This window comes from Stegodyphus dumicola, chromosome 1 (genome assembly GCF_044657685.1).
Source record: "Stegodyphus dumicola isolate Sdum_Otavi_A_Nest chromosome 1, ASM4465768v1".
Classification (NCBI taxonomy): domain Eukaryota; kingdom Metazoa; phylum Arthropoda; class Arachnida; order Araneae; family Eresidae; genus Stegodyphus; species Stegodyphus dumicola.
The window spans coordinates 122,244,862-122,316,950 of NC_140768.1; positions in this window are offsets into that span (position 1 = coordinate 122,244,862).

Below are 72,089 nucleotides of genomic sequence, written 5' to 3' on the forward strand. Positions count from 1 at the left end.
ACAATTGTGTTAAAATTTGTGATCTTTTCCTCTGGTTTACTAAACTTCTTGTCCAATTAAATAAATTTTCATATTTAAAAAAAAAATTAATTAAATCTGATTACATCTACTACTTTAAAATATTTTTGGGTTAATATATAGCGTTGCATGCATTTTATTGCATTATTGCATGGTTCATAATATTGTTGGGAATTTTGACCATAGATAGATAATTATAGTGAAATTATATGTGTAATTATTGTATTTCTATTGTATAATGGAACATGAGAATCTAAAGGAGCGAAGCTTGCCGGAAAAGTAAGAATACAGGGACAAATCTATTTAACATTGAGTAAATGGCTATATCACTAATTAGCTAGATATTAAAAAGCTGGCAACCGTTTTGGCGATCATTTGGCGACATTTTGGTCCGGTCACTTTATCATCGTAATAAGTATTGCAACTGGATAAATGTAATTAATTTTTGATGCTCTGTAATCGTATTCAGCATGCCTTCCAGTAATTTCGAGAAGCAGAAAGTACTACTCGGCGACCGGGTGAAGACCATTTTGTAGAGACATTATGTTATTTTAAGCAGGGGACAGGAAAAATGAGCAATGCTCTCGCCGGGACTTGAACCTGGACCTCCCGATTACGCACCGAGTATTCTACCGTTACACCACGAAGGCATACAGAAAGGAGGTAGGAAATACTTTACATAATCTCCCTTTAAAAGGGTGGCTTGAGATTACGAAAACCAATAGCCAAATCCTGGTGGTGAAGAATCGTGATCCACCACCTTTTAGTTAGGGGTCACTGTAGAATCATTAGGTAATTTTGAATTAAAATTTAATATTTGCTTCTAAATGCATTTTGTAATGTTATTTAGTTTTTAGTATATGAATGTTTGGAAATTCCGTATTGTATTACAATACTTCTAATGAATTTTAAGTATAAAAGTGCCTAATGTAACTAAAGTCTTACTAAACGAACTTTGTTTTGTGTTAGGAACTGTACTCGAGTTTCGTTACATATTTAAAGAGCTACTGCTAATTTGCTGTTTTATACATTTTAAATATTCGTAAATATGAAAAAGAAAACTCTGCATAAATAAAGATAATGCTCACAAAACAAAATGAAAAATAAATATTTTAAGATTCTATTCCAACTGAAGAATTGAAGGTCTTCCTTGTTCAAGAATATGAGGTAGCCCCAATTGCTTGTGGCTAGGAGGAGGATGTATATTGCAGATTTCAATGATTTGCTGAAGAATTGGAAATGAGACTATATTGTTGAAATTTTAAAATGAAAATTGTTTTAACTAGAAGTTAATTTTTTTACTTAATTAGAACGAAATCTCAGCTTATTCGCAGCCCAGTATTCTTAGATGAAAACAAAAATGGTTATCTCTTCAGTATCACTGTTAGATGTTGCTTTAGGATTCTTATTTTAAAGAACTGAATCTTCTTTATATAACATTTTGGAACTTGTACCTACAAAAAACCCAAAGCAGTTACGCAATGAAAAATTATCAGTAAAATATTCTTCTTTAGCAAGAACATTAGTCAACACGCTTATCTTTTTAACATTTTGGGGGATATTAATGTTCTCTGAAATATTTTTACTTTGTTATGTGGTTTTGGGCAAGGCTCAGAAACGGATTAAAAGTATTCCCGCAATAATGTATTATATATATTAGATATAGCAATAATATATTAGAAATAGCGTTCCCTCTTACCGGAAGTCATCTTGGAATGGAATACGTTGGTTAAGCAAGGCTGCACTATAATAGTCATTTTCGAATATGTGGCCTGATTCAATTTGTGAAATTTAATTTCTATAAATGATATATGCTTAAAACTTGAAGTTACTTTAGTATAGTATTACATGAAATCAGTTACTTTATACTTACTTATAGTTATACAATTTTAGTATAGACAAAAGCCGAAGAATACAAATAACAATTTTAAGCAGTAAATACACCCATGAATATAAATCATTATGTGTGCGATAATTAAGAACAAATATAGCTATTCTTCTGAAAGAAAGAAAAATTTTCTGGAAAATAAAATTTAGATTTTATTGAGATGGGTCTTTTAATGAATATATAGGAAATTGAAGCTTCGCTGATATATGCTTATCAAACACAACATAAATATTTAAGTTTTATCCAGGAATAGCCAAATAGTTCATTTATTTCCCACATACATATAGAATTCTAAAATTTAGGAAAAAATATCATAAAACATTGTTCTTTATAAAAATTCTTATTATGTGTAGTTATTCGTTTTTTTGAATAAAAATGAAATAATGAATTATTTCAATAATGTTTCCGAAATGCACGGAAAAACCGAAATTCTTTCCAGAATGAATACGAGGTAGAAATTCTCTATTAAATGCACCCTATTTTCAACAAGCCCAACTAATTTAATGTTTCCCTCTGAAATGTAAATTCCAGTCAAAATACTGAGTGCCATTTTTTATTTCCCAAATTGCTATCTTAAATATTCCGAGCGCAATTAATTTAAAACCATTTAAAATTCAGGGAAATATAAAATTATGATGCATTTCTGAGCCGCTTACTTTTGCATCATTTATTTATTCAATAAAGAGCGTGTAGTTCCAGCTTCTAAATTCTTCGCTTGCTGTATCGAAAGTAAGAATATGTCTGCAATTCTCAAGAGTAATATAAAATTAACGGATACCTTGTAAAGTAAGTGTTTTTAGGTATTTAAATTCACTGAAATAATTTTCCCCACTCTCATAAAATCCATTTAGTAAAAGTGCTTATTAAAAAGAAAATATTTTTCAATATAAAATTTTCTTTGCCTTATTTCGTATTTATAAAATTTCAGTATAAAATTCGAAAATTTTCTATGAGGAATTAAATTGCGTTAGACAATAGTGCCTTTGTTTAAATCCGCTCGTTTAGATATTGCGTTTGGCATTAGCGTTTCAGTATCATTTAAAAAGACAACACATAATATTAAATTTTCTTTTCTATTATTTTTGTGTGACTCTAAAATTGAATTTACGTATAAAACTCAATATATCACTCAGGAATAGCAAATTTAAGTTAATATTAGCTTCTGTTACTATGGTTTCATACAAAAATTTCAGCACTCTAAAGTTTCCTTTCCTTATGTATTAATAAACAATATATTAATGAAAGCTATTCTAATCATTTCGCCATTAATTTAAAACGTATATTAAGAATTAGATTAATAACTTGTCCAGATAAACGTAAAATACAATGCTGTATTTTTCGGACTGCTTTCATACATTTCTGATTAAATAATATAATGGCTTTGGCTTTCGAGCTAGAGTAGGTTGTCAGTTTGTTGTAATATATTATTGAACAGATGTTGATTATAAGAAATATTTATTACAATCAATTAACACCATTTTTAGGCTGAATTATATGCAGTCTGTCAAGCCGTCGAATGAACAGAAGATACATTTGTGGGTATACGTCGTGTACATATATATTCATATGATTTATCAGCATTGCAAGTTCTCTCGAGGACTAAACTTGGTAATAAATTAATTACGAAAATAAAAATAAAATGTAAGAAGTTACATGCCCAACTCAGAATTGTTCTGCATTATAAATAAAGCTCGCGCAGGATATCAAGGAATTACTCGTGGAAGCCGAGACCAAGAAAAGCAAATTCAAAGTTCTAGAAGAAAATATTAATTTATTGAAAACGGAAACACATGAACAGCATTGGGAAAGTAGTTGAAGGTTGTCTTGAAAAGATATGAAGTATTAGATAAATTTGGAAATTTATGAAGGAAGAAGAATGCATGATAAAATTGAAATGAATAAGCTTTAACTTGGCACGTGTGGTTCCAAACTTATTTGGAAACGTTTGTACTCCAAAAAGAGGAGCTATCTTACAGCATCTAATGTCAAGAGAGATAATGTGCACTTCATCAGGCATGTCAGATCACCAGTATAGAAAAGGTTATAATGAAGATGGACTTTGAGAAAGATTTAAGAATTATCAGAACATGAAAAACTAATGAAAAATCATAATGAAAATTATTAATGGAGAGAAGAGTAGGTTTAGAGCTAAGTGTGACTGTGTGGTGTGAATACAAAATTTGTTATTACTTGTGTTATCTGTGTTTTAATAACTTGTGTTCCTGTTTTCGCACCAGTCTCATTTTTTCATTCTGTCCTATTTTGTTATTTAAATGTCTTTGTTATTCGAGACCTGGACTACGTTTTCCGAAAGTTTACACTTAATAAACGTATATTTGATGAATTGCCGGGTCGAGCGGATTGTTTGTTGTTAGACGGAGTAACTTCTTTACGCCCGGGAGGCTGAGAGTTTTGTTCCTTAACATACGGCTTTGCTGTTCAGCTTCCTGATTCACACCATCAATACGAGTCCTCTTTATCAAATATTTCAGCAAGCCCTTAACGGAGCTGGCTTGGCGCACAGCTTGCAAACCTTTTTCCTGAGATTGCAGGCCCTACTTCTGCCTGAATTATTTCATTCAAAAGGAGTACATGGCTTTGATAAAACGTTTTCACCTGTTTCACTTCTATGCAGATCCTTTGCCATTTCCGGCTCTGAATTATCAATACATTTTTGTATATTCATTTCTGCACATGATCCTTCAAACGTAATTTGAAATATTATTATATCCTGCATATAGACCGATGAAAGATTATGTTTTGCTTTAAACACCGTACTCTCGACTTTCAGATCGTCTGCCCTGTGTCTTTTACCAAAACAGCCATATACCCATCATAATGGACAAGGCCTATGAAAAGGAAAAAACAGCGCTTCGTGCTTTAATATATATGCATCTTTTTTATTTAAATTACTTCTCACTTTACTGACAAAATTTTATCAATGAGTGTTATGATTCTCCGAAATAAAAATAATTACTTTGGCGTTTCATCAATTGTCTCGTTGCTTGCTGACCGCAACACATACTCTAGCTCATGAATGTGCTTATTCCAGCTGTTACTACACAGCAGCGAATTATTTGCACTACATTTGTACTTACGTGCTCAACATTATTTTACTGAGATCTGTACGGATTTTTTTTAATAATTTAAAGCCAAGACAGAGTACAACTTCTCAAATTTATTCCAAATTACGGAGCGTTATTCAATAGGGTTTTGAGAGAGACCGTAAATGTTAATATGTACCTCTTTAAAAATCCATCAGTGACTAAATTTGCAGATGTGTGTCATTGTGGTTTTAATCTACAAACCTTTAACAGGTGATCTACGATTTCTAATGCAAGACCGCTATTTATTAGCTTGCCATGAAGGGTAATCAATTGTATTTCTTGCTTTCTGCAGCTTAATGCAACTAAGAGGACTGGGTTCCAAATGATGAGCCACTATATTGGACAACAGATGGGCTAGCTAATTAACATCACTTCAGAGAGATAATATGGTATAAATTTCTTCACGCTAAGAGTCGAGAATCTCAATCCTAAAGCTCAGAATTATACCCCTCTTCAATAAAATCCTACCGGACGCTAGTGGCAATTCTAGTGCATGGAAACCAATACAGGGGAAGGCAACAGAGACCGTAACACCGTGTTCTTGGCTATCACGCTACCTATTCGGATGGCTACGCTACCTACCGTCCAGAACAGCATAGGCTGCTCTTTCTGGCAGTAGGAACAGGGCTCGTGATATTATACCGCCGGTGCCCAACTTGCAGAGTACAGATCTGTGTCGGCACATTAGTCGATTCCCGGGGATACATCTAGCGTAAGGCCTAACAAATTTATATCAAGAATTCACTCGGGAACATAAACCTTGTATTTTTAAGTACCTGTGAGTTGAAAATTCATGTTCTAGTGCATTTTTCTAGTGTCTAGATCCTTTTATATCTCTTAATTAACATTTTTATGAGCTAAAACTGATGTAATTATGTTACAACTGAATTTATTTTCCCCTTCGTCAATCCTGATTCTTGATAACGCATCCATAACTCCATTATCTTTCTCGAAACCGTGATCAAGTTGTAAACTCTTGAAGTTTTAAATTCTACTTAATCATGCATAGTTTGCTGGGCAAAACCGCAAAAGTGATACATAATATGTTAAAAAACTTGAATGGCTTTTCGCCATTGCATTTTTAATTGCATATGTGATAGGGCAATATCCCGTGTTGTGTGGCAAACTAATTTGTTTTCTATACAGCTCATTATACGGCTATAGTAAACTACTGCGTACCCACCTGCATTATCTTCGATTCGATCAAATAAACAGAAGCAGTGGTGTAAATCTGTAGTATCCTTTCCGAATCTGGCACATAAGTTTAAGCTTAGTGGCCTTTTATGATTCTCCTGACCATCTAAACCTGTTCTTCTCTTTCAGTCGCAGTAAAATCTCTACAATCTTTGAAAAATTCCTTACACATTTCCAGTAGTATATCATAATCTCACGATATGCTATACTAGAATTTTTGCAGTAAGATAATTTTTCACTGGCACAATTTTAGACTGAGCCGTCTCAATCTATCCATGTGTTGTTTAAATGTTAACTATTTTGATTATTTACCTGCATTCCTACATTTTTCAATATTAACCTTTCGTCTTGCATCCTCCATTACCGAAAACAACTCATAAAACGCTCTTTTTGTAACGACTCAAGCGTAAAGTATATATCATCAAGGAAGATGAAACAAGTCTTGCTCAGCACCAGCTTCAGTATACCCGTGGCAGCTGAAATGTCGCCGGGCAATGTCAGAGAAAAAAGCGCGACCATAAAAAAAGATAATTTCCGACTTTATTCTGAAAATTATTTCGTATGCATCATTCGGCTTCATTGAGGTTTAAAACTACTTCGACCCTAAATCCAATCGTTTGATATACTGCGTAATTTTCAATTTTCCAGAAACTTTCTCAATTGTGAGTTGAGATAATAAACTAAGTAAATCATATGATAGTCGATTACGAAACTTCGTGTTCGAGATAAATATTTTCTGCTTGCATTAATTCTACTGGATTTGGCCTTGAAAAAGGTGTCACAATTTTATTTTCTAGTAATTCTTAAATTAGTTCCTTAATGATCTATTGCTTAAACTTATCAGATCCCTACTAACAGCCCGAGTGGTGAAAGATCTGTTGAATGCTGATGTTTGTCCTGGTTTCGAATGCAGGCGAATGGGCTAGCTGGATTGTTAGGTTTCGTGGACTACTTTCTACGAGAAATATGAAATGTTAAGCCTATCGTTCTTGTAAGCACGGAGGATTATTCCCTGTGTTTATTTCGTGTACGCCATAGATGTTAATTTCGAATTATCACTCCTAACTCTGCAAGCTCCCATATAACGTCTAAAACGAGTTTCTCTTTCTTCTGTCAGGTTATGTTCTAAACAAACCTGTAGCAATGGTACGGGTAGCTTGTCTTTTTTCTCCATCTGTAACATAACAGCGCTTTTTTTTTAATCTAATTGATATCTGACCTCCTGAAGGAACTCTGCGTTCAAAATAACATTCTGGAAATCGTTTATACCAAAAATAACATCATATGTGGCTTTTCATATTTCACCTTTACGTTTATGGTTATGCTACTCACTGTTGTATATTGCCCCTGTTGTACTGCCAAAAATTCCATTTCCTGTAACTCAACCGATACTTCAAAATACATGAACCAAAAACAGCTGGCAAAAGCTTCTTCCGCTACCACCAATATTCGACATACTGTTAAACTACATCTGCAGGTATAGCAAATCTACATTTTAAACTAAAGTCATACTTAACGAAACTCGAGAGAATTTCGGCCTAATCTCGGACGTACGACCTCTCAATTTTACAACCCTCCCTCGCTTTAAATTTTCTTTGGCCCATTGTTTGCTGCGAAACTATTTTTATTTCTATTCTCAAACTTCCATTCGCTCGTCTCGTTTTCAGTTACACTCCCTTTTCCATTTTATCTCGCAAATCTTCATTTTCTATAGCCGGTAGGATTACAGCAAATCGACCAACAACCATCATACGCTTGCCGATACTCAACTTCCATTCTTCAAATTTCGTTCTTGGAAGTCATATGAAACACCTCATTCAATGTCCAGAGGTTCCGTAATTATAAAAATCCTGAATCTAAATTAACAACGGCGGGATCATCAGTCTCCAAAACTGTACTTTTCTGTCGCTCGTCATTAAATAATTTACACTATTTGACTTCTCTTCGAGAATAATCCTGTTTCAAGCTTGGTAGTTTCTTATTTCAAGCTTCACAGATGGGAAGGCTTTTAACACGGCGTACTTGAACTCTTCATACATACAACAAAAGCGAAGTACTGTAAATGGAAATTTCGCAAAGCGGTACACCTGTGGAAGTAAATCTTGTACTTCGTGAAAGATAAGCCCTTTGTAATTACAATGTTGAGATTTCGCGTTATAAGGAACAAAGAGAAACTTTAAAAATTCACAATTTAATTACAAAAATTGAAAAATTAAACTACCTGCCTTTAATAAACTATCGGAAATAAGCTATTAAAATTAATGATGATTCAAGAGAACTATTATATAATATAGTTAAGCAGTACAATTTTTCTCTTTATAATTACTAAGCAGTGTTAAAAGAGGTCTTTTATGACAAAATGTCTTCTTCATCCGAAGGTTATTCCTTCAGTAACTATACATATTCGTTTTAAAGAATAGCATTTTCTTAATAGATCTCTGTAAATTATACTCTCTCTGCAGTTAAACATTAGTGTAGTTCTTTGTAGGATTATAATTTTACTTGCTGGAAATGTGTGCAATGTTTTTATAATCTTGACATAATCTAATATTTTGATCAGCTATATATGGAAAGATTTTTAATAGTAATTCATTTGTTTTCTGTTATTAGCCTAGAAGGGCTAAAAGTCTCGAAAAGGCATTTTACGTCGAATCACTAAAGGCGTTGAATCCCTTTTCAAATGATTACCACCAAATATTATCGCCCTGTATTATATTTAAAGAAATTAAATAATGGAGAATCTGTATGAATGTATTTATGTGTCTCGTATTGTAGAAGACAACGGTTATTAGAGCCATCAATATTTGAACAACGTAGTCCTCCACTCCAATATAAGCACCTAGAAATCCGAATTTGAATTTATAATTTATTTTATTATCTATATAGTATTTTGTGAAAATTTAAGGAATTTTTTATTAAAAAACTCAACGATTTCACAGCCAGCAGTAGCAAAACTGTATGGAATAAAATATTTTTTTAACTCAAGCGCGCGAGACTGTCTATCGGAAATTCTAAAGCTATGCTGTTTATAAATATTTTTAGCCCAAAGAATAAAAAAACCTAAATGGAAAAAACGCTCCTATGGGCGTAATATAAGATCTGAAAGCTTTCAGATTTTTTTCCTCTTAAGATATTTTTTGTTTACTTTTTTTTTGTCTTTTATAATTTTGTTTGAAATTCTAATTTTAATCTAACGGTTTTTTTCTTAAACCTTTAACATCCTATGCTGTTAGTGTAAGATCTTTTCCTGCTATCTAACTATGTCGTGTAATATAAGAAAGGAACGGAATAGCTTCATTTGAAAGTATACAGCAAGATATGTTTTTATTTTCTGATGTATAGTACAATATAATGCATTTGATGGTATCAGCCCAATTGCCGGGTGAAACTGAAAATTGAAAAGTTGAAAAAAAAAAAAAAGAGGTGAAAGGGAAACAAAATTGAAATATAATAAGAAATGAAAAAAAAAAAAAAAAAAAGTGCTGAAAATGTTGAGATTTGACATTCTTCCAAAAAGTTTTAACATGGTTTATAAGCTTTAATATGGTTTATAAGTTGAAATTATCCATACAGATGGCTCGGGTAGAATAGCGAAATATTTTTTAAGATATTAGATGAATATACATTTGGACTAATATGAAAACGTTATGTAAATTGTGTGTATTTTGAAACGGAAAAAATATGTAATTCTATAAAAATAGTTAATGATTTTAATTAGATACATCATCATTTGTATTATACAATTGCATTTTTATTAAAATCAATCAGATTAAAAAAGGGAAGAAAGTAGTTTTGCTAAGAACTACATTTGTTGCTATTAAATCGTTGAGTTTTTTAGTCAATAGAAGGCACATGAAATTGCAAAGAACTTGCATTTTCCGAATGACACCAGACTCGAATGAAAAGTGGAATAACGCAATTGCAGTAGACCACGTTTAATAAGAATTAACACAAAATCATGTTTCGAGACTAATAACACTTTTGCGCTAAGAATCCTCCTATAGCATAATGCTGAGATTTAGATCAGATGTTTAAATTTGTCCTTACGGCTCCTCTATGTGCAGTAGGTGATATTTTGCATTTATTATTTATGATACCTTCCTCGAAATGCTTCGTCTTTTGATTCAAAGCCAAGAACTGAAACATATTTGAATATGTCTGTACAATATCTGTAGAACTGGGAGATTGATGGAACCTCATTGGAAAAAATATCATTACTACAATCTCTCATCATAAAGAAAAAAGAATAAAACATCCTATAACAATGAAATGCTCTTGCATACAGCACAGACTTCCCCCCACACGAACAGAGCTTTTAGTTTTCTCATGAGCGACAGCTGATTTATAACTTCTGGTCAAACTACGCCCCGTTTTCATATCTTCAGCCAGAGCCTTGTTTAAACAAAGGTCATTTTGCCTTCTATACATAGATATGCTGGAATATTGGGTTCTGCTTTCTCCTGCACATCCTGATATTCTGATGGTGCTGTAAATCCTCTTCCTCGAGGAAGATTTCGTTCGGTTTATGCCAAAGAATTTATCATACTACGCTGAAAATGTAATCCTCAGGAAATGGAAGTTTGGAAGGAGAACAATAGGGAAGCTTTAGGGAATTCTATAACCCCGGCTGCTATTAGTGGGAAAGTAAATATGTATTTCCTTTCACTCACAAACACTTTTCCTATAATTATTTGCCATAAAATAAAACAAGAAGCAAGAACAATAAGACAGAGTAAATAATCTTTTCACAAAAGCTGTTTTCGGTATATAAGAAGTTGACGTTATTCATAAATTCTTCAATAAAATGGTGAGAATTTCCTCCCTTATATTTTTTCCTGTTGTGAAGAAATTATATCTGACGTGATCTTGATTTTAGCTTCACTAATAACGGGAAACTAAAATCAAGATCCCGTCAAATATAATTTCTAATAATATACTCTGTTATCACTGTTTGACATTTGTTAAATAATTACATTCATCTATGTATTAAAAAGAAAGTCAAATTGATTTCTATGGCAACGTGGCAGTCTAATATAACTACAATTAGAAATCCCTACCTTACATGTACTTCCCGCGCCGGAGTCCTTTATTGATTTGAATTACCGATCCCTCTTTATTGATATTGGCTGAGATCTATATCTGATAGTCTCGGCTCTTGGGGCGAAAGAAGTTTTCAATTTTTCCCAATTCGTAACGTGACGGTCCAACTATCATTATACATCGGTTCTATCACTCCGTTCCATTCGCGATGTGCTGAGGAAAAGGACGCTATCAAACCTTCCCCGAAAGGTGTTAAGGTGCCTGCCTTCGGATAGGAAACGTACGGTTGTTCTGAAACTTACTGCTTTCCTCGCCTGATAGGAAAATGCCCGTAATATCACATTTTGTCGAAAAGGGTTATAGGAAATAGTTTGCTTAATTCAGACATACTGTTTACCATGTATCTCGGAGATACAGTTAAGCGAGCGTCGAATTTTTTAACGTGTAGAATTGATTACTTTAAATTGCTACAGAAAGAGCTGTTTGCTTTAAATTTTTTAACGTGTAGAATTGATTTACATTTAAAATGCTTGTTTCAGCGCATATTAAGAAATTCTTCTCTTTCAAGTACTTTTAATTAATACACATCTCACACAACCAACTTGCAAAGAAAATGAGCTCTTGTCATATGCATATAATTATAATTCAGCAGTATACACAGATAGAAGACGTACGCAGTGTGAGTTGAATGTTGACCTGGGTACTTAAGCAAATACTGTACGGAGCAAATTCTGAATTGTGCATTCAATTAACAGTTTTTTTTTTTTTTTTTTTTTTTTGTTTGTTGTTGTTGTTTTAAACATATGAAAATAAGTAACTGGAGGAAAAACGGAAAATTAATAAATATTTTTACACAATGTATCTGAAAATAGATAAAGATAAGACAATACAGACAAAGTAAAATCGAAAACGTTTCGACGCATTCTTTTTATAATATAAACGTTCATTTTACTTGCTTCGCACGTGACGCTGTCATTCCGTCTGTCATTTATTTAAAATTTTCACCTTGTTCTTTAGAAATTACAGTTAATGATCTAAAACTGCAATAGTATAGTACAATACAAGTGAGAAAGTTGACGGTTTCACACACGTGTGTGTCGGATTTGCGCAATACTTATGGGGTTCCACAAAATTTTCGTAAATATTATGGGGTCCAGTAGTAGCGAAAAAACTCTCAGTGATAAAACGGGGTTGCGACTGAAAAAAGTTTAAAAAGCCCTGTATTTATGAATTCTACCAGCACTGACAATTGCTAAAGTGCACTAAGCGGAAGGGGCACCCAGACATCAGATTGCTCAAGGCAGCATCACACGGTTAATACCCCCAAAGCCCCAACTCCTAGATGCGATCCGAGGCATAACCCTTCCAGTCAACCGAAGGTTTCACACAGCTAACTGCTTCACAAGTCTGGGTTATAAGCACATAAGTCGAAGATGGAAGGCAATGCATCCACCACAAAGAGAACAAAGTCATATTTAAACATCGACCGTCCCGCAATGTTGACCAATAGCAGACAAATCCCTAAGGACAGCCTTCGATATCTGACCATGTAGCGTCCCCACAACTAAGGAACAGACAAGACAGTACTATATGGTGCCCGCCGAGCCTGAAGCTACCACCGAATAAACGATGGTTTCAGTCACAGTTAAGACTATTAATTTTTCCCCAGAAGTGGAGTCTGTCTATATCATGATTAAGTCAGAACGCGAAATTGCTCCCACTCGACGCCCGGGGGGGGATGGCAACTGCTACAGAAAGAGCTGTTTGCTTGTCTCTCATTAACCCGCGGATATAGATGTTAACTATAATGTTAAGTCATTGGTAAACGAAGCAGAGACGCTAAGCGCTAAATGGGCGTACATCATCTTTCTTAACTTATGTCAATGTAATATCTGAACTCCATGCCCATAAACATTTCGTTTATCACTACAGTGGTGTATGGTATCCTGTGCAGTAAGGTGGACGTTTTTTGTTTATTTTCTATGGCCTTCCCGGAAATGAATTTTGCTTACTGACTAGCTATACAAAATGAAAGAAAAAAAGGTTTTCGTGTAAAAATATATGTTCCCCTTGCTCATCGCATTCAAAATTTCAAAAACTAGCTAAATTTTGTTGTTTTTTGTCATTTATTTATAATTATTAAATTCACTGCTATCGAAATGCTCAGTTCTTATGTGAAATTTGGGATACCAGTAAAAAGAAACATTTTAAAATTGGCAATTTCAAATTATTTATTGTTTGCCCCAATAATTAAAAAAAAAAAACATTTTTTATACAAATGACAATATTTCATAATTTTTGATAATTTTACGTTTTCATTTTTAGTAAACAAATTATGTACATATTTATTATTTTTAATCTTGCTATTCAAAAGAGTGTCCGTTTTAAAAGAAGTTAGATTTTGGGGAGCATTCTGGCATAATATATCTTGATAGGGGGTTGCCCTTAATCATGCTGTCTCTAAGTCCACACACTTAGATACTTCGGTCATAAGCTTATACACTGTTCTACAGCCTAGGTATGACAAAGGAAGTCTGGAAATTACAGCGATATACAAGTCTTTAACAGAATGCTGGTATCCTCATCCGTAATGTTCCTTAACCTTCTCATTGCGTACTTTTTTTTATCAAAATAGGTTAAAAAATTGCGTATATTTTTTATTACATATTTCAAATCTACATATATTTTAGATATTACATATATTTTAATATACAAAAATGTTTTGTAAAAGATTTTTTTCCAATATAGAATTAAATCATAAATCTTTAAAAGGGTTGTCAGAATACTGAAATTGAAGAATAATGATATAAAAGGAAAATTGCGAAAATTAATATTGGTTAAATTATGATTTATTTTATAAAATACAAAGGTAAAACATATACACTAATGAAAATATTTGCATAATGTAATATTTTGCATATCAATTTTGCACCACTGTCGAACGTTTTCAATAGAAATTGAATTTTCAGATTCATCACTATCTGCAGAGGAACCCGAGAAATTATTATCAGTTTCGCAATACGTATCTTCAATATACTTGAAATCAGAGTCAGAACTACTATCAGTGTGGAAAATGTCGTCAGGAATATAGTAGGTTATATCACTCGTTAAACGCTTTCTGCCAGACATCTTTGAGCACTGAAAAGCGCGCACAAAATGCTACATTAACGTATTCTTGTATATTTGGCAGAAATGTGGACAACTAATGCCATCTGTTACCCCACATCTAAATAAACAGTTAAGCATCACAGAAATGACGAAAGGAAACCTTGAACGGAGAAAGAGCGGGTTGCACAGTTAAATAGACGACAAAAATTCCTCCCCGCGGAAATCGCGAGTTGCGCAAATGTTTCTACTTCTACGTTACCCGTGGAAATCTCAGGATGCTCAGCGAGAGGGTTAACAGTGGAGGAGAAGAGATGTTATAACTATCCCATCAAATCATGCTTACGTAGACTTGTTTTTGAAGTTGACGCCAAGTTGAATTTTACCACGGTGAAGATTTTTTCCTCCATCATTTCTAGATTACCTTTCAAGGCAATAGAGTTTCCTTTGTAAAGCGATCGAGCTTTCAATAACCACAATCATTGCAAGGATCAGATTGAGAAAGAGCAAAGAAAGCATTCCGCTGATTTACTGGGCATATAACGTACAGTAAATTTTGTGTTAAGTATCTTGATGATCTGATAGCTTCAAAACCTATCTTTGGATTGTCTGTGAAGTTTTTGTTAGTTTGGGATTTAAAATAGAGAAGCATTTAATACTTTTAAACAAAGTTATCAGCTGCCTCATTTCGTCAGTAGGCTTTTTTAAGCTCACGTGTAACCCGAGAAATAGATTTACTATTATCAACAATCGAGTGAGAGAGCGGGCCAGGATTATGAGCTGCTAAATTTTCTAAAATTTTACCTGACATTATGGCAGCAGAAATATCAAAGCGGTGTAATCGATCCACACTTATCTGTCAGTTTCAGGAAGTGGAATTATCCAACATGTTCAAAGAGAACCGGTGGAAGTTTTACACAGACCAGCGAGTTTTTTTTTTTTTTTTTTTTTTTTTTTTTTTTTTTTGATCGTGCCACTGTAAAATTTGGGCCCTGCGGCATCAACATCCAACTGATGAAATGGGCGAATATAGTGTAGGAAGAATAAAACCCACTATAGTGATCTCCAAACATGCAATTCAATCTTGTGGAAAACACCATTTTTCAAGCCAGTATTAAGTACAGTTTCATCTTTCCCTATCACATAAAATTTTTCATTGAGAAGTCAAACTGGAAATTATAGTAGAAGATATATATTTAGCAAGCTATGTAGAAGAAAGAACATGACCGATATATTCCTATCTTGGAACCTAGTTCTTAGAATAATGTTCGAAAAAATGCTTTGAACTATTTTTTTAATTACAATCATGTTGTCTTTTCTTCCATCAAAATACTTTTTTTCCTTACGGAAAACGTCTCTTTTTATTTTTATTTTGCTTTTGTCAATGAGATGAGAATTGTCTGAACTAGTTATCAAACGTTAGTCCTAAAGGAGAGATGATGTGATTGCAACTTAATGATTTTGTTTTTAATTTAACCTTATCTGCCACGGTGTTTTGTTGGTACCTCAACAGAAACTAGAAAATATCAAAACCATGAGAACCATCTGAATCATCACTTAGTATTATAATGTTTATTATACTATTTAGTATTATAATGTTTAGGTTTGTAGGGCACCAGAGAATTACTGACGTACTTTAAATGGTCTCGTTCCCCTTGATTTACCTCTCATGCATTTGCTAATTTGCTTATATCCTGTAAGCCCAATGGTGTAGCTTTCACATCCCACACTTTCTTAACAGGAAACTAAAACGCAACTAAGTTACAGAAATCTGTTGTCTTTTTCACAATGACAATTTATCGAAATTTTGCACTCGCATAATTTTGCAACTGTAAATGAGCTCCACAAATCATAATGTTCCCCGTTGTATAGTAATCTTTAAAAATTTTTGTAGCGAAAATTACGAAGCATCGCTATTTTTACAAAAACAGTGTTTTCAGGTTCTACTTAAAAGATAAATAATTTGAAATTACAAGTTTTATTGCATGTATGTGTCTTTGTTCCTTGTGTCCCAAACTTTCCATTAAGAACTATACCGTTTTGACAGTAGTGAGTTTACTAACTGTAAAAAGTTCACAAGAACATCAAAAGTGCACCATTTTTTAAACCTGTTATTAAGAGACACGAACGAAAGATATAATTTTATTTCAAATATTTGTTTTTTTCATTTCACTTAGCTAAGTCATCTTACTTAGTTAGCTTTTTACTTCGCATAGATTAGATGATATGCAAACTTTCCAGTGTATAGAGATAGAAAAAAAAAGTATTTTACTCGAGCCGCTCTATTTTACATCTGTTTACCACCTTCTCTGGTTCCCAGCCTTGTTAGTAAATCAAACAAAATTTGATGCTTCCAGCGGAGAATAGATATTTCCTGCCAAACAAAAATTCTGGTGGGACAGACTATTTTTAAATAAAATGGAATAAGTCATCCAGATTGCTCCACAGAGCGTCATAACGGCATTAACGGCTTTGGGATGATATTACCTTTCATTCATACTCTCGCCTTTTATGAATCACATTAACAGCAACAGGCATCTAGAACAGAATATGGAATGAGATCCTGAAACAAAGGCCCTGCCGCTTCTACATAATCGCCTTGGATCTTAGAGACCAAGATTATATAGACCTACCGCTTCTATATAATCACCTTTCAATAAGACAACTTTGCAACTCATGTTATGTGTAACTTCTAATGTTACCTCTGAAACCAGAATTATTACTGAGATTCAAAGGTTGTCTTACCCGGAACGTCTATTATGTCAACACCCGCAGTGTCTATTGAGACACTATGGATGCATATTAAATGTGTAAAATATTATACAGCCATCAGAGGTATAGCTAGTTTTCAGCGCTCATGGGAAATTGAAGATTTCGCACCTCCCCGTGATTGTTAAAACATGTCCCCTTGCTCCTCCCAACTACTTCACTAACAGCCATCCTATATATTTATTGAAGATAAATTTAGGATTTTTATTGACAATTGATCTCCGTGTGCAGTCGTTTATAAATGCTAAAGCTGGGCATACAAATACTGAAATGAGCGGGTTTCTTTTCACATTTGGAGTTTCTATTTCAATTCTTACTGCTATGTTTTATATATTATCGTCTCCCCCCCCACAAATAACTCTGTTGAGAACCATGCCCTAGTTTTATTGAATAGCAATGTATTTATCATATATGAAGGATCATATAGGAATATATATATATATATCATATAGAGAGCAGAAATATATGAAAACGCTGATTTTGTTATAAATTTGATTTATTAATATTATCATAATTATCAATATATCATATATGGCTTCTCCTTGTTGTTGTTTAATTAAATATGCTAAGTAATGTAATTTGCATATTTCATAATCTCTGTGATTCAACTCATTTATTTCTATTACTGTTTCAGTGATATGGATTTTAAAAATAATTTGTTAGTGAAATAAAAAAGTATTACGTAACGGGAAAGCACCCTTTATCGATGCTTTGGGAAGTCAATTGTTTCTGAGAATTCAGTGTTCAGTTCGCTTAATTCATTCCAAAATATGTTCTTGATTCCCATTTTTGAACTCTATAAATATTGACTATATAAATATTGACACAATATCAAAATGTTTTTATTATGATGAAGGCTACAAATCCAAATTTTATAGTTTGGATTATGGTACAATCAGAATTATTAGCCTTATTTTACTTAACGGAGTAACTATTACTTACTGACTGTAATATAAACCCAGTAACTGTTACTTAGTAAATTTTTCGTTTTGTTTTGGTTATTTGTCATTTTTTTTTCATTTCTTTGACACAGAAGCCAAAGAAATTAAAAAGAATTAAATTAGGAACATAAACTAATTAATTATTTAAAAACATTCCAGAGATTATGGTTGCGCGATACGAATAAATTCATTAGCGATGGAATATGTATCAGGGAGATGGGAAAATTCCCAGATGGGATAATAAAAACTACGTAGAAATGTTTTCTTTCGCAGAAGTTACATTTCTTATAATTATAGTTAAAGAAAGAAAAAATCATTTAGAAGTTTTCTATAATAATTGTTCCGCTAAATGAATTCTACGAGTAAGCGCTTGACTAAATAGAGACTGCGTTCACTTGGAATACCTCACTTGGTTATTGAAACAAATAACAATAAGCAAATTGACTATTAGATGAAACATTCATTAGCACTTAAATATACTCAACTTTCACATATTTTCTCTTCCTTCAAGGAAATTCGTCATTAGGTCTATAACGATTGTACATTATTCACGAATTCGTGACATCTCTTGTTAGCATGTCTCTTATATTTTTTTAGTTAATCATATCTTTAGAGAGTCGAAGATAGAGTTTTACTCATCGAATTCATTATCTGATAAGCGAAAATAAAAAAATGATAAACTTTCTTTCACACATTATTAATATTCTAAAAAACATCTACCAATTTTTCTTCAACAATCTAATTGAAGAAATTTATTTTGGGAATTAAGTAGCTTAAAAAATACCGCATTCTTAAAAATATGGAAATTTTAAATCAATATTTTAATTGAATTATAACTAACCTTTTGTTAGCGCAAGCTTTACTTTTGTGAGTGTACTTTTTTCGTCTCCGCATGTGACATTAACTATTCTTTATCTAATGGTAATTGCTTTAACACATATTTGTATTTAGTCGATGCTAATGAGGATGAAGATGAGAAAATCATCATTTAACCGAAACTCTTCTAATGTATTGTGTGAATGTTACAACACAAAATTAAATGTTAGAACTTATGTTTATCAAATAACGTAAGTTGTAACTTTCGCTAATATTAAATTTATTCTCCTTTATTTTTAATTCATTAATTTTGTTTTTACAGCAGATTTCATTTTAAGTTATAAAAATATTTCGTACTTTATTCCAAAAATTTAAGAAAAGTTTTATTTTATGTATTTTTTGTTTTAAACGTTTACGTATTTATTTGCTTTCTAATCAGCAAACATACTAATAATAATTGCTTTCAATTGCCTTAGGTGCATGTACATATTTTTAGCAAAAACGTTTGAAATTTCTCGCAAGATACAGCGCTGATTGTGTGAAAGAAAATACTCATGTTAACTAATTTAATTATCTAAAAAACTATTAATAAAGATTTTCAAATGTCTTAGTAGTAACCTGATTTACTATTTTAACCATTATTTCAATTAATTTATTTATATTTTTACTTTACTATATTTAATATAATTTATATTATTAATTTAATATAGTTTATGTTATTAATTTAATATTCGTATAATTCATATTTTTAATTTAAAAAATATTTCAGACCTCGCTTAACACTTGGGCGTTTTCTGATTCTGTGTGAATCTAATTTAACAAACTTTTCTGAAAGATTAGAAAATTCTTTTTTTAATTTCTAATTCAAAAAAACATCGAAAGAGATTTAATGAATAAAACACGACTTCTCTGTAAATTCGTACTGTCGGTCGACTTTGCATATGATTTTCACCAAGGTCAAATACGCTTAAAGTTAATGAATTTAAAGCAAGCTGCCTCATCACGTTTATTAACACTGAAAAAGAATCCGTGATGCAAGGCTAGGAGTATGCTCACATTGTGTCTCCAAGTAGTTTGAACAGCAATACACATGTACAGAATTCCCCGTGAATAACTCAACCTCGTGAAAACCGGCTGCCCTAACCACCTAACTAACCACAGATAGTTAAAGATACATTCCGTTAATTAATTTAATTTTGTACTACAACTAGCAAGATATTTCATTTAATAATTTTGCTCATGTGCAAGCTGATATTATAAATTGTAGCTTTGTATATTAGCTTTATTTAAGTATTTTATAAATTAGCAAGCAGTGTTATTATTAGCAATCAAACTGTTCTACGTTCATCCCATTTTTCTTGAATCATAAGTTCATTCAATTAATTGCTTCTTGAAAAGTTACATATATCATTATTTTAGAGGATTACAGTTCTCTGGCATCTTCAATATTAGTAGTACATGAAAAATCATTTAAATTACACAGAGTTGCCTTATGGTTCTTTTTTTCAGCAAATGCTTAGCAGATGAAGAAGTTGGTTTCGCAAGCCTTAAGAAAAATAATGTTTTAAAGTTTAAATTTAATTCGTTTAACTTCACAGTAGTTTGGGGAAATAAATGTTATTTAACAAAATTTCGTAGCAATTATTTGTGCACGTGTATTAAAAGTTCAGCTTGAAATTAAAATTTTAAACAAATTTTCAAATAAATGTTAATTCACACTTCTAATTTAGTTACGTAATATCTAAAAATAGGCAGAAAATGCTTAAATGAGGTTCTCCACATTAATAAACAATTGAGATTTCTGAGTGGCGACAAAGTCAGTGTTGCATGTATACTAGTTGATTACGATAAAGTACTTAAAGGTTATCTCTCTAACAAGAAGGAGTATTAACAAGAAGTAACAAGAAGTCTCTAACAAGAATGACCATAATGGGAACTAGCTCATGTTCACAGAAATAAAATCAAAATTAACATGTTGTAAATAAACACAACATTAAAAAAAATGTTGTAACTTTTAAAATTTTGGTTTTCGTTGCTTTTATATTTTTTAATCTCATACAAAATGAAACTCAAAATTGATAAACTTAAGACAGACTCTAAAAGCTACCAATGTTAGTATATTCGCCACATTCCAAAGTATACACTCAACATGAGAGTAATGGAGTTCATCTCCACAGGCTATGAATTTCATGCTCTATTATCAATGTGAAAATAGTGCGCAAGATGTTTTTGCTTAAAATTTCAGACACACTTTAAACAAGGAAACTAGTTATTTTCGTACATGTAAAGGACAAAATTAAAAGAATTTATTTGGGCTAGATTATGGTTTATCAATGATCGGTTTCCTACATTTAACAATTCGAAGCTAAGTACTTCAGTTAACTATAAGCTTTGAAAGAGGTTAAGACATCTCATAACGTATATTATTAAGTTAATAAATATAATAGGTAGTCAAAAAGTTAAGAATTCCAATTTTTTTTTTCTAATTTCAGAGTTAATTCAAAAATTAGTTTTAATATCTAAACATATTTATTTCTTTGCAATATAATTTGTGATAATAAAAGATTAAAAATAATTATATTATATAAGACAGTGTTACGAAATGTACAGCGCGGTGAGATGGCTTCCCCGCAAAGCAATTTTAGGTTTCCCATAAAATGGCAAAGGAGGGCAGTCAGTTAGTGTGTGTCCGCAGTCAATTAGTGTGTGTGCCTCGCACAGAGTGCGAGAGAGTCAGTATCGAGTTGGTGTCTCATCTAGCGAGTCAATCCCTGCGGAGTCGATCGAGTTGACAACCGGCCAGCGAGTGCCGAGTGGGTCGTCGAGTGCACCGAAAGAGTCTCGTACAATATCTCGGTTAGTGCATCGTCGAGAGAGCGTGTTGAGCTCCGGAAACGACTGAACCGAAGAGTCAGGAGCTGTGCTCTGTGTGTCGTCGAGTGCACCGAAGGAGTCCCTTAGTGCATCGTCGAGAGAACGTGTTGAGCTCCGGGAACGACTGAACCGAAGAGTCGGGAGCTGTGTTCTGTGTGTCGAGTGCATCGCGAGTTGCAGCGAGGAGGGTCTCGAGAGTACGTGGAGTTCCGAGAATGACCAAGCAGTGTCGGGAGCTGTACTCTCGTGCTTTGCAGTGAAGCTGTCTCCACCGCGATAGCCTGATAACCTGAAGACTGTGTCGCTGATTGTTCCAGCGAGTGTTTATAGTAGATCTTCGACGACTGTAAAAGTGATTATGGAGCTGTTCTGATTAAATATTGGCCCAATGAAGTGTGTTTCGATACTTCATCAAGTGTCGTCGTTATTCACTCCAAATCCACGAACCCCGTACGAACGGTGTCAGAAGAAAAGAAAAACCGTAACAATATCATATAATATTTAATGCATGGTTTGAGTTGGATAATCTCGATTATTTAGCATATTATTATTAGCCCAAAGTGGCAATTTTCTCGGAAGGGCTATTAATTTCGATTTGGCACTTTGCGTTGATTCACTATAAACTGCGAATCAATTTTTAAACTGTTGCCACCAAATATTATCGCTCTGTATTATATTTAAAGAAATTAAGTAATGAAGAATCTGAATAAATGTATGTACGTTTCTCGCATTGTGATAAAACAACGGTACCTAGAATCATCAAATTTTGAATAACGTACGTCTGCACCCGAATATGAAGCCCGAATTTTGAATTTGTTTTATTATCTGTTTCATATTTTTTAAAGCACTGATGAGTTTTTGTTTAAGAAACTCAACTATTTAAAAGCGAGAAATGAGAACACTATAAGGGGGGGGGGACTTTTATTTCCCGAGCGCGAAACTGTGTACCGGAAATTCTAAAGATATGCTCTTTTAAGATTATCTTGAGATATTGATGTTGAATTGAATTTTATGATTTAAGCGCGAAGAAAGTAATATTTAATAAATAAAGGTAACACATAAAACTTTTAAAACCTATACTGTTAAAGCAATGTAACGCAGTTGTAATATAAATGCACGCATATTATTATCATTTTGATGTATGTCGAGTAATGGGAGATGCAGAATAAAACTTCTGATACGTAAAACACCATTAATTCCGTATTAGGTAATGTTTGACAAATTTTTGGAATCAAGAAACAACAATCTTTCAGCAAGTAAGTCAGCCCTTTTTTTAAACACGCATTAATTGCAATTTTTCCTTTATTTTTCAGCTATATTGGAAACAAAAGTAGCTACGATACTCATATTTATAAAGAACAATGAAATCGCATTTTGTGCAAAAAATCGCACTTTTCCCGTAATGGAATAGCGTTTTGAAGGTCATTAATAATCGATATTTTTAATGTTCTTATTGCCATTAAAAATATCAAAATGTTTAATAAGCATATTGATTTGCATTCCTAATAAATCTTACACACGCCTACTGTAAACTGCTTGTCCTATTTAATAGTGTTATGTCGTGGAGCAAAAACAATTTTACTTTACACCTGACTGCCACTGGCACCGACATAGCAATGTGAATACTCTACATCTAAAATTTAAACACCATTCCAGAATTTTAAATGTTTATTTAATAGAATTCTATTCATATATTTGCAAGTTATACACTATAAACACAATAATAAAATTGGTACTTATCTGCACCAGCGTGAATAAGCCTGGCATAATATTCTGAACTCGACACAACTTTAGCAGGAAAAATACCGCAAATTCAAACACAAGGTTTCATCCCTTCCAACACAGCTAATTTTCTATTTCATATTTTGCTAATATCCGCAGCGGGACAGCGGATTCCATTTTATTTACCCAAAGCTCAAATGTTATAACGCAACATTATCGTAAAAGAAAACGTCGACTCAAAATCAAAATATTAAAAGCTATAGAATATCATCCGCTGTTGCCATTCCAGTACTGGCAAGTTTTTCTTCCTGCAGCTGTTGCCAGACTTATCCTCGCTGTATGTGAGAGGTACAACATCCTCCCACCCTGATTTTCTCAAAATCAGACATTGCACAAAGTTTTCTAACATTACGAATAAAACAAAACAGTACTATGTATTAGTTTAGAAGACACATAAAAGAAATTCGGTTAACATACAATATATATGACAGATCATACTAAAATGAGATCAATAAAAAATAAACTTCTAATTAAATTCATTGCTAAAGAAAAGAGGATATAAGTCCAAAACGTCTATATTGTACATTATTTCTATGAGCATGTCCTTGGTTTTAAGAGTCTACCGTATCTAGATCTGTTTTCAGTTGCTAGAGTTAGCACAGGATCCCTGGTAGTTAAAACTTCTAGTGGATACAGTTTTTTTGATTGGTCTTACCAAATATCCACTGCTTGTTTTTACCTGTACCACTCTGGTAGCCCCATCTCTGCTACTGAATATTTTTACAGTTTTGCCCATTGACCACATTACACGTTTTTTATTGTCTAGTTCTATGAGGACTACATTCCCCACCTTTAGGTTTTGACATGAAGCGCTTGCCTTCTGCACTAGTTGAGCCAGATATTCCTTGCGGAAGCGACTTCTCAGTTCTTGTCTCAACGTATTGCAGTAATTTACACGCACATTCAGTTTCTGGGAATCGATGTAATCCAGATCTGGTACCCCCACTTGTTTTATGTCTTGCAAAAACAGGGAAGGTGTCAGAGGTACGAGCTCTTCCGAATCATCATAGATGTATGTTAAAGGACGGTTGTTTAATGTGGATTCAACATCACACAAGACGGTCAGTAACTCCTCGAAATTCACCGACGATCTCCCTAGAATTCGCACGAGAAGAGTCTTGGTGGAACGAACTAAGCGCTCCCACCATCCCCCCCACGCATCCGTAGGGGGGTGAATTTCCATTTTATTGGAAAACACTCGTTTTCTGTGATTTTTCTCCAATCCAGGCATCTCAGAGCATTGTCTGCTCCGGTAAAATTGGTTCCGTTATCTGAATACATTGTCGCAGGACGGCCTCGTCTGGCAATGAACCGTCTCAGAGCCTGTAGAAACGTTTCGGTACTCAGAGAGGTGACAGGCTCCAGGTGAATTGCCCGGTATACTGCGCAGGTGAACAAGACGATCCAAGCTTTACTCTTTGGTCTCAGAAGTAAAGGTCCACAAAGATCGACTCCAATTGTTTCAAAGACTGCCGAATCTCTTATTCTGTCAAGGGGTAACTGGATCGGACGGGTAGATAAAGCCTTAGCGGTAAATCTCCTACATACTACACATCAACTTACGCAAGATCTTATATTGCGTTTCGACGAAATGATCCAGTATCGCTCTCTTAACTTAGCAGGTAATATCTGCACTCCCGCATGACAGTTCTTTTCATGATACTCTCTTATGAGGCATTTAGTTAAATAATGCTTGGACGGAAGCAACAGGGGATAAAGGAAGCAGAATTCATCATCACGTTCAATGATTTTAGTTTTGACTCTGAGGACTCCGTCGTTGTCTCTCACTACTACTAATCCATGGACGGAATCTCCTTTCTCTTGAAAGTGCTTCCTTTGCTCTAAACTCCACAAAAATGTTTCGGCGTTAGTTTTTTCTTCTACTGTTAAGGTATCCGAAGAATACGAGGGCTTGTTTAGGAGATTATTAGTAAAGCGTAGAACCCAGCAGAATACTCGAACTATTTTAGAAAAACTCGAAAAGCGTTTATACCACTCAGAATCTTCTAACTTTATACTCAAATTGATAATTACTCCCTTCTTAATTTCTGCTGCAACAGAATTTTCGTCTGGAGTAAACTCAAAGTCTGGCCATTCTTTCGGAGAGCTTTTCAGAAATTCGGAACCCTCCCACCAATTGCATTGCCGCAAATGTTCAGGCGTACAGCCACGAGATGCCACATCTGCCGGATTCAATTTCCCAGGGATATGTCTCTAACATTCCTGCTTCGAGAGTTTCCGAATCTCCTTTACTCTATTATTCAAAAATATTCTCCAGTTTTCCTCTCGTTGTATCCAGATAAGAGCCACAGTAGCGTCTGTCCAGTAATATATCGGGACATTGACTAAGCACAGGGTTTCAACAGTATACCTTGCCAAGCGTGCACCTAGAACACAGGCTAGCAACTCCAAACGCGGAATAGTTATTTTCTTTAAGGGCGATACCCGTGATTTTGCTATGACGAATTTCACGAAAACTTTGTCTTCTTCCTTACTTCGTAAGTAAATGACAGTTGCATAAGTAGCTTGACTGGCATCACAAAAGACGTGTAGAGTCCATGAATCCTTAATTCCATGACCCATACGACGAGGTAATTTAAGGCTGGAAAGACTAGGCAACCTTTCGTACCATCTCTCAAATCTTGTTTGAAGTTCATCCGGTAATGGCTTATCCCAGGTCGATTTTGTTGCCCAAGCCTCTTGAAGAATTAATTTCGCAGGTAATATGACGGGCACAAAGAAACCTAACGGGTCAAAAACAGCATGGATTACAGACAATAGTCTCCTTTTTGATAAGTTTCTTTTAACGATTTTTCTTTGGACGGATATTGTAAGGCTGTCATCTCGTCGGTCCCACTGCAAGGCTAGAACTGCGGGGACTAGATCACTATCTTCAGCTGCTAGCTCTTGATCACTATATTGATTAAAAGTCCACATTCGAAGATCTATTTTGGCTTCTAATGGCGAGCCAGCCAGGATTGCAATCCTGATTTGAATGTGTTGGGATTATTATATTAATATAGTTGAGAAAGTATTGTGTTTGCTATATTATATTATTGTAGAAGTAAATATTAATTTAAGTGTTATTTGGAAACGTAATGTGTTTTATCGTCTTCAATGTTGAATTTCGTATTTGTATTCGAATTAGTTTCAATTTTCAATTGAAAAGCTATGCGCTAAATCGTCTGCAGTGTAAACATAGAAAAGGTTATGCGTTAAATCTTCTGCTGTGATATTAAAAATAATTTTGTTTTGCTGTATTATGAATGTTATGACATATTGTTATTCATTTTTATTATATTGAGTTATATTTTTTGGAATTGCTGAGTAAAGACGTTTTTGAGGATTTGTCGGATTGATGATAACATTACAGATTTTGAGTTTAAAGGGGATCTGCATTTAAAGATAAAATGGATGTTGATATGTTGAAGAAAAAGCGTGAAACGGCACGCAGTGCCTTTACTAAGACGGCTAAAATTCTAAAAACCGAACTTTGTAAAGATGTTCAAGTGGATAGAGATGTATTGAAAGACAAAATTTTGAAGTTGCAGATGATAATTGCTGAGTTGAGATCTTGCGATTTAGAAATACTAGATTCAATGATTAAGGAAAAAGCCGATGAAGATGATCTGGAAGCAGAGGTCATAGGCTGCGAAGAATATTCAGATGAGTTTATCACCCTTAATCGTCGGGTGAAAGAGAATATAGATAATGCGGTTGACCGTAGTGTCAATACGAGTTCTAATACGGATAGTAGCATAAGTGCTTCTAATGAAAAACGGTACAAGTTGCCGAAAATTCAAATTAAAAAATTCGATGGACAATTATTAAGTTACCTTACATTTTGGGGTCAATTAAAAAAGATCCATGAGGATAAGGAGCTTAATGACGTTGACATATTCCATTATTTAGCTCAATCAATGTTACCCGGAACTCGGGCTAGTGAGTTGATAGATAGTTATCCTTTAACGGCTGAAAATTACCCGAAAGCCATTTCTGCGTTTGAGGAGCGTTTTGGAAACAAGGAAATTTTAACTGACATATATGTGAGGAAATTGTTAAAATTAATTATCCAAAATGTACGCTCACAAGGGAAGGATCGGTTGCCGCTAGTGTCACTGTTTGACAAAATCGAATCCCATCTCAGATCTCTAGAGTCTTTGGGCTTAGCCCTGGATACTAATGTTTCTTGGTTATATCCCATGGTCGAGTCTTGTCTGTCTGCTGAGATGCTTCGAGTATGGCAGAGAAGCGTTTTGTTCAGTAAAGAAGGATCACGTCTCACAAATCTCCTGAAATTTTTGCGTAAAGAGGTCGAAGGAGAGCAGAGAGTTAAACTAGCTAGGTCTGGATTTGAAATTTCTTCTACTTCGCGCAATGAACATTCTAAAGATGTAAAAGTTAAGACCAAAAAACCAATCGCTAGCGCAGCAAGTCTAGTGGCTGTCAAAGAACAAAAATGTGTTTTTTGCGGAAAATCTCACGAAAGCAAAGAATGTTTTACAGCTCGATCGATGAGCTTAAAGGAAAGATTAGACAAATTAAGAGAATTAAAATGCTGCCTCCACTGTCTTAAACCTGGGCATTTTGCGAAGAAGTGCCCACAGTTTATTCAATGCTATTTGTGTAGACGATCTCACCCTATAATTTTATGCCCGGAGGTATCAGAAAACAATGCTGACAATAAGGAAAAACGAAACGAGTCAGTAATGGTACAAAGTACAATGTCTTCTCCCTTATGTATGAATGAAGTCACTCTTATGACGTTAATGGTTGAAATAGTTGTAGGCACTCTAAAGAAGGTGGTCAGGTGCCTCTTGGATTGTGGATCCCAACAATCTTACGTTTTACAATCCACAGCTGAAGCTTTAAATCTGAAAAGCACTTCCTCTGAAACTTTAACTCACGCGTTATTTGGCGGAACAAGGACTGAGTCAAAAATTCACAAGAGATATTCTGTAGGTCTAAGCCCGGTTGGGAAAAACAAAGTGTGCCAATTTCGTTTTCTGGATCAAAATACCATTTGTGGAGGCATACCACGCATACCTAAAGGACCGTGATTGAAGGAATTAAAAAGACACAGAATTTGGATTTCAGATGTCGGTGAGGGTCACCCGGAAATAGAAATCCTCATAGGGAGAAATCCTCATACCATCCATCATATTTATGGGCAAATACTTACTGGTGAAGTAATTCAGCTTGAGGGTGGTTTGACAGCCATAAGTACTAAACTGGAATGGACGCTGTGCGGGGAATCGAAAGGAACGATTATCCAAAGTTTTAAGGGTACCCCACCTATGTTAGTAACTAATCTTCTTATTCAAGACATGGAACCTTCCTTTATGTGGAAGTTAGAAACTATTGGCATTGCAGATGATGCGCAAAGCATTTCCAGGGTCGCAGAAGATCAAGCAGCGAAAGAGCAGTTCCTTAGGGGACTTCGCAGAAATGGAGATGGTAGATATTGCGTGAGTTTACCTTGGGCTCTAAAATTCCCTCCTGATATTCCCTCTAACTGGCATATTGCAGAAAAGAGGCTCTTTGCTACTACGAGAAAATTGAGAAAATTAAATAAATTAAATAAATTTGATGAGTATAGTACAGTATTTAACGAATGGCTAGCCGAAGATGTCATAGAAATTGTCCCAAAATCAGTAAAGAATGACGGAGGGCATTATTTACCACACCATCCAATAATAAAATTAGGTAGCCTCACTACCAAGATTAGGCCTGTATTCGATGCGTCGAGCAAAGTCGTTGGTTCGCTTTCGCTAAATGATTGCTTGATAAAAGGTCCAAACTTTGTAGGAGAAATCTCAGCCATTCTAATGCGGTTTAGGGAAAAGGCAATTGGTGTAACATCCGATATCAGGCGGGCCATTTTACAGATTGAGATAGAGCGTGACGATCAAAATTACTTAAAGTTTCTGTGGTGGGTAAATAATAGAATTGAAGTGTTTCGTCACAAGAGGGTTGTTTTTGGGTTAACTAGTAGCCCAATTTATTGGCAGCTGTGATTTCATTTCATTTATCCCACGTTTTACCTGAATTCAAAGCTGTTGCGAGACTTATCCTCGCTGTATGTGAGAGGTACAACAAATAGCATTGCCTTTTCAAAATTATCGCACAATTACAACTTATGCATGAAAGACACAGGAAATTTGCCAGCTTTTCCACATATGTACAAATATTTATATGTGCTATACTGATCTCACTTCTAAGCAGCATAGATTTCACTCTATACCACTTTCAAGTATGGATTCATCGGTCTGATGTAATTGCATGCTTGCCTTCTTTGCGTTACATTAAGAGACTGCTTTTTTTTTTTTTTTTTTTGGCATATCCCACTGCCAACAACACTGATACAGCTAAGGATACTGTGTTTCGCGCTTATCATCAGTTCTGTTATAATACTTTGTTGCAAAGATTTGTTCTAAACGGTATAAACCGTTTATACCGTTTATACCGTTTGATGACATATGAATGTGTGTCGCATTGGCCAGTGGGGGGGGCACACATAAAATATTTGCGGTATTTAGGAAGAACTTGATACATTTATATTTGATGCGTCATCCATCAACTTTTAGTTTTAACTAAGCAAATTAAATACAGTACAACTCCAGTCATCCGAACTCCGACTATCCGAATCGCTGATTATCCGAATCGCTTTCAGATTTTCAGAATTTTCCAAAATAAACTGAAGAAAAGAAGGAAAAGGAGCTTAAGAAAAGGAAAAGGAAGAGACAGGAGAAGGTAAGAAGGACGTGTCACTTAAGGAATTAAGAAACTTCTTTTAAAATTCCTGGATGTTCAGAAGTTAGTGCTGAGGATGCAGCAGAATGGATGATGTGTGATATTTCAGACCCTAGGTGTCAAGTTCTAGATGATGATACGCTTATTGAAAGTGTAAAAGAAGAAAGTGTCGAGGAAGAAGATGACCTTACTGTCGAAATTTTAGCAGACACGGAACCATCAGATAGTGAAGCATTTGCCGGCTCTGAAACTGCGCTAAGTGGATGGAGCGTCAGCCCGAGCGTGACAACATGCAACTTCTCATTTTCAAACGAATGCGCGACTTGGCTGCCCAGAAACGGGTGAAGACAGTCAAACAGCTCACTTTGACTGTGCAATAACTTTCAGCACTTGTAAGTACTGCACAGTACGCTAAGTAACATGTATGTAAAAGTGTTGCCTTTTCATTTCAATTAATTAAAACCTCTTTTTCTTTAAAAATAGATTTTTCTCCCATTTTCAACATACAGTACATATAGTAATTAATTAAGATGTACGTAGACCCTTTCTTCGGAAAAAAATATGATTATCTAAATTATTGATTATCCGAATGGAGTCGAGTCCCAACTTATTCGGATATTTGGAATTCTACTGTATATCACGTGTCCTGCGCAGCTGACATTCGCATCTTATATTGGCTACGTGGAAACGTTGGGTGCCCCAAATAATGAAATGCTACAGACTACAACCAAATGTACATAAATACTAAAACTAAATGTACAGACTAAAACCATCTAAGTCTTAACTTGAATTATGAATCAAAACATTACGTGTCTAATGACAAATACTTATTTTATGTTTTTTCAACAGTTCTCATCTAGCAATGCCAAGGAAAAGCAGTTAGTTAGAGACACCAAAAAGTGCTTGAAATATCGTTTTTATTTGAGTCAAATGCAACACATTTTTAATATCCCTCGACATTATAGATGCTTCTCATAAAGTATCTTTCTTTGCGAAGCTCCGCTGCGATTGATTTATTCACGATCCATCTTCAACAGGGGCTTCTGAGTGACACACCGAGGCATTTGACTCACAATAATTACGTCAGCGTCATTTCGAATCCTTTCGGAAATAAAAAAAAATAAGAGTAGATGGAAGAGTTGAGCTCAAATAATTTTCTTGGTGTATGACAAATAGCTTCATAATGCCGAATTTCATGAAGGCTCCATTTTTCATTTTTTGAAGAAAAATAGCTTTCAAGACGACGGCTCAATGTATTTCTATGCCTTATTTTTTCATTCACTTGTCTTTCTTATCTTCTTATTGAAACAATAAAAAATGTTTTAAGGAATTGAGCTATATATTTTATAACTTTTCTAGGAGGTTACGCATCCCTTAGGTGGTTCTGAAGGAAAGATGAAATCTAAAACTAGTACACGAGAAAGAAAAAGGTTTTACTTAAAATTAAAGGAATAATATTTCACTTTTGAAACGTACAACTCAAGCATAGCTCAAGCGTATAGCTTGAATTAAAGATAATGTAATTTAAAACATTTTTCAATTTTTGAGGAAATGTACAAATATTATCAAGGCGCAGAAATAAATAATTAATATAGTAATTAATTACTAATAAATAAAATGAAATAAATGGAGGAATAAAATTTAAAAAATAAAGATTAAAAAATATAAAATCTGATTTAATATTATTAATGACTTAATATGATTTCACATTGCATGTGATTTAATTATCAGAATAATTTAGTGTACTTTCAAAATATTTCAAAGTAAGTGTCTTGCCTTATACAGTAACTAAATACTAATTCAATATATTTCATTAGTTGCTACTTTAAGTATTACACGACATATGATGTATGCCATAAAATCTACCAAATGTAAGAAATCTTTAAAACTAAATATAAAATTATACCTTTGCACTCCACAAGCTCCAATGTGGGATATGGATATTACACACTGTATGCTCAGTGACATAGATACAGAAATACCCAGAGTTTTGAACCAATAAACGTGTTGATACACTTTCATATATTCGTTTCAAGCAGTAGTTAATGTAAAATATTTATTATTAAATGATCATATAATGAACGAAAGAAAAATTTAATCAACAGAACAATGCCATATAATTTATCGTATGCATACGCTATTAGCTCTCTCTAGCTAAAAGTCATATTTTTAAAGACTTATATTTTGCCGAGGAAAAAACCAAACGCATATATTTTTTTCGCAAAGTTTGAGACCAGTTGTTAAGAGTAGAGATTTTAAATAGAACATTTAACCAAACTGGAGTTTTAAAAATACAGATGTCTAAGAAATTGTACAGAATGAGTTGAAATACGAAAGGGATATTTTCATGTTTTCATGAAGAAGAAAGGAATAGTTGTTCTATTTAACTGTTAGATTTTTCTAACTAAAGCCTTATTTCATTTATTTATTTTTCGTCAAATCCTTTTAAAATGGTGCATGTGCTTTCTCCAAACATTATAATTCTTTTAATTTTCCCTTTATAGTTACAATTATAAAAAGGAAACTGAGATCTGTTTTTACACGTATTATTCCTCTCACTAAAAAAAAAAAAAGAATGGGACGATGTTAAAAAACTTCAGAAAATTCATGTGAAATTCTTCCCTGAAGAATATTATTCTCCGTTGAAGCAAATTTTATATTGTTTTTCCCTAATTAATTATACGATATATACAATTATTCCTGTAATACACATTTTATTTTTAAAGAACTAATCTTTCACTTAAATATATAACTCGGAGTGTACATCTGGCCGTTATTGTGGCTAATTTCCCTTCGCTAACGTTATTCCGTTGATCATCAGGCTATCGACAGAAAAATAATGTTTAGTATAACCTAAGAAGATAATGATATATGCAGTTCCTTTTGTTAATCGGTGCCCATAAATATAGCTGAATATCAGACATAAATTACAAAACCACTGATGATTTTCATAAATTTGTCTATTTTAAAATTCGCAACTGATGAAAAAGCAAGATGCTGATTAAAAATAAAGCACAAGATGATGTGTAATGCTTTCTGTTGCAAACTTCATGCAAAGGTGCAAAAGTGCAATAATGATGTGTAAAGCTTATCATTTGTACTAGACAAGAAAAAATTATTAGAAATTGAACGCAAAATCTAGTGATCCGTGAAAGAAACTTTGAACATCTTGAATTACTAAATCTCATTCCTAATGGCTCTGAATGATTTGCTAGCTACAATATGAGTGTGCTCATAGATCTTGGGATGTAATTAAAAGATTAATTTTTGCAGTTTCTTGACCGGTTTTAGAATTCTACTCTTGCCTAATAAAAGATTAATATAGGTCTTTCTTTAAATTTCTAGATCTTCGTTGCAGTTATTTTTAAACATCAAAAGTTTGGCTTATTAGTTTATTCTCTACACTAAAGAAATATTGACACGTAGCTTAAGTTAGGTTTTGATTGCATGTTTTTCTTTTCTCTGTGTTAAATAGGGAAAAGATAAAAATTCTCAAATTTCTAGGTTGTTAGAGAATTATGAAATAATGTTTATTTTTTATTTATCCGCATTCTCGTTTTTATTTTATTGTTTATATTTAAGTGTTTATCCATTTCTGGCTAAAACTGGCCTTTAGTTCCAGTTCCAGCGTTTCGTTCTTTTTTCCACAGTCAAATTCTCTAAACGAATCAAGCTATTAACACAACCGACGAACTCGGTTTATTGTCAATGCTCCTGTAAGCCTTTCAGACTAATGTTATTGCTGCTAGAAGCTTAGTGTAGAGATCACGTCTGATTTGAATTAATCGCTGAATTTAACTCCAAATCGAGAAGGGAATTTAAGATTCAGAGAAAAGGTACTTGTGATCTTTAAATTCGTCCGAAGCATAAGCAAATTTATTATTCCGTAAGTATATGGCCAATGCGATTATGAATTGTTTAGATTGGAAGTTGCTTCTACTATATATTTTTGTTGCTGAGCTTGTTGGTTGTTAAAATATCGTGATTTCAGAGCTTATGTTTGCCTTAGTAATAAAAATAAGACATTCTTTGTTTTAGCCAAATTTAGATAACTGAAATAGTTGGAACATGGAAAAAATTACTAAAATTCTTTATGAAACTAAAGATTTAGTAAAAGTATCGAATAGTTGTTACACGCATTTTTTTTTATTCTTGTTTTTAAGTTTAATCACACTTTCTGAATTTTCTATATACGGGGTGTCTATCATTAAAGAACTCTATTTCAAAGCTGCCTACAAGCAAAATCAATCAGAAAACTGTGAAATTTTGTCGCGGATTTAACAAAGGCATGAGAATGAATTTCAGCGAAAAACAATTGGTTGCTAATAGCGTCACCAGAAGACGTTTTACTTTTAAAACTTGCAGTAAAAATGCAAATCGTTGTCAAAGTCATGCAGCAGCTGTTATAAAATCTTAGAAATACTGGACTAGGCTTTGTTTTCAATGTGCGTGTTACTCACAATGACAATAAATTTACGATATCACGCTTTGTTAGAAAATTGTTTTATTAAAACAGTAATTCCACAGTAGCTGCTTTCAGACTTTAAGGGGGATTCTAAGAGGTCAAATGAAAGTTAAAAACCTTTAGCAAATTATAATGAAATTTGAAGAGGGTCGTTCGTGCTGGAAGAGGAATTATGCAGAAGCAGTAGAGGAGATTGCGTTTCAGGTAGTAGAGGACACAGCTTGAAACTTTCAGGCTAGCACCAGAGGCAAAAGTTTCAGTTCTCAATTATTACGTCATCAGCACTGCGCAGACCAAAAAACGGAATGATCTAAAAATGACGCAATCCAGAGAAGTTATTACGATTTTTAAAACAGAGAGGGAGAATTAAAGGGTACCGTTATTTTAAATTATAATTTTGATTCATATTTTTTTTTTATCGTATATATCCAATAATACCAAAAGTTATCTTAAAGAAATAGATTATCTTTTTGCAAAAAAACTTCGTTTAATACGTGACTTGATTAATAACTATAATTTTAAGGATCTGCATTGCAACTGGATGATTTCAAGTAGCGATGAGCTAGTGATTAAGACAATTAATTCACTTAAAATAGACCATATACAATGCTACGATTTCGAAAACCTTTATACTACCTTACCACTTGAAGAAATTTATACCAGCTTACTTGCTCAACCAGATATAATTCCACAGATTTCGACAATAAGTGATACCGAAAAATGGCAACTTTTCTTTCCAGCGTGCTTTTCAATAATTTTATTCTCTTTAACAATAGCATCTTTAAACAAATTCAAGGGATTCCAATGGGAGGTAATTTTTCAAGTGCTGTGTGTGAATTATTCCTTTTCACAAAAGAATTCACCTTTGTCCGTTCACTAAATAAAGAAGAACATAAATTTTACCAACACATATATCGTTACATTGATGATATCATAGCCTTTAACAACCATAACAAAATAGAAGCTGCTAATATCTACCCAACTTGCTTAAAACTAAATAATACAAATACGGTGCAAAATAATGTAGTATACCTTGACCTAAATATTATTGATTACAATTTTATTAAAGTTTACGAAAAGAGGAGAGAATTCACTTTTTCTACACTAAAGTTAACCAATTGGAATTCTAATATTTCCAAAAGAATCATCATTAACACAACTTTTTCACAGCTACTTAGAATAAAAAGAATATGTAATACTACAGAACACTTACAAGAAGAAATACTTTACTTCGTCACAATTTTGAAAAATAACCAAATTCCTCATAAAATAATTAAAAATACCTGAAAAAAAGCTGGCATTAGCCTTACCAATGTTTAGATAATTTGTTTTGGATAATGAAATTTTATGCTTAAAGCCCAATGGGACGGTATAAAGTGGAGGGCTGATTCAGATAATCTTATGTAAAAATTGTATAAATGTACAGATTATTCTCGTCACTACATTTTCTTTCCTCCAAAGTTTTTGGCACTATACTTTAATACTATTGTTTTAATAGTTTTCAATTACTTAGATGGCCTAATTCTACTATTATTAACAAATTGGGCCTTTTCATTTTTCATAGTAGCTTGACCGCCCTCTAGCTTGATAAGTGACGACTTTTATTAACAAATGACTTTTTTCCAATTTACTCTTTCTTTTGTGGCCAAAATAAGTAATTTTAGCTGAATTAGCCATTTTCACTTATTTGAAGCAGTTTTGTTCTTCTAACAACTTGACTGACGCCATTTTGAGTTCTTTCTGTGTCTTTTCGCGTCTATCACACCCTCGCTAAAAAAAGGGGGAACAAGCGTTCCCGCCAAAACTACAATCTCAGCCCATTGGCCTATGCAGATTTGATTGTTTCACCCACCTACGTCACACGACGAGAAGGAAAGTTGATAGGACACGGAGGGGATTTTGCACCCTTTTCAAATCTTTTACGCGATGCAAAGGACGGCACCTTCCAGGTCAGTTTTTTAGTTTCTTTTGTTTTATGTGTTTTTTTGGTCCTAATAAGAACCAACGGCGTTTGTTTTCTTGCAAGCTTAATTGCATATTAATTTGATTACAGTACCATTATCTTTATAAAAGTTTTTTCTTCTTTAAGCTATGCAGGACCAGCCCGTACGTTATTGTATTTTTGACTAATAGCAGACCGCTATTTATTTTATTTTGATTTTATTTTTACATTGCTCGGAGTTGCATTTACTTTTTTTTAAAACACCTTAATGTGTTTTTCTGCGGACGCGTCGGGGAAAAGGAACAGAGAATTGAAGCTCCAAAAAAGATTTATTCGGGAAAATTCAAGTTTTTTATAAAAATTTTACTCATCAAACAAGAGCTTCAATGGTCTGTTTCGGCGAAACGCGTAATGGTATTTAGCCTAGTTCGACACTCAATCATTTTTCCCTTGAAAAGCCTGGTTGAGGGTACGAGTGGGTTAATTTACCATTTTCCGCTTTGTTATTATTGTATTTTTGTAGTTTTGCAACTTATGTTTTCATTATAATTTTTGCATTTTATGTTTTAATATTTTTTCCGTCAATCTATTTTTATGTGTATTAATTTTTCACATATCACAACGGTCAGATTAGTTTTTCGTGCATTCGCATGTCTTCCAACATTAATTTTAACAGTTTTTTCGCGTGTAAGCAGTTTTTTCCAGTTTTTTTCTAGATTATATATATATATATTAATTTCTACTTTGCTAATATTTTAGTAATACAGCGTTGAACTATTTCGTAGAGCTACAGCTCCTGGTAACTTTTTAGCAAGATCGCTGCAATGTTTCTACCTACTATTATTTCATATTTTTTTGCAGCATTATGCGCAAAACATTTTTAAGACAAATAGGTCTTACGTCTCATTACTTGTTAGCTTTACAATTTCTGTTTCAATTATATATATATATATATATATATCTGTATAATTATCTCATCATACATACATATATCGCAAATATAATGTACGAAAAGTGACAGAATTTAGGAAGTATAAAAGTTTATTAATTTTCGTCATATGACAAAAATATATCAAATATTTCAGTTTTCTTTTAAAACAAATTAATAATGATGAGTAACAGATGAAAGCGATGAGTAACAAAGAAAAAACAAACTTACTTATGTATACGAGTCTAAGTATAATATAACGTAATTTCGGGTAGATAAGCCGCATCTGATACCGTGTTTAAAAGCTGAAAATTTAGGTTCTTTGGTGTATCTGAAGGAATTTTATCATTCTTCTGTCTTTGGAACTTCACTAGTTTAGATCATAAGTTATGTACAAGAAAAACGGCTAATGCGGAATTCGCTGCGGCATTTTATCCTGATACGAGCACGCAGGTTGCATTAAGGCAATGCTTTAAGTTTGAACTTGCATGAAACCCTTCTGACTACGAAAGGATGTGCTCGGTGTAAAAACACCGAGATGCATGTAGCTTCTGTTAAACTCAGTGATTTCTTTTGAGTTTTCCGTTGACCATCTTCTTTTTAACCTCCATAGGAACTTCTGATTCGCGATTGTCTCAACAAATAGATATTAATAACTTTGTTGGAAGACCTAATTGATGTTTCAGGTCCATGGAATGAAAGAAATTATCCGTCAGGTGCATGGGTAAAATGCCCGTTACTTTTGACTGTCTTTCGAGTAGATCTGCTCATTCAACAGATGAAGAAACTATTTCTGTAATAATAACCAAGACTGAAACGACTTGTGTTTGGGGTTGTTCCACCAATGGAAAGCAATTAATCCCTTTGATAATTTTCAAAAGGAAAACAGTTCCGTAAGGAAACTTCTCTAAAGGGGGTCATTATTTACGCCGATGAAAAAGTATGGCTGTGCGAAAAAGTGATGCTGTTTTGTCTGAAAGAAATTTATCGAAAAAAGAAAAGTGCTTTTTCCCAACCTCAGAGAGTCATCGTTCTGGATTCAGCGCTATACCATTTAGTGGATACGGTAAAATCCAAAGGAAAAAAAAAGTAAAAGAAAAAAACTTAGCGTCGATATCTAAGTGATGCCAGGTGGGCTTACAAAAATTTTACAGCCACTGGATCTCACCATCAATAGAATTTTCAAGCACGAGCTATGAAAGCGGTGGGAGGAATTGATGCAAAGCTGACTTCATTCCTTCATAAATTGCGGTCGGATGAGAAAAGCTTTATATCAGGAGGTTGCTTTATGGGTCGATAAAGCATGGTAATCAGTTCAAGTTGAAACGATTGTATCAGCTTCCATTAAATGGGAAAACATCGAAAAAGAAAATGAAAAAGAAGATAGCAACATTAGAATAAATGATTTAGAACACAGTGATGAAATGACATTGGTCATTTTTTAAATTTATTTAATTTTGACATTGATGTATCGGATTTCGTATGTCTTGATTTAATTAAGGCAGTTTATTTTAATTAGTACTGTATTTTATTATCTAATTTACTTGTTCGTTTTCATAACAAGCTAAATAAGGTGAAACATAAAGTTTATGGAAACCGTAAAATCAACATCTATCAGAAATCAAGAGTTCGTTTTTGGAAATTCGAGGTAGATGTTTGTTTATTTCTTATTTATTGATATACATCTGTTTAGATCTTTGTTGTAAATGTTATAGAATGTTATCAGTAATGATTATAAGAGAATTATTATTGAGTAAATAAATAATAAGGGGCATGTTTCAGAATGCTTCGCTGCGCCGAAGACGACAATGTGGCTTATACTACTCGCATGATGATTTTTTAATTTTTTTAAAATCAAATAACCCATTTGCGGCGTATATGCGAGGTCGGTTTATCTACCCCCAGTTATGGTACCAAATAAATTAACACTTTGTCTCTATATACGTGTTATGGTAGGACTTGAGTTGTAAGCTGGGATCATCAATATTTGCCTTTGTTTTTTATCACAGTAGCTCAAAAAAGGTTTGCTGATAATTGATAATAATACCAAAGGTAAAACTTTCCCTGATTTAAGTATTAAGATCAATGGAAGTTTAAAAGCACAGAATTTATGATACAAAACAGTTTATAAATTCTTAAATAATAAAATGACAGACTTGTATTCATGGCTCATTATTTCACGGTTTTACAACCAGTCACAGTTATATAGAGCACAAAAATGCAATGCACGACTGGGAATTTTTGAAGGTAATTTATGTATTCACGATAGGTTAAAATTTTTCACTTATTTTATATTATTTTTATGAATTTATTATTAATTTAATTTCGATCCAATATATGACAACACTGTGTTTGCAATATCTATCACAAGTTTACTTTACTTGTAGTTTCTAGGCAGCAATTTACTGCTCGCATGTACTTAAGATTTCCGCAGTCTTCGCATGTTTATAAAAATTTCTCGAGTTTTTAGATGACGAAGTTCAATGCCTTTTATAATTTTTTTGCCAATATTTTCATTTAAAAATTCCAATCGTTCTTTAAAATTTAAAATAATATTTCAATCTTTCAATATATGTAGAACTTAATTAATCCTAGTAACTTCATTTCATTGAAATTTTTGATTTTTGGTATTTTTAATTTAACTTTATTCAGGACTTTAGTATTATTGCATCAAATTCTTAATGCGTTTCAAAGCAGCCGTATACCGAGGTTGTATTGTAAATACTATAATGTAAATATGAAGAATTTAGTTTAGAAAATCTTTCTTGAAGACTACTTTCCTTTAAGCAGATCCTGGTTTTGCCCTATTGAAATAAACAAACAAGCTTAAGAGAAGAATTGGTGAACAAGGACAATTCCATTATATTTAAAGTAAAATTAACTGTACTCTGTAACTGAACAAAGCAATTTGCTACTGAAGAACTGCATGTCTCAGAGAGAACACAGAAAATTTTCAACTGACATCAGTGTTAAAAAAGATAGGATTTTGCAATTATTTGCACCTGAGTATTCCTTGCAAATTATGCATCGCGTAGAAAAGAATACAGTTAAGTTTATATTTTTTCAAGTTCAGTTTCGATTTTTAGAATTACAAATTACACCTCATTAATATTTACTAATAATTATGTTTCAGTTTATAATTTAATTGTTGAGCAGATATTAGACTGGTAAGTACAGTGTTATGGCATTTTGTTATATAGAATTAATATGGTCTATTTTTTTTAAGGAACGCTTTTAGGAATTTCCCTGCAAAACAATCTTGGAAAATGGCAACAATAAAATGTTCCTTAACATGTAAAAACATACAAAATTTGGCATATATATTTCTACTTCTCAATATCTTAAGATAAACTTTAGTACAGATTAGCTAATGATGAGATAAGAGGTAATAAGAGACAAGGATGATTTATAATACAGAGAATAATGATACTAAATGATACGTCTTACAATAAAAGACTTGGTGATCTTTCTAAGTTTTTGGAATACAGAAATGTAAAATTTCTAAGAAGCATGTTCTGTACAACGAGACAGATTTCGTAACCTTGGCAACAGCTTTTTTGTTCCAGCGCCTGCAAGCTAGGAAAGAATATGATAGAGTCACAATGGACAGTTTCAAACTTCAAACAAATCTAAGGAAAGCGAAATGAACTTGAAGCTTTCAATATAATCGATGATTTTTCTTTTGTTTCCCTACTTCAGGCGGCTCTAATGATATAAAGCAGATAGCATTTGGGAGTGAAATGTCCTCAATTTATGATAATTTAATTCTTAAACCCAGTAGATCAGTAAATATAATAATTTATATTAATCATTAAAGTAATCCAGTAATAATCTTTAAACGCAGTAGATGTTGCCGTGGCAGCTGCAAAAGTTAAAAAACAATTACACCATCCTAATATTTATTTCATTAAATTACTAATAAATTCAATAGAAATAACTTTGATAAAGAAATTTTAAAAATTATCTTTGCATTAAAAAACAAAGACTTACTAGTGTTTGACATTTTCTAATAACAACTTCTTTGACTATAAAATGTGAACTTGACCTGACTAAAGATCTCATTAAATGTAAAATATTAACTACTGTAAATTAATAATAATATTAACTACTGTAAAATTGATTTTACACACAATAAATTTATTGAATTTAGTAAAATACTGAAAAAATACCAGAAATATTTCCAAGTTAATGACTCAAACATCAAAATCTGCTTCGGATACAAAACAAAACGAAACAGTATCATTACGAATCACAGCGGTGAACCAGTTATTGACTCCCCTTGCTTCTGCATGAATCGACCTTTCAGAAATACAACGACCAGCATCACATACATATGATTACAAATTATCTTAATACTACTAAAAACCAACCACTTCAGGAATGCATGAAATTAAACACCAAGTACAGTATTAATTACGATTCTAGTAAGATTATTTATCTTAAAAATGTAAGCACAATCTTGACAAATTTATTATTACCCCAGCTGCAATCACAGTTATCCACTCAACTTCTTTGAAGAATAGAAACATCTAAAAATAATATTAATAAATTTCAGTTCAGTAATATAAATAGCATTAATTTTAAATACAAGGAACTTAACAAGTATTTTTGAAGAATTCAAACTCCGATTTATGATTATCATTATCGACGAAGCTAAAAATAATGTCAGTGTTATTTGTAAAAAATCCTATTAAGAAATTATTATAGCAATGATATCAGTAATAAGATTACTCAAAAAATCTCTAGCAGTCAAGAAATCTTACTTATTAATAGATTTAGAGCATTTCCCCAAAAAAACTTAAAATTAACAGGAAACCACACTATAATAAATTCTCCAGTCTTTATGCACGTCCCAAATTTCATAAAACTCAAAACAAATTCAGATTTATAGCTAATGGAGTAAATAATTACAAAAAATGAATTCATATTAATCTCAAAACAGGAGTCTCAAAAATGTTTGTATTGAGATCCAGAAGCAAACAAATATTGAATTAAATAACAACTGGATTATCAACAATAATCAGAAGGTTATTAAAACTGTTAACAAATAACAAATTTACAGAATGAACGGCCACGATTTGAGAACTTATATCCAACCTTAAAGAAATTTATAGTAGTTTAATTACGTCTTATTACCTATTTCCCACCATTAAAAATTTAACTGATTTCAATAAATGGGACTCTTATCTTAAATATGCATTTTTCCACAATTCTGTTAAATATCAAAACATCTTTTTCTGCAAATTAGCGGTATTCCTATGGGAACTAGCTATTGAACTGCCACTCTAACGTGTTCTTTTTTGCTAAAGATTGCCATTAATAATTACAATGAAACTGAGAAACAATATGTACTTTAATAATTATTATACTAAGAGCGTTAGAAAATACGTTGATTAAGTCACAACGATGGTTAACCACGGACGATGTTTGTAGTCCTGCATCTTTGAGGAAAGACTAAATTTATTTCTTTAGTCTAACAAAATTCATTACTTTTATAACAAGTAAATTTAACACTTTTGCCAATTATTTTATTCGGGTCCAAATGTTTACAAGACCGAAGTTTTAGAAAGGTATTGAATAGGATAAAAAATAACAAGGGCGTCACAGATTTTTCTTGGAAAAATTAAATATTTTTAAATTTCATGTATTTAGTATAAAATTTTTCACGTTATTAATGTTTCCATGCAATAAATTTATTTAAAGAAAAAAAATGTACCCTGAAATTCTACAATGTTGAATTCATTTCTTTTTCTCAAGCAATGAAACGTGAATAGGGTTTTTTTAAGTGATTTACAGTCGATGATCTTCTTAAAACCCACCGAATATCTAAAGTCAAAATATTGTGCTCACTATGTTTTTCAGTATGCAAGAATAAACTTTAGAGAATAAAATATAAATGAAACATTTACTAATATTCATTAAAATACACAATAATATTGCAATTACATAAAGAATTTAAGGCGGCGTTTTTCCAATCCATATAGTAGTTACAAATTTATTAGGTAATTGCAAATGATTAAACGACAGTCAAATGTTTCACTTCTTATCAATAAATACTTATATTTCAACAAAACAAAATCATGAAACTATAAATATGATTCAGAAGTCAAACAGCAAAAATCAGCATTGTATTTTCAAATTTTCACAGGACCAGTTTCGATGGTTTTACCGAACCATCATCCTCAGCTGCAAAAGCGAAAATGAACGAGATAGGATATAATGATTAGATAAGATAAGAAAGCCTGGACAGGAGATGAGCTACTGGCGCCATCTGTTGATGAAACCAGAACTAAAACATAATTTCTTTAAAGCCAAAGATGGATTGGATTGGAATGAACTAGAGCTATCTTTTCCTTCAGCCTTTAAAGAAATTATGTTTTAGTTCTGGTTTTGTCAACAGATTGCGCCACTAGCTTATCTCCTGTCCAGGCTTTCTTTTCTTAGCTTATCTAATCATTATATCCTTCCTCGTTCATTTGCGCTTTTGCAGCTGAGGATGATGGTTCGGTGAAAATTTGAAAATATAACGCTGATTTTTGTTGTTTGACTTCTGAATTAGTATTTGTTCGGCGTCTTAATTGTAAATATGATTTTAAACTTTGTTGTATATTTTATGTTTAAGGCTTACACTGTTATTTGAAAATTAAACAGTTTAAGCATACAAGTAGATTAGTAATAACTCAATCATGTACGGCAACACGAAAACATTACATTGAGTTTTCAAAAATATTCAAAATTGAAAACTAAATATAACGTTGCAAAAATAACGAAAAAATGTAACGAACGTTTCAAAAATGACAAAAAGCAGTTATGAAATTCTTTCAATCTTTCACTCATATATTCAATAAATAAAAATAATAAAATCATCTTGAACGCTTAAAACATTTTAAGAAAATTTTGAAAAGCACTGAATTTGATATCTCTCTCAATTTTTCTTCATGTGCCTTTCCTTTCAGTCTTCGACCTTTAGCATAGCATTAAGAGGTTATGGCATAAAAAAAATAAAAGAAGTTTTTCTACGTTTCTCATTCATATAATGATCTCCCTCGTTAAGCCCATAATGATGCTGCTTGTGTATCCCGGCTCAGCAATGTAAAGTACATCTTCTGGTGAATATATATTCAAGTGTGTGACTCCTTTGCGGGGAAAAGAAGAAAAAGTTCTATTAAATGGCAGAGGAGTTTTACATAAATGAAATATAAATGTACTCTTGATACTGAAGCAATAATTTATTTCAATAAAATTCTTTAAGAAAACTTAAAATATTTCTCATTAAATTTTTCACAAAAGCTGCTTTTTTTTTCCCCTGGGTAAAGTAATGATTTACTTTGTTGTTTTATCTGTTATTTACAGATTAAGAACTTTGGCTCTGATACAATTTAGGAATAGCGTAAATTTTATTTTTAACTTCATTAAAGGTTCATATTTTTAACTTCTTTTGTCATTACAATTATGATTTTTCTTCTCTGGATTTTAATAGTTAGCCTACTGTAAACTTAATATTTTAGAATAAACGGAAAACGATGAAAGCTGTTATAAATATACAGATTAAAAACGATGGTTTATTATATACTCAAAAAGATTAGAATCTATTGAAAACAACCTGAACTAGTAAATGATTTCATCAGTATACTGAATAAACTATAATGTCATCAGTATCTTGTATATATGTGTATTAATCGTAACTTGAAAGTTTTGAAAAGTGAGATAATAATCTTACTTTCTGTAATCTTACTTCCTACTTTACTATAAATGGTTCATCTGCACCGGTACAAGCAGGCCTTGAGAGGAGAGCAGTGTTACGAATTTGTACACAGATAGATGAATTTAGTGCAATAATATGGGAATTCTATTTTTCTGTGTAATATAACGCGAAAGAAATTTAAAGAGAAAGGTTATGCCAGAAACATAAGAATAGAGGGTCAAATCCATTTAACATTGAGTAAATAGGTATCTCGGTAATTTGGCAAATGACAACAGTTTTGGCGAGAAATCGCCAAAAGTGGCCACCTTGGCGACCATTTGGCGACCATTCCGTGTATTACCGTAATAGATATTGCAATTTAATAAATGTAATTGATTAATATATTAACTGCTACCTTAATTCGACCCTTATATAGCTTTCCAGTAATTTCAAGAAGCAGAAAGTGCTAGAAATATCTCGTCGGCCGGTTGAAAACTAAATAAGGCCGTAGAGTGCATCTGTTCTCATTTACTGTTGTTGTGAGTTGTTAGTTCAGCGTGAATTGAGATATTGTTACGAATTTGGTATTTAAAAAGCTAATGTTAGTTCAATTATAAATTAAATGGTTTTATTTCTCGCGCAGTGCAGCGCGTGACGAATATTAAAAGAAAGCTAAGCTGGAAAAATTGAAAATACAAGAGCACGTGCATTTAACATTAAATAAATAAATATGTCTTTTTGATTTCGAGAAAGCACCAGAAAATTCTCGCACGCGATTTAAAAATCTTATAAAAGGAGGAAAACATCTCAGTTTGTAGTAGTTGTTTAGTTTGTTGTTGTTTAGAAAACTACTGTTGTTGATTGTAGCGAATTAGCGTTCTTTAGCTGTTTTGAATTACGTTCTATTGGACATTTGAGTAGTTAAAAGATAACTACTGTGAGATATTGTAATACTGCATGATAATTTGAGAAAATTTAAGCATTTTTGTTGTGATAATAATAAATTTTTGTTCATTTTTCATCGGACTTGTGCATTCATTTCATAACGAACCCGTACGCACGCAACAATTTTTGGTGTCAGGAGTGGGGTTTGAATGCCAATAACAAGAGCGATGGAAGAACAATTCAGGCAAATGATGACTGCATTTGCTGCTTTCCAAGAAAAGATGGAAGGAGCCGTCAACTCCGTTAAGGAAGATATAAAAGCTGTACAAGAGAAAATGGATGCTGGTCAAATATCCGTTAAGGAAGAAATGAAATTGGGCCAGGAATGCTTTAAGGAAGAGATGCAATCCCTTAAAGACGAGATGAAAGCAGGTCAGGACGAAATGAAAAGAGAAATTACCTGCGTAATAGAAAATAAATTTGAGGCTATGGAAGGCAGAATAGACGCGGTTGAAACTAAAGTTGGACAAATAGAAGAAAGAGTTTCTTCGGTAAAAGAACAAGTAGAAGAAAGAATTTCTTCTGTAAAAGAACATATAGAAGAGAGAGTTTCTGCCGTCGAACAACAAATTGATGATAGGGTTTCTGCTGCCGTCGCCAAAGAAGTTGACAGCCTAAAGAAGTGCATAGCGACGGTAGGAAACAATTCTGAAGGTTTTAAATTTTTATCGATGCCTGCTCGTTCCGTTCTGAAACTATCTACATATGATGGGAAGACCTCCTGGCAGGTGTATAGGACACAATTTTCTATCGTTGCGGATGCGAATGGATGGGATTCCCAAGCTAAGGCCTGTCATTTCGCCGCTTCTCTGAGAGCAGACGCAGCGGATATCCTGCAGACGCTTCCCGAAAATCAAAGGCTAGATTTCGAAGCTCTATCCGGCGCTTTGGAGCTGCGCTTCGGCGAGAAATGTTTAAAAGACTACAGCAGGCTCCAATTAAAATCTCGTCAACAGAAGCTCACCGAAACGCTTCAGGAGCTCGCCACGGATGTTGAAAGGCTGTCACATCACGCCTTTTCGGAGTGCCCGACAGAAACAAGGGAAATCCATTCCCTGCAATATTTCATCTTTCATCGATGGCATCCGGGACCCTGAAATACAGAAAGCACTGCGAATGGCGGATGTTAAAGATCTGAAAAGCGCTTTAGTGTATGCCATGAAATTTGAGGCTGCCCAGCAAGCCACCCGTCGAGACCGCCATCCAGTTAGAGCTGCTCAAGTCCAGGAGCCAGGGGATCAAGTCACTGCTCGTCTAGACGATTTAACTAGACAACTGAACGCCTTGAGACAGAATATTGGTGACAAGAAACCGACCGTAAAGTGCTGGAACTGCGGTGCTGAAGGACACATCCGACGAAACTGCAGAACACCCCAGGGCACGGATGCTAAGACCGCTCCTAACAAACAGCAGGGAAACTAATTAGTGGCCATCTCGCGGGGCGGAGGTTGCCAGATCATGAAAAGCCCCAGTTTAAAGCGCTTCAGATTTCTGCAGTGAGAGGCGGCAGTAATGGACTTTTCATAATAGGACATATTAATGGAGTTCCCTGCAATATGACGATAAATACAGGAGCCAACGTTACCATCATCCGAAAAGATTTGGCTCAACAACTGGGAAGCAAACTTATCTGGACGCCGCCCTGCGTTACCCTACAGACTGCGTCTGGTGACAAGATCGACATAACTGGGAAGTTAAACGTAAACATCACGTTTGGAAGTGCCGCCTACCATCACACAGCATATGTGGCGGATATTACAGATCCATGCATACTCGGATTGGACTTTTTAAGGAAATACAATTTTTCCTTAGACTTGAAAAACAACAAACTGCTTTCAGGATCTGAAGACATGACTATCCATCCTAAGAAGGGATCCTCACCTGGAAATGCCGACGCTTTGTCCGAAAGAACCAGCTCGAGAAACAGCCGAAATCATGCTAGGGTCGAAAAGAAACACCAGACTACCAGCTATTCTCCATCTCAGATGCTCTTCGGTCGAGACCTTTGTCTGCCTTGTGACCGCCTGTTTCATCGCCGTACGGATGCGCCTTCATCGCCTGAGGAACACATCCAAGATGTCAAGGCCCGTTTTGAAGTGATGCACCGTTCCGCACGAAAGCGAGTGAACTTGGCGACGGAGAAAGTGAAGACCAGATGCGACACAAGAGCTACTAGACAGAGATCCAAGAAAGGAGACAAGGTGTGGTTGTGGAACCCAATTCAACGAAAAAGATTGAACCCTAAATTACAGTCACCTTCGGATGGTCCATATACAGTGCTGAACACGAATGACGTCGTGGTTCGGATTCGTAAGTCTTCGAACTCTAAACCTAAAGTCGTTCATTACGACAGGTTAGCTAATTACTATGGCCATAGTACGTAATGTAAATAATTGTAAATAGTATCAGACCATGGTCCTTTTTGTTTATAAATGTGTATTTGATTTGTATTCAGTATTTGATTTGTATTTAGTATTTGATTTGTATTTAGTATTTGTTTTGTGTTTAGTATTTGATAGCATTTGATTTGCTTAAGTTAGTTATTGCATTTATTGTTTATATTGTTTGATATTGTAATGTAATGTTTATGCCTCAGTTGCATTTATGCCACAGTTGTAAGTTTAGCATCCTGTCCAGGGATTGTACTGCCCGGGACGTGCAGTCCTTGGGAAGGGTGCAGTGTTACGAATTTGGTATTTAAAAAGCTAATGTTAGTTCAATTATAAATTAAATGGTTTTATTTCTCGCGCAGTGCAGCGCGTGACGAATATTAAAAGAAAGCTAAGCTGGAAAAATTGAAAATACAAGAGCACGTGCATTTAACATTAAATAAATAAATATGTCTTTTTGATTTCGAGAAAGCACCAGAAAATTCTCGCACGCGATTTAAAAATCTTATAAAAGGAGGAAAACATCTCAGTTTGTAGTAGTTGTTTAGTTTGTTGTTTAGAAAACTACTGTTGTTGATTGTAGCGAATTAGCGTTCTTTAGCTGTTTTGAATTACGTTCTATTGGACATTTGAGTAGTTAAAAGATAACTACTGTGAGATATTGTAATACTGCATGATAATTTGAGAAAATTTAAGCATTTTTGTTGTGATAATAATAAATTTTTGTTCATTTTTCATCGGACTTGTGCATTCATTTCATAACGAACCCGTACGCACGCAACAATATCTCCGGGTTAGCTTCGCATTTTAGGTACCCTTTTTCATTCCGTTGTCCTAAACGTTCTCATTAGTTTGAAGTGTAGCTACTGATTTTACTCAGTGATACTGCGAGCACCTGCACGAGAATTTCTGTGGAAAATTCCAGAATTCTGAAGTGTTTGTTTTATTTGATAAAAATAAATTTTACTAACCTATCACCGGACCTGTATGCCTGAATGTATGTAATCGGACCTGGAAAATGTGTGCATTCAATCTATTATGAAACCGTACGCACGCAACAATTTTTGCTAGGGAGACCCTGGTATCGAAGAGTAAAGTTAGAAGCACGCAGTACACGATGTCTCGAAATATAATTAATTTACTACATTTCATTTTTGTACGCAGGATCCCAATACTATGAGAGAGCCAATAATAATGTCATATATACGGAGTATTGCGACATTTCTATCGGATGCATAAATTTTGTAGTATTGCACTCTATCAGTGTTTATCGATTTCGAGGAGTTGCTTTAAGTTGCAAAAACGCATCGAAGGCTGCCAGATACAAGATTCTAAAGATGAAATTCAAGAGAATGCAAGGTTCTAAGGTACGTTTAGCTACATGATTCTTATTTTTTTTTTAATTCTTTTTTGATTCTATATTTTTTGGAAGAATTTTGCACACTTTTTTCTTTTAATCTTAAAACGCGTTTTTGCTATGTTCGGGTACACTTTTCTTAAATGCTATTTTAAATAGATGTAGCAGATTTTTGATGTTTTTCTAAATAAGCCGTTTCTTTCAAAAATAATATAACTAGATTTGTAATTGAATAAGAAAACTGCAGATAACAAAACGTTTATGATTTTGTTGATTTTTTTATTACTAAATACATACACACATATATATACGTACTGTTTCTTCACTTAAACATAAAAAAAACGTTTTCGACTATTAAAAGTCTTACATATCTGCTACAATCACACAAAATGCGGCAATTTACTGACCGAATTCCATAGTATAAGGTTTCAAAATGAATAAAAAACTAGAATATTAACAAAACTGCTACATGCAATGGATACAAATTAAACGAAAAATCTAAAATAATTTTACGAATTTTACACTCAAATTTCATTTTGTGCATCAATTATCATATTTACATTCCTTTTCTTGATCATAACTAACTACACGCAGCGAACATAATTCAGTATCAAACATAGCACATAATTCAGTACTAAGCTGTTCCATTTAACTTGTCATGTTGAAACATTCATCTCTCGTAAGAATTACCATAATAGTAGCGATTGTGTAAATATTTGTTAAAAGTAAAATAAAGATGAAATGTAGAATAATATTTACATATTCTGTTTCTGTGATATCTCTTATTCGACTCACTTTACACTTATAACTGAGTTGATTTGAAAAGTGAATTTAAATTTAGTTTAACACTCAAACCAGATGTTATCATTTTCGTAGGGTAAAGGATAATAATTCGCGTCGTAGTAACACATATAATTAACAAAGTTATCTTAAGATTAGATTATATAATACAAGCGCATTTCTCATCAGCGCAACAGCATGAATCATTTAAAAGCAGCTTGCATTTTTAATAACTGTGCTTAATACTTCTCAATAATATTTTTGTATTTTTTGGGGGTATGTTATATAATTAGTACAATTGATGAAACAAATTTTTAACTCTATAAAATATGTGCTTTGAATGTAAAAGTTTTAATTCTATTTACTGAATGCAATTTAGACTATTGGGTATATTAAGTAATATTTTGATACCTTTCTGTTTAAGCTGATTATGTTCAAAATCAAAATGTAAGAAATAAAATGCACGAGCTTTTAAAATTGAAATATTTTTTGAGTTTTTCTTTTATTTACAAGCAACAATTTAATTTGGCCAGATGACGGCATTTTTCTTACAAAAGCGAAATATTTGCATGAAGTTTGAATTGGTGCATTCCAACAAAAGTTAATTTGAAGAATCCAGCGTTATTTGTATTTCTCATTGTAGTTAAATTTTAAATTTACTTTTCGATGTACGATGAGGTACTTAACAAAAAAGGTATGTTCTTTATACAAGAAGTACAGCAGTGCATTAAGCTAAACTCTAATTACAAATGAGATTGTAATTTTTATTTATTCTATTATTCCAGTAATTTTACAGCTTCTTATTTTAATAAATAAATTTAAAAGTTCTTAACTGAAATTTTCATTCGAAATAAAATATCGCAGTTTTAATAAGACATGAAAACATAGCATCTTCCTACGCATAAAGCTCATTTCTAATGCGACAACTTTTATTCTATCCGCAGCGGAGTACTGTAAATATTTACCTAACATAATATTTATTTGAAATATCGTACTTTCTTAAATTCTCCTGAAAAATTATCTTTTGCTCGAGAATTTAAGAAAGCATCCACTAGATTGGACACTTATTTTCAACAGCGACGGAAAAAAATTGTCGTACATGTGATGCTGCTCCAACTCTCTTATTATTCTTGTAGATGTTTACAAAACATACGAATTCGCAAGAAAACTTCTCTTACCGTTATGCTGCGGAATTCGAAAAATCCCATAACATTACGGTTACCGATTATCATTCAGAGCATTGCATGTTTATGGTCTCCATAAAACATAAAACTTTAGAAAATTGTGTTTTCGTGTTTTATGACCAATAGTTGATCGTGTGCTCGCAATGCATTCTTCGCATACATATTTATCTTATGAAACATTCAGTATGTTATTTTCAGCTACATGTGCGAAAATCGCACGCTTTTGTAATGTTATGTAGATTCTTCCGTTTAAACAATCACCTGATAGAAAGGAACTATTCGTAATGACAGTATTTTTTGGCGTGAAATTTTTCAATAATAAGCACAGTTTTATGTCCCTTTTAAATAACTAATAGTTTACCATTAGAAAACATGAATTGTTCTTTATCAATGGAGAAATTAAGGAACGATGCTTAGCAGTACCGTCATGAGGATTATTGTAAGTTGTATAATTTAACACCTGTAAACTTTAATTAATAAATTTGACGGCAATGAATGAAACCATTAGTGGGATAATTACTACTGCAATTTGTATGGTGCGCTCAGGCATCATTACAATTTCAAAAAAGTCCTTTATGGTTATTAAAATGCTACTATATGTAGGAGCGGATAAATGCTTAGCAGATAACTAATAGAAACGCTCACAATCACCAAAATGACTTTTTTTCTTGCAACAATATCTTACAAGTTGTAACACTTAACATTTAGCAATAAATTACGGCAGTCACAAACATCACCTCAAGCGGCGTAATTCGACTCTGTTTCGGCTTGTTTCACAATCCTGTATAAATAAGTTTACACAAATGGAATCCAATAAGCGTGCCAATGATGTTGCAGAGGTGAAACAGCAAAGACCACCCTCAACATATAGCCTGAATGATGAAGAAAATTTCCTTTTGAAGGCACACCTCCACGAACTTCTGATAGTACAAACTAAGATTCTGAGAAGAGCTGTAAATAAATGCTCATTACCTGATATGGAAAACCTAGTTCATGATGACTCGAAAATCGACCCTATAATGCACCGCTTTGCTACAGTTAATAAGCGTTTCTTCAAAACTGGACTTAGCTGTGATGCTGTAAATTTTTCAGAAGTTCGTAGTTACCACATCATTCCAGAAGATAAATTGTTCAAACCATTTGCTTCTCACATGCTTAGAGACCACAACTTCCTAACCTAGTAAATCAATCAAAATCGTAAAAACAACCTTGTATTTAGCGTATGTATAATGAAACACTCAATCGATTTCGAAGGCAGCTAAAGGTCCCTCCTCATCAGGAGAAAGAAATACCTAGAAAGAAGAAAATAAAGGAGAAGGAGTCACAGAAACACGTGGTCTTTATCAGCACTGCACGTGGTTATAACTAGATTTTTAATCAGAGTTGCACTGGCCGCCTACTTTTACTGAGCCAGGCTATCTGATCAAGCATAAAGGACAAGAAAAATTAGCAAAGTTAAAATAGGGAGCGAGGGGCAAATGCACCTTCCGCTCAAAATCTGAACTTCAAATAATGGAAAGCAACCACTGAACGGATTTTTGTACCCTCTGGTAGTACCAAACGCGAGGAGGCAACGCCATCTATCGGCAAAAATAACTGAATTAAGATAGTAGAATTATAAAGGCACTAGGAAGGACTGGATTGAACTTCAAACCATTAACTAAACCTGCTAAATCTTTGTGAATGTGAAAAGCTTCAAGAAAATCCAATTTACCTATGGAAGAAGCCTTTGGGATAATTTTTGCAGACCCAAAATCAAAATTATGGTTAAAAGTCCAACTATGATACGCTATTGAAGACTTGTTAATTTCGCCTTTTCTGACATAAGATTCATGTTCCTTGATACGAAACTTCAACTCTCTTTTTGTTTGGCCAATATATCTTAAACCACACTGACACGATATACTATAAATTCCCCAAAAATTCAAGACAGAAACGCAATCTTTTAGAATCGAAGGGTGAATTTTATTAATAGGGAAGAAACCGACTTGAAAATTGAATTTCTGGAGAATCCGTGTAATTTTATAGTTAACAGAAGGATAACATGGAAGCATGACAAGGTCATTAATTTTATTCCTAACCTAGCTTTGACTGCCAATGTTAACTCGTTCTTTTACGCGGCGTGACTTTGGTCTCTCGTCGCTGTTAATCTGATTGATACACATGTAATATAGGAGACAATAGTCTTCCTACTTTTACCCTACTTTCTTGACCGTTCTTAGAGTTTCATCTTCAAACGAGTTAAAATCATGACCCTTCTGAGACTTAATTTTCTTATCCACTCATTAAGGCGTCTTCTGGTGCCACATAAGCAACCGCAACCTCATAATCCGTATCCGTTAATTTTTAGTTCAAAATCCGTTGAAGGTTCAGTTCCAACACAGAAGAGTCGCCCTGATCCGTTTCCTCTGCTTCTAAATTTTAATACCCCTGTGCAATGTTTCTGTGATATGGCGAATATTTTATTCACCTGAGGTAGCTTTATTTACCATAATGCACAAATACTAAGTAATGACTTTGTAGAGTCATTAGGTTAATTCGAAGCAGAAAAGATGAAAAATATGCAACCGCCTTCGCCGGAAATCGAACCACGGACCTCTGAAATACCGGTTCAGTGTACAGAACCACTAACACCACGAAGGACGTTAGGAAAGCGGGAGAAATACCTTATATACTCCCCTTTTTAAAGGGCGACTAGTGTTTTAGGGGACCTAGTCGCCAAATCCTGGTAGCGGAAAATCATCATCCGCAACCCTTTTAGCTCGGGCGCAAATTATAGAGTCATTAGGTTAATTCGAAGCAGAAAAGATGAAAAATATGCAACCGCCTTCGGCGGGAATCGAACCACGGACCTCTGAAATACCGGTTCAGTGTGCAGAACCACTACACCACGAAGGACGCTAGAAAAGCGGGAGAAATACCTTATAACTTGACTACTGGGAAACCTAGTAGGCAACAATCTCTGTTCTTATGAGAAGAAGATCTAGAGTACGGTTTCTAAAACCAGGGGAATTCTCTTCATGGATGTGTTCCAATAAGCATTTTGTTTACCTGTTAACTGCTTAGTTTTCCTTCTGTAGAGTCTTGTAGAATTTTTCTAGGTCTTAAAACTGAAGCAATTCACATTACCCTCACCGGGATTCGAACTCCGGTTCTCTCGGATACTCGTCGGGCGTGCTTCCGGTTAAACCACGAAGGCATGTTGAAAAGAGGAAGAAAGTTACGTATATATTCCACCTTTTAAAGGGAGACTAGGGATTAGGGGAACCAGGCTCCAATTCCTAGTGTTGACAAATTATCGTCCACCACATTTTAGTTCCGGCGCCACTTGTAGAGACTTTTAGAATGTTTTAATGTCAAAAAAACTGAAGAAATCTGGAATGCCCTCGCCAGAACTCACCTCCTGAAAAACAGACGAGCGAGTTTCCAATTACACCACGAAGGCATGCGGAAAGGAGGAAGAAAATACCTTTATGTAATTAAATAGTTTTAAATAGTTTATGAGTATAAAAACAACATTTATTCAGATTTTTGTTATTTATCAGCATTATAGATAATTTTCTTGTTTAAGTTATAAACAAATTAAAAACTAAATCTAAATTTAAATACATTCACATGTAATTTTAAGTTGAGGAATGTAGGAGGCGAAATTGATGGTTTAGCAAAGTGGAACATGGGGAGAAAAAAATTAGAAGCACTGGTCTAAATTGAATATTATAACTCCATCTTACAGGAATTGCTGATGATTTGCTACAGCACGTTTACGAACCTGTTGCTCGTATTACTGCAGAAGAAGTGGAATGATATACATATACGTAATTACTACGAAAACTTGTGAACTTGTGATTTTTTTTAATTATACGCGAATTATTATTTCACATTTGGACTGATATTTTGCTAGTTAAGAATTTCTGAGGCTATGTCAGTAAGAATGAATTTGGTTTACGACTCGGGTTGTTATAACGTCTTTGAACTTGAATAAAAAACTTATTTTCTATTTATTTCTTCTATTATTATTATTATTGCTTTCCCCCTGTTCTGGAGAACAGGGAACTAAATTTGTTCTTCATCCAGAGCGATAATGTTTTATTCAAAATCTACGGTAAACTAATACTGTTTTCTTGCTAGATTTTCAATATGTCATTTTAATGTGGACTTAGACATACGGGAGAATGGACAGTCCAAATATGTCGTCTGCTGTCATTAAGTCTTTGGACTTTGTGGCAGATAAGTGTGGCTCAAATGAGAAAAATCATTTCGAGTGGGTAAAATTTCTAGTTTTGAAAATGAAATCAAATGCATTAGTTGAACTCAATCGTAATATAGCATGTGTTATTATGTATATTTTTCTATGATTACGGGACTTCAAGATTTTTGAAACGCTTAACCGAAACCTGCTGTTTAAAACTTGTAAGGATCCTAAGTTTTACTAACGTTTAATTTATTTTAAAACTGTACTATCACTTCTTATTTTCTACTTCCGGCCAGAATTAAATGTTTTAACTTGTTTATGCAAATTGTCTTGCTAACGCCCAAGTGTTTAAGTTGTGGCTTTTTGCCAAGAGTTGGGGAGAGAGAAGGAGATTTAGGAAGCACGCCGCTTGCCACTGTAGTTCTACGAATCTTCACTCAGTTGCTGGTTGCCTTTAAGGCCAGAGGTTTAGCCCTCTTGATACTTGAAAACGTATTGTAGTTTCAGCAGTTTGGCGTTCTACATACATACCCTTTTAAATAAAGGCCAGTCTTAGTGCTAAGCGTTTGTATACTAATTCAAAGTTAGCTTTTAGTTAGTAGTTTCGTATTCTTACGTTCAGACAACAAGTGGTTGGTCTCTGTATCCTGAAGTTCGGGAGTACTTGTAAAAGTATAGAAAATAAAGGGTTTCGTATACCCTTCCTGCTTGTGTCGTCTGTTAAGCACAAATCTTGAACATAGCTTGAGTAAGCTCCCTGTTCCTATTCAGGACACATCATGTTTCCAAAGCAAATCAAGAGAAACACAAGTCTGACAAACTTGCTTAGAAATTTTTCATCAACTTTGAGAATAAAATTGCATATTTGAAAACTGCGTTTCCTGTAAGAAACATTTATGTAATATGCCTGAACTCTCCCAGCGAATTAAACATAACACTACTTGAATCCCGTCCCAGACGTTTTGAATCAACCTGCAAATGCTATTTAAATAAAAATTAAATGTTTCATCGAACGAATAATTCTTAGCTAATCAAGCCAAGTGTATCTTTGAAGAAAATATTTTAGCGTTCATTGGCAGGTTTATTTACATTTCTCTTTCGATAAAGATATATAAAGTATTTTCATTGATTTCCTGTAGATAATATTTCCTGACGCTTTTATAATCACATTTTGGTTTGATGGATATAAAGAATGCCTTCTTTTGAAAGCACTACTTATGAGTAGACAGCCTTATATAATATTTCCAGTAGATTTCTTATTAATATAAAAACATCTCTTTATAGTTGATCATCCTGTCTTGTAATGAAAGTATTAGTTGAAGCAAACAGAAATGTTTTCGGAACTTTAGTAACGAGAAACAGACGCGTCACACTGTGGCCTCATCTTGTTTCCACTAATGTTCAAAAGGTAAGAGAAGAAGGAACTATAGCTCAAGGCGCTGCATCATTAGATGCCTGTTCTTTGATATTTTTTGTCCCGGAAAATAACGTAGCAATAGCGGAGGACACTTCCCTGAAATAAAAGAAAGGAGATAAAAAAAGGAAATCGAATCGAGAAGAAGTAGAAGTAGAAAGTGGAAGAATTCCCTTGTTTGCTCCGGTAATGAACTCAGTCTTGGGCATGTGGGGTAGTTTTTGTCAGACATGTCAAGTGATGTCTTTGGATTTCGTCGTCTGATTTTCTGTGCAGGTTACTGCATACTTTTTTATTTGGAATCAGATTATTCATACGGCCTTTTTTATCAGATTGTAAAACTATTATTTATAGAGAAAAAATTTCAAATTAGTTTAGGATTAAACGGAAAGTGACAGTAAAATATAATATTTTCTTTTCTTGTCAACTTAATGTCAACTACATTATTCCATTATTCTCTTATAACATAAAACATATAATTATTTTGAAACCACATGTATTTGTTTTGATTCATAAAATGATGCACCGTTGTACAGCAATGCATAAATACAAATTTCTATCAATTACAGATTTTATCAAAAAATAAATAATAATTTGAAATATTCCATTAAATAAACAGTTAATAAAATGGAATATTTCTGAAACATTGCATCAATTATAATATTCATCAAATGCTGTTATTCGAACTAATTTTCAAATTTATTTATTACCGTAATATTGAACTGAGTTCAGATACCTTTTGTGTTCTATTGTTATTTGTCAACAAGAAGTATAGCTGCTGTTAAGGGCTTTAGCCATGCTTTTATTGCGAGTTCAAATGCTGATACTTCTTTTAAAGTTACTTTCTAGCAAATTTTTGAGTAGAGGTCGCAACTTTGAGCTTCATTCTTAAACATTCCAAGCCGTTTTCTAATCTTAGTAACACACAATATGAAATATCATAAAACACATACAAAAAAATATTCGTAGTTTCGATATCTAATCTAGCCCCAACCATTGCACTCATTCATTTAAATCTTAGTGCCAGCATGTAACGTCATAAAAATCGCAGTTTAGAATTTTTTCTTAAAATTTCGTCTTTAGATCATCAGCTGCTAAGAACAAGAAGAGAGCACAATAATTCCGGAACTGTAACCCAAAGGCATTCAAGTGCGTGGTCACAGCAAGACAGAGTTAAGAAAATGGTAAATGGCATTAGTAAGAAAAGTTTTAGAAAACGATTTTTAGAATAACAGTAACTCACAAAACTTTTAAAGTTAAACAACGTTTTAAAAGATGTGGAAGTGGACAGACATTGAAGGATATGTATTAACGACCCAATAATAGTTCTCTGGATATTTTGTCTTCTTGGTTTTTGCTTTTACGCGGCTAGTAAATCTTTCTTTTTATATTATAAATAATAAAATGTGAATGCAATTTAGCAATAAAGTTTTCTATTGTAATACCAACACACATACATTCAGCGCAATGTTAGTTTCAAAGAAGAAGAATAAAAAATTTAAGAAGCTAACAGAGCTTATAAATATGGTATTTGGGTTATAAAACTCATTACGTTTCCGGTCTGACGAAAGAATTTTACGGCATTTCGGAAGCTTAATCAATAATGAATTCTTTTGCCTTTGGAAGACTTATCTTAACACTAGAAGCGCCAGAACAGTCATTTTGACTGCTTTCGTCATTTGACTTTGGATTCCTTAAAAAACCTTTATCTTAAGAAGTCACAAATTTTGGTATTTTCCTAAAATATGTCGAAAATTATTGGTACCAAATATAAATCGAATGAAATTAAAATTAACGGAGATATTATTAGTTATACCTAAAAGCGCCACGAACAGTCATAATGACTGCTAGTACGAGTAATACTGGGTAGATTTATATGGTATTCTCGCTCATAAAATATTTTTCTTGGAAAAACATCTGGCGTACATATACATTCCTTTCATTTACTGATTATTTACAGAAGGATATACTTCCCTTCCGCTCAGAAAATCCCTTTTGTTAGAAAAACATCTGGCCTACACATTCCTTTTCACTCTCTCTTTATTTACAACATCCAATACTTCCCCACCTCCTTATCAACGGTCCACCTCTTTTTGGCGAAATGATATAGTCCTTAGTTTGCATTAGTTCAGTCAGTTTGTTTCATGACATTTCATTCTTTCAAGCGCACGGTAATGGCAGCTCGAAGACCGCGATATCTGAGTCCAGAAGAAATTGTACAACTTTTACAGGATTTATCTGAAAATGAATCTGGTGTTGAAGAACATAATATTGATGATGATATGGATTATGAGCCTCCACAAAACTTTGAGAGAAATAATAGTTCTAGTGAATCTGAAGATAGCACGGAAGAGCAATCGTTGGGCCAAGGTTTTCAGCCCATCGATATTTACGCAGCAAATATTTCGTCATCAGTAACTGCAGCATACACATAAACTGAAATAGGTAAGAAATATTTATGTTTATGTATTGTTATTTTTGTTTTGACAATTTCTGAAGTACTCGAATTTTTTTTAAAATGTGATGAGTCATTTATTGTAAAACAATATACATATATATTATTTTTTTAGGTTCCCCTAATGCACAAGGTATAGGATCAAAGCGAAAACATGATTTACCTAACTCAGGATACGCACGAGGAAGAGGATGTCTTTTCCAAAACCACGAAGAAGGCTCTATATATGTCTCAAAAGATGGAACCTCGTGGACTGTGACATCTACTTCACAAACTACAGCTGGGAAATATGGAGCTCAAAATATGCTAAAAGAAATGCCGGGTCCAACATCTTATGCAAAACGAAATGTTGGGGACAATGTGTTGAGTGCTTGGAGGTTGTTTGTGGATGAATCGATGTTACGACATATTAAAAAGTGCACGGAAGCAGAGGCAGTTTTGAACAATGAAGAAAACTGGGCAATATCTTTAGAAGAGCTTGATGCTTTTATTGCTATTATTTATGAAAGAGGATCATATGGTTGCAATGATATGGATTATGATTTTTTGTGGAATAATACATGGGGTCCTCCTTTTTTCCGAGAAACAATGTCTCGCAATCGTTTTCGAGATATTATGAAATATCTGAGATTTGACTTGAAGTCAACTAGGACTCAGCGTTTAGAAAGTGATAAGTTTTCACTTTTTTTCCGATATTTGGAATACATTTATACAGAACTGTGAAATTTCCTATAAACCAGAAGAAAATCTAGTTGTGGATGAGCAGTTATTTCCATCCAAAGCCAGGTGTAAGTTTATACAGTATATGCCGAATACACCTGATAAATTCGGTATCAAATTTTGGATGTTAGTCGATGTAGACTCGAAGTATATGTGCAATGCTTTTCCATATCTTGGGGAAAATACATCGAGAAGTGAAACTGCAAGTCTTCCTGAAAATGCAGTAATGCGTCTTCTAAGCCATTATCTGAATTCAGGTCGAAATTTGACAACGGACAATTATTTTTCCTCACTATCATTAGCTAGAAGACTTAAAATGAAAAACACAAGTTTTGTCGGCACAGTAAGAAGACATCGACAAGAAATTCCGCATGAAGTAAGGAAATCAAAAACCCGCTATTTGAAATAGTTTTGCTAAAAAATGGTGAAACTAGGCTCACTGTCTATCAGGGAAAAAGGAATAAAAATGTCCTACTACTAAGTACCTTACATCCAAAAGTGTAAATAAAGACTCACAAAATAAGAAAAAGCTTCCAGAAACAGTAGAGTTCTACAACAAAACCAAATGTGGAGTTGATATCGTTGACAAGATGACACGTAAATATTCTATTCGGGCTGCTTCACGTAGATGGCCTGTGCATGTTTTCTATAATATGCTGGCTTTAGCAGGGACGAATGCCTACATTATCTACCATAAATTGAGTGATAAAAATATTACAAGGCACGACTTCCTATTTCAATTAGCACAGGAATTAAGAGAGCTTTATTTAAACAGAAGAAAAACCGCAAAATTGCCCAAGGAAATTTCCAAATCTAGCAATAGACTCTCGAAGAAAAGACATCAATGCCAGATTGGACTTCGTAACAATAACAAAACAAGTGATGTGTGTAAAAAATATCCATATTATGTGTGTGGAAAATGCACTTCCAATATTGAAAACGTTGTGTTTTGTAAAAATTGCGAAAAGCTGTAAAATGTGTTTTATTAAGGGTACGCTGAAATTTATAATAAAATATCCTCTATTTTTTTATTAAAATAATCTGTTATTCTTTAAAGTTCGTCAACAACTGTAATTAATATTCTTAAAAGCATTATAAAGCATTTACATTTGAATATATACATTAATTCGTTGAGCAGTCAATTTGACTGCCGTTGGCGCTTCTTGTGTTAAATTGCTATCGACTTATGATTTCTGGAAGACCCGTCTGTTTGCATGACTTAACATACGATTTTATCGCCATTGAGCTGTTCAAAGAATGCGACTGCTTTTAAACAGTTTTTATCCTATCAGTTAGTGATATGGCATGTTTTAGCTCTTCCACTAACTCTGTAATCTTATTCAGAAATTTCCTTGCATCATTTGCAGTTAAAAGTTTTTAAGTGTCCTTCAAATTGTCATTCTCATTCATTTTGGATCCTCTTAGAATATCACTGTAGAATGTCTTACTTGTAACGGTAGGGTGTTGCCCTTTTTCCTTATGGGCTTATTTCTGTCTATGTTGCCTCTCGATTAGATTTTTGAGGAAATGCTGGATATTCTGAGCAAATAAGAAACGATGAGAATCGCCTTCACACAGGATGTACTGAGCTTTATCATTTTTCGTTTATTTGCATTCGTAAGAAAAACATCTTTCTAATCGTTTCACAGAACGAGGTTTATTTAAGAGCCAGCTGAAGTGTGCCCAGATGTTTAGCGGCGATAAATACTGTCTCTAACTGGACCTAGAACGAAAGGATTCAACAACAATTCTCACGTTGAGAATGTGAGTAAGCTTGTACGTTTTCTTAGCTTCTGGCATTCGGATAAGCTCCACAAAGTAGACTGAAATTTTTCTTACACTTCCATCTTTAATTTTCGTAAACTGCTTGAATTTCGTAGCCAGCGACTTCATTTCTTGTAAATCTTCTCATAAATAATTTTCTGTGATATCATTATGCATTCCTTTTATGACTGAATTTGTCTGATTGTCGCTTTCTTTTCCAAACGTGTGGAATAGAATTACTTTTTCTTAGATGTCTGGCTGCTTTTGGATAGTTTCTGGGATTTTTTAGAAATATCTTCAGCTGCCCTGCCTTGATCTGATTGCCGAATTCATCTTTGGAGGCATTCAGGAAGACTTTTCTCGAGTTTCTCCAGCCAATTTTGGCTTCTTGTAAAATGAAAAGAAGAATCTACTGTTTTCTTATTATGAAATTTTTAAGAAAGGCTGCTTGATCTTCAGAAAACTCTTCTTCGCGATTCAGAGATTCCTATCTGTTCGACTGCTTAACTTCCTCGGCGTCCCACTCTGCTAGCAAAACTGTTTTTTCCCAATGAAGAAAACTTCCTGTGCTTGGTTTGGTTTCTGTGATTATGACAAAGCCTCGAAGGCTATCTACCTAAGAGGAAGGACACCTTCATCGAGGACCATCTAAGGAAAACTGGCTCGTATACACGTTACAACTGGGGAAAATGCCCAAGAAGCCATCCTGTTTGCCGGATTCGAACCTCGGACGAAACTACCAGTGTTTAGAGACCGATGGTAGGCCTTACTTTTGAAAGTTTACTCTCTGAATATTCAATACTGTTTCTATGCATTTAATCTTGATTGTTAATTTTTGCTGATATTTCTTTATGATTTATGATATAAATAAAAATTACAAAAATATTCATATAATATTAATGAATTAGTTAAACTGAATGTTAGAATTCAGTTTGACTATTTTTCACTATTGCTTTAGAACACGCAACTCTAGTAACATGAAAATCCTAACTGCTAATACCACTATTATTAAGTCACAGCGATTTGATTATCTTTCACGGCTTAAAGCGCCATTTTGCCTTTGAAAGTAAATGAATGTCAATAGTCTTTACCATAAATAAGGTTAAGGAAATCACATCAGTATGTGAATAAATCAACACATTAATTATTTACAGGTTTATTCACAAGTCAACATATTAGCTATTTAAATTACCCTCAAAAACAAGCGTTCAACATTATTATTACTGACTCAGTCAGTTCTAGGAACAATTCTAAACAAATGCAACAAAGTTGCCAGAAAATTATGCAAAATAACAAGCACGCAACACTTTAGCGCTGCCTATAGGTCAAATAAGCAGTCACATCACGCCTTAAAGTCCATATGAGAAATTTCCTTTCTGATTATTTGCCGTAATTAACTTTTAGAAGTTGGCAAACAATCATCATCATACATCATTTCTCATTTTAACAAGACTTATGTATTTAGAAAGCAAAGAATTTAATAACTTAATTAGGCTTTTAAGAAATTATTTAAACTTGATTTATTTATATAATAGCGCAGGCCAAAATGCTGTGCTGTTATTAGGAGAAATGTTAATTTATAATGATAATCATATTTAATGAAGCAATAACAATCAGACGACAGAAGTTAAATTAAATAATGCACTTTCATTCAAATTTATGGGTTTAAAATATTTACATAACGTGCACAAAATATAATAATGCAGAATTCTATTTTGATCTACTTTATTAAGTAAAAGGAATTCCCAGTGTACTAGAATAAAATACAGTATTATCCAAATAAAACGTTTGTACAGTATACCTAAATTATATTTACAATAAAAACAAAGGCATAAAGACAAAAAATGCAGTGAGACAAAGATAGCTAACTTCAAAAGATAAATCGAAATAAAAAAATTTTAAGTGAATGAATAATGTCTTCTATACTTCAAGTTTAAGGACAAAATTTTGATCTCATGAAAATATTTCCTGGAGGATTATTTTGCGACATTTGACGTGGACACGTGAAGCATTTATTTACATTAGCCTGGATAAAAAAAAACTGGTTCTTAATCATTATTCTTACTGGAAAATTTAATACGCGTAGTAATAAAGCAGGATTATTTTCAATGGAAAGAGTCATTTTTCTATCTGCTAAGGCGGTCCAGAAAATCAGTTGGATAAGATAGAAGTTTAATTCTGTCGCCTCTATTATTATTAAAATGGAGAGTTTGAATAAAGATTTTATGATTTATCACCTGTATAATCTAAAATAATTCCATGTGGACATCAATGGTTTCCTTGTACACACCTATTAAATTGCAGACATATTTTGCTGCAATTCACTTAAACTTATTTTTATCAGATTTTAAATTAATTTTTATAAGTCTAATTTAATTAACTAATCGCTCAAGGCAAGTTGAAACTGACATAATATATTGCAAATTTTAAAATCAAAGAACCCGGTTATGAAAAATTATTACCTATGAAAAGTGAGGTAAAATTTAAATTGTAAATGAGTACTATTTTAGAAATTAATAAATAATCAAACTGGAACTGTTAATTAAAATACAAAACTAGGGAAAAAAAAAGATTTATTGATGATTCCTTAGAAACATCCCGACTTATCGACGAGAATTGGAACCTGTCCATGTAACCGTCAACAATTTATGAGGAGCGCGTTTCGTCATTTCACATTTCTGAACTAAATCCCTATGCCAATTTTAAATTTTGTGTTCAAATTTTTAAAATCAGAATTTAAATCTTAAATAATTCCATAAATGTGAAATAATTCCCCGACGCTCGGACAGACAATTAATTACAATTAAATCGAAAAATAAATAGAATATTCATAACTAAAAAATAAGTGAAAATATATGACAAGTGACGGTGGACGTGGGGGGCACTGTCCCTTTACCGTAGCGGTAAATCATTACAGCACCACGTCCCCCCTTATCTAGAGATGGCTTGAGTGGAGCCACACAGGAGTCTCGCACAGGGCGCCCAGGGCCGGATTCATCCAGAGGTCAGTCCTACCGACCAAAGCACGCCCCCGGGATTATCATCATCCAGGGCGTACATACCTCCCATACAAGGGAGCTAAGTACAGAAAATATATGACTAAGGAAATAAAAATCTAGATGCAAATTAAATGGAAGAAAGAAACAAATAAAAATCTAATAAACGGGAAATTTTGCATATTAATTGGCCAAAGTTATTTTTAAATTTTACTTGTATTTTACCCTAACCAAACGAAATTTCAGAATGGCACTATCACAGCAACAAGCGTTTAGACTCTAAGGGTTGCTATGAATAAAGTTTGGAAGAGTCAATTTGACTGTTATGTTACAACTGCTTTACTATTAGCTTTAAACTAAAAGTCCAGAGTCATTGCTGCAAAGATTATATATTTATATTTAATATTAGAATTTAGTTAACTTTTAAGACATTATTTCAATGTTATCGAAATTTAAATAAAATAAAATAAATTAATATCCTACTCAACTAATTTAGAAGTGGGAAATATAAAATTCGTATGTATGAATAGATGTATGATATATTATAAAATTTTTTGAATGAAACAGAAATGTTATAATTTTTCTAATAAACAAAATGCAAAACTTAAAATTAAATTATTTTTTATTTGCCCAAGGAGAATTAATTTTTCAAGGGAGTATAATTTTTCTTATGGTGGTGCGGTGCACAATAATTTGGTGATTATCGCGTTTCGTCACAATCGATTCTTTAATACAAACTAATAAAATATTTTTGCTATACACAAAAATAGAAAAAAAGATAAATCAAAGTTTAAATATGTATTTAATCATTACTGATAACCCTGACGTGATAATGGGACAAACAATGTAAAACAAAGTAAACGATGCAATAAAATATACACAAAAATTTATGCACAAAGGTATTAAACATTTGTAGGTATTGAAGGGAGATCAAAATCGAAACAAAACATCCAGTCTTTCATAATATCATAACATCGAGTCTTTCATAATTAAAATAAATGCTTCTTTTTAGTTTTTAAAAAACAGCATATTTATTTTTATATAACTTTCAAACTTATTTGTTACGGATTACTTATTTTTAACATAAAAAAATACTATAACAAAGCTTTTTAAGGAATAAGGCTTACGCAACGATTATCATAGGACACTCAATGTAACAACTTTTTGAACTGAACTGGTTATTGCCACACAGCGAATCTTAATAAATATGCAAAAACATTGAATCATATTGTCACTCAGAAAATCTTAATAATTATATAAAAACATTAAATTATGTTCCCACTACACATTTAACTAACATGAAAAGTTAAAAAAGAGCTTAAACTATTACATAAAAATTTAGGCTTAAAATATATTATATATTTAAAATTATTGTTTAACTTCCAAATGAGCCATTTGTGAAATACTTACAGTACAACGGAACGGATAGAAGTGACGCCTAAGTTTCCCAGAAAAACTTTTTGGACGAGAGCGTACACGTGATTAGCTGACGAGGAACTTTTAAAGTTCTGTTGTGTGAAACTGCTAGGAAGTCACAACAAACAAATTAAATTTTTCTTAATCAAACCTAAAAGATACATTTGCGTTGTGTGAAAAATGGAACAACCCTTATTTCTAATTAAGTCATGTGTAAGAAAACATAGTAAATAAAACATACAAATGTCATCCAATGAAATGCATGGAGTTTATTCATCAATTCGAGTTCATCTAAATCATCTAAAAGATTTTTAATATTCTATGGATAAAAGAAACTTACTCCCGGGAGAAAGAAATACGTAAAGAAAAATTTAATTGCACATCATTGCCTTATTCAGTTTAATACTAATACGAACTCACTTATATCTATTATCTCAAATTTTCTTCATTACATGTATTTATAAAGGTTTGCAGAATTAAAATATTAAGCATCATGTTTCATAATAACAAAAACAAAAACAGAGCTTTAGCAAAAATTAAGGTCACCTACTGTCTGCCTAACATACAAGCTTTTCCCTAGTTAATTAAAACTAGTGCACTAATCCGGGAATGCTGAAATGCATCAAGTACCTGGATCCTATAGATTAAATTATTTTTTTAAACGACAATTCTGCTGTTAAATTGTATAACAAAAATTTTAGTTTTACTGGATTGAAATCATTATTACTTGATGAAACTTAATAACAGTTCTAAAATTATAAAATGATACTTATGAAACTGGTAGCTGGATTTCCGGAAAATGAAAGCTCCTCACTCGTGAGACGCTCCGATCACTGGAAGGAGGATACTTCCAGTAAATCCTTCGTGGAACCAGTAAACTATGAGTCCCAAAGAAAAGTCGATGAGTTCAGCATTTCAGGAAGAATTTTCCAAAACGAACAGGACCTCTGGATCAGTCGAAGATTTGTAGTTGGTACATTGGGAAAAGCTCGGATGAGATGGAACGCAAAAGAAGAATGGTTAAGCTACAATTGTCGTAAACTTCTTCAAGGTATGGACGGAAAAATCAGGAGACGCAAATCGTCCGCCTCGCTTTCATGGTGATCGGAATCAGTAGGAACATTTTTTAAATATTGTTGTCATGGTCATGCTTTAGCTATGATTTTCTCGAAGATGAAGAACCGCAGTTTTTGGCAGAGCCAGGATATTACGTCTTAAGTTATTCTACGCCGAACAGGAGCAGAGATATCAAGCATTTTTATGCGGACGCCTGAGGAAGCGAATTGTCCCTCGTTATCACGACGAAGACCACACAGCCGGAACCCCGCGGATCACAGATCACGGATCATCAGCCTTATAAGAAGCCTTCAGTGGTGGGACTTTTGTTTCTATATATCACTTTGTGAACATTAGTGAAGAGTCATAAATTCCAGAAGTTATAAAAACTTTGGAATAACAGCATTTGGTAGAGGGACCATCGGAGTCAGTTGCACTAGGATTCAAAAGTCCATTATATTCAAAATTTTCTAGAGTAAATAAAAAGGCATGTAAAAATACACTGTAACTTGCAATAATAAGAGAAAAATAAAAAATATATACAAGTTCCAATTTTTATTTTTTCTCTTTCGGCTGGGATCGAACGTTTGATCTGCTTAGTACAAAAAAAGGAGCGAAGAGTCCAGCCCGCTCAGCTATACTTTCCTTGAGAAAACTCGCTAAAATTTCTTTAAATAAATAGTTGAAGTGTCTGCAATGCAAATTTAAGTGTATCATTCTCGTTCTGGAGAATTTATAGCAGAGGTCTTTTAGTTTAAATAGGAAATATTTGAATTCGTAAAGATTTTAAATATTTGATATTTTAGTTTTTCCTGTTTTTTAATTTTATCTCCGGTGACGTTGGCATAGGATTCTGAGAATTTCTTTGATTGTGCTATTTCATTTTCAGTAAATTTTAGGAAATCTTCTTTTGTTGGGATTTTTTGTTTATTTTGAAATTTCTTGCTAGGGTGTTCAAGGCAATCGGGGTAGTAGCCGCATGGAAACCACTGCACAGGACACATCTCGCTGGGATTTCTGCTTTACCTTTGATGGGACATTGGTAGCTTTGATGAAATTCTAGGCAACGAACGCATTTAGGAGTGTTGTAGCATGCTCTCTATGTGTGCCCATAGCGTTGGCACCGGAAGCACTGTACCGGACCCCGGTCTGCTCTTGTAACCAACGATGCGGATTCTCATATCTGCTATGTGAGTGATATTAAAGACTTCTTTTCTAGGCGTTTCTAAATAAAATACAGGAAGCATGTTTGGGACGCCGTTACGCATACGCTGTATAATTGGTGTAGTTTAAGTACGGTAATACCCTGATCTTTACGTTCTTCCTTAATTTCGTCTATTGGAGTGTGGACTATAAGTCCCTTGATTACCGCTTTGAGGTTTTTCTCGCTAGTGAGTAGGAATGTATGAAATGGAATGGGTGCTTTCTCGAAATAATCTTGAACAGTACGGAAATCATCTTCGCTAAAAAGCTGGATCCTGATGTTATCACCTTCTACTTTGCTTTCTAAGTTGGTTACCTTTAAATTCTCTTTTATGTGCTTTCTAAGCTCATGCCAATTTATTTCTTTATCAGTAATGATAAATAGAATATATCTTTTTGAATCTCTTTCGTATTTCTTTTATTTTGTGGTTTCTTAGCTGTCTTATCGGTCTTTTGACTTTCACTAGTTTTAGTGACATCCTCTTCCATTCTATCATCAAGTAATTTCTCATTATTGAGGGAGTCAAAACGCGAGCTCGTACTAAATGCTTGTGATTCGATTGAAGAACCGCTATCATGTCTGGATCGTTTACTGCGTTTAACCATAGTCCAATCTTGTGTATTGGAATTGCTCGTGCTGTGTTGCGGATGCTCCACGAGAAGCTTATCGATTGCTTTCTTTAGCATAATCGTCATCAGAAGCGATTCCTGTGTTTTAAGTTCGGCTTGCAATGATTGTCGGAATCCTACGCTTTCGCGAGTAATCGTAGTTTTTTTTTTTTTTTTTTTTTTTTTTTTTGTGCAATTCATTGTAGAACAGAATCAATTTCTTTAGGTTGATGAGATAGTTCTTTTGGTTTATTCAGGCAATTGCCTGCGTTATCAATACCTTCTGCCCTATGTCTTGACATATCAGCTGGTTGGTCGCATATCAAAATTCATACTTACAAAACAAGAGAACAATCAGGAGCGCAGGTCAACACTACAAAGACACGCGACTTTTAAAAAATGTGGAACCCCGCTAGATAAGGAGAGCAAGAGTGTAAAAGAACAAAGGGCCGAAATTCCCGCCTGCAACTTCTTTTAGATATGAAAAGACTGCCAGATTTGCCAAAAAGCGCTAGAAATTGTGAAACAAACAGGTTTTTCAACCACCACCTTACTCACTGTAAAATTTCTCATTGTTTCAAGACGTTAAACTAACCACAAATTCACGCCTCGCCAAAAGAATTACCAAATCAAAACCATCTGCAAAGGCCGAACTGGCAAACTTATTCACCGCAATCGGAAATACCTTATCAGTGAAAGCAGAAGAGTTAAAATCTTGCTAAAACTGTGTTTTTCCGTGTTCCTTCCCTCAAATTCTCGATACAATGGAAGATGCAAAATTTAGTTAAATAATTTACTGTATCTTAAGATCTGTTGTAGCTACAGACTTGAAAGAAATTTTAAACTGAAGAGCTAATTTTTCTGCTTCTAGTGGTATAAGTTATGAATAGGTAAACTTACGTTAAGTAACATAAAATCAAGAATATTATGTAGAAAAAACATATATTTTTCATTGTCTTGTCAGCGCGTTCGCCGAATAGTGAGTGGAATGAACGTACCAAAAACCCCAATTAAAGTTAAACAAATTCAGACATTGATTAAAAATACACGTCGTGTAGCATAATTTATAATATAAATAAATTAATTTTTATAAGTCATAAATTAATTAATTAACAGAGTTTCACTACACTACAGTTCGGTCTTCTGTTTGGCTGTAATTGTTTTGTGTGAATATGACTATTGTTTGGTATAAATCTCGTAACTGGCTATCAAGCTTACTTTTTGTTTTGAAGTTGAGCTAGTAGAAGCATAATATTCTCTGTATGAAAGTCAGGGAAAATATATAATAAAAGTTGAAAGTCTTACCTAGTGACAGTGACGTCTGGAGCTTTATGAAAATGAATAGCTGCTATGTTACTAAAAGAAAAGTAGCCAGAGTTATTTACAAAAAAAAAATGTTTTACGATAAATGCAATATTATGATATTATTTGTTACAGTAAATACAATACGATTTTTATAACAGTAAATACAATATTATTCATTACAATAAATGCAATACGATTTTTTATTACAGTAAATACAGTATTACAGTATTTTATTGTAATAAACACAATACAGTTTTTACTGCAATATATTTATTGTTTTTGGCTTTGAGTGTAAGGGAGTAAGAGTGTAAGAGGACAATTTTTACTTTCTCGTAAAAAGTTTAAAAGTTTTCGTGACAACAGCCCAATGTTTTACAGCTCCATCCAACTCAAAAATGAAGACCAAGCCTTCCCCTTTGAGCTTTCCCGCTTCATCTATCTTGTAACATTATGATTTTCGGATCACCAAATTCGCACGATATGTGTACCTTAAACCAAAATAAACTGTTGGACAAAAACTTTGATATGTATCTAATGATACCATAAAAATTTATAACACTACCCCTTACAGGATGCATACAAAAATTATGTTACGAATTTTGAATACATGTAAATAGTTTTAGCGAAATTATAAGTAACTTGTAGTATTTCTTGTATAATGTAACATGAAAGACTTCAAGAATTGAAGCTTCGAAGGTAAAATAAGGTTACACGGGCAAGTCCATTTAACTTAGACGTAAATGGCTATCTTGCTAATAGGCTATCTACTCTTAGACTTGGCGATTTAACTCCCCTATACTTATCAATTTAAACCATATACTTGGCAATGTCTCGTCGAATTGGCGAGATAGCACAAAGCTAACAGTGGTTTTAACAACTAATTTTTGCTGCCATATTTAGCGAGAAATCGCCAGTCTCTAAAATCCGCCACTATTTTGCGACATTTTCGTCTGATACCTATATATAACTATAACTAGTCCGATCCCTACGCAGTTGT